The sequence below is a fragment of the Panicum virgatum genome, chromosome 8K, assembly GCF_016808335.1.
Source record: "Panicum virgatum strain AP13 chromosome 8K, P.virgatum_v5, whole genome shotgun sequence".
In the NCBI taxonomy this organism is placed as follows: domain Eukaryota; kingdom Viridiplantae; phylum Streptophyta; class Magnoliopsida; order Poales; family Poaceae; genus Panicum; species Panicum virgatum.
The window spans coordinates 38,843,596-38,905,166 of NC_053143.1; the positions used below are offsets into that span (position 1 = coordinate 38,843,596).

Consider the following 61,571-nt stretch of genomic DNA (forward strand, 5'->3'; position numbering starts at 1 on the left):
TATTGTTGTTGTATCATCCCAGATCAAAAATCAATTGATAGTGCCATTTGCATACCTGAGTTGTTGGTATTGAAATTTGAAAACAAAAATATCGGTCCTGTCGCCCCTGGTCGACTGATTCTGTCGAGAATATTCGTTCGTCCATTGCCATTGCTGTTTCAGGCTTTTAGTTTTTACAGAACTACCATGCTGTGTTTAGATTCGTAAAATAGTAGTAAAAAGAGTCCTATTACACACTGTAGTACATTATAACACTTTTCGTTTGTTTATGATAATTGTTGTCCTACCATGACCTAATTAGACTTAAAAAATTCGTCTCGTTGTGTACATCAAAACTATACAATTAGTTTTTTTATTTACCTACATTTAATACTCCATATATGATGCAAGAGATTTAACGTAATAAGTGAATAGTGTAGTTTGGATAGAGAAATTTTGGAAAGCCCAGCTAGAAAAGAACAGGCCAAGAACAGCAAACGCATCTCGGGCTCTCCGTTCCAAACATTTGCATTGTTCGTGTCGTGCGCGCATGCGCGGCGACAGGAGGAAAAGGGCGCCGCCGCTGCCACCACGGTGGTCGTGTTTAGTTCTCCTAGCATTCCTAGCATATGTATTCTAAAAATAAATAGAATTTTATATGCATGGAGTATTAATGAAGTTTATTTGAAAAATATTTGTATAGATGAGTGTAATTTTTCACGACAAATCTAATGATAGTAATTAATCAATAATTGACAATAGTGATGCTACAATAACCATTCTCAAATCATATGGTAAAAAATCTCATTAAATTCGTCTCGCGAAGTAGCACGGAGTTATGAAGTTGGTTTTATAAAATACCATTATTTAGTATCTCTAATTATTAGTCAAAATTTATACTATTTGTACTAGGAAGAAAACCAAACACGACCTTGCAAGGCCTGTCCTGAACCGAGATGTATTCTGCCAGGATCTCGTGGCGCCGGCCGCGGATCCTCGCGGCGGCCGGTACGCGCACGCGTCGTCGTCGGCGCCGCCCATGCCTACGGCCGCCGGCGATAAATGAACCGGCCGGGTGTGCTGGCGCGCAACGTGGAAGCCATGTTCGAATGTCTGCGGATGGCGCCAGCGGCCGCTGCCGCTGCTGCCAACGCTATCCTGTAATTTAATCCGCAGCAGGTAGGTGCGCAGTGCAGAGCTCTGCAGGCTGCAGCCTATCGGTATCTCGTATCTCCATGTCCTACCCTACTACTACTGTGAGTCTGTGATCCTGTCCTGGTGTCTGGACGTTGGTTTTGTTTGCCTGTGCTAGAATTCTAGCACCCACAAATCTCGAAAAAAGAATCTCGCATGCATGAAGTATTAAATGAAGTCTATTTGTAAAATTTTTTAGGGATGTGTGTAACTTTTCGCGACGAATCTAATGACGGTAATTAATTGATAATTAGCTACAGTGATGCTGCACTAACCATCATCTAATCGCGCGGTCAAAAGTCTCATTAGATTCTTCAGGGTCACTAGCGTGGGGGTTCTGAAGTTGATTTTGTAAACTGACTTTGTTTAACACCATAATTAGTGGTCAAAGTTTGTTACTATTCACTAGCGTTACAATTCTTTCCAAACCAAACAAGACCGTTATCCTTACGCCCGGGACAGGCTCGGCTCTTTTCTTTTCCTTTTTCTTTTGAAATGAACAAGCTCCAATTCAATAGGATGAACGTTTTGAGGATGGCAGCGCAGCAGCAGAGACTTCGGAGATGGCAGGCAAATTCATTAGCAAAGTCATTAGAATTCACCCTACTTATAGGCTCAACCGTCATTACTCCAAAAGGGACACAAATTGGAAAGACAAACATAGCTCAAAAAGGTTCTAAATAACGGTTTAGAAGGTTTAGCGGTAGCAAATTGCGCTAAATCCCCGCTATATATATAGTCTGTTGCGGCGACGCTCTCCTGCGCCATAGCCGCAGCTATAGTTGGGCTATAGCCTGCTATTTAGAACTGTGAGCTCAAGAGCCTGCCAACTGATAATTAACTACAAAAAAGTTCTTATTGAACTTGTTCATAAAACAGATTGCTGCACTACCGCACGTTACCGTGAATTCTGCAGCAGCACTCCATGGTTACAGTTTGGTTATGCTTCACGCAGCGGGAGCCTACACCCCTGTAGCCCCTGGAGAGGCAGTGCACGGAGCACCTCGACATCATACAGTGCGCGTAGCTGAAGCATGTGTCCTCTCGTGGCGGTGAAGGCGAAGGCGGCGGCGGCAGCGTCTTGTCCGGGCGGCTCCAGCCTAATCTTGGAACCAGCACGTTAGTTGTCGAAGAAAACATAGCGCCGAGTAGGAGTAGTAGTGGAGCTTATTACCGCTTCGAGCTTGGCAGGACGGGAAGGTAGAAGACATGGTTTCAAGAAACAGGAGCAAGGCGGCTGCCAAGCAGACAGTCCTCATCGCAGAGGTCTTGCCGAGCGCCATGAAGAAGAGGAGACTCTTGCTACTCCGATCCTTGTGTTCTGTGAAGGGGATGATTGCTTATTTTCGTATCGTATTTCTATTTTGTATCCAGCACTAGTGTTTTAGTATTTTAAAACTAAGGATTTGGTGTATCTTCTTGCACTCCAATAAATATTTTGATATCCAAACCAATCGCAGATATTAATTATTAGCCTCATAATTTAGGTTTTTTTCATATCCAGTACTAGTATTTTGGTATATAAAAACTGTGGCATGATATCTTTTCTTATTCTCTAATAAATATATGATATGAATATACTCCCTCCGTCCGGAAATGATCTACGTATTTTGACTAGGAAAAGTCAAACTTTATAAACTTTGACTAATAATTAGTTAAATTATATGTATAATTAGTTTATAAAATTTATGTCAATACATATGTATTCAAAGAGGTTTTGAGATGACATTGAGTTATTCGTAATTGACATTATATTCTAAGAGTGATTAATAAGTCAAACTTTACTTCGAATGACTTTCTTTAGTCAAAATATGTAGATCATTTCCGAACGGAGGGAGTATTTTATAAAGCGGTACTGCTGGCTTGGATATGCCGCTGAGTACCAATGGACACTAAGCGGACAGTTGCCCAGCCAAGGTTACACAAAAGTCCTTAGACAGAGGAAAAATTACAACAAGGCCGTTATGATATTTTGTGCTTACCAGATGGTCGCCGAAGCCAGATGAAGTACCATCGCGCAAAGGCTTTGAAATGAGCCACGAAAAAAACATATATATGTGTTTCTTCATGGTGTTCTAGAAAAAATTTATGCTTCGTCAATTTCAATATATGCCGGTATAGTCTCCAAGAGGTACTAATAGCTATAGTGGTTGCATGCTTGTACTTATAGATAAAAAAAATTGTATATAGGGCTTAAAGTAGACATCAAGGGCTTTGTATTCTCACCTAGGTACGAAATTACAAGATCATGGGTTCATTGAGTGCGTTGTTTGCGTATGTTGCTTGTGTGGTGGCGGTGTTCGCTTCGGCACATTATGTATGAATGCTTCTTCTTCTTATATGATATGGCAGTGCTCCTGACTTTTATTTCAAAAAGAAAAAGCCCAATCCAACCTAACCCAACCACCGGCCTAAATTTTTTTAGCCTTGAGCGCATCCAGACACACATGGTCGCTTTGGATGTGGTAAAACCTGGTTTTTTTTATACATTTTTTTGGCCCAGGTCAGTTTTTTTTTAGATTTTGGGTAAAAAAGGCAGTGCCCAGTCCAGTTTTTATTGCAAAATGCAAATCTTGGCTCGAGCCCGCCAAACACATTGGAAAGGTTGGGTTAAACGGTCCGTGATCAGGTCTACAGTTCGTACAATCCAAAGCTGATGTCTCTATATTCTTCTTAAAAATGGAGGGCGTAATTATATTTCTTCTCATCTATTTGGATGATATAATTGTTGCATCTTCCTCACATCAGGCATGTGTGGTCGCACCGAACTCGGTTAGCGAGTCATGGTACACACATTGCAGAAACGTAGAGATTAAATCGGGCTGATGGATAGAATTCATGTGGCCCATAGGAGGTTAAAGAGATAGGCAAAAAGTTTGGGATTGATTCGTTTCGATGGATAGACTTTGAGTCGCGGAGAGAAAGGGCTCGACGCTCGAGGCAGATTGAGTTGGGTCACGGGTTTTAGGGTGACGATGCTGATCATCTGTGTTGATGGTGACAACAAAACCTCACCGAAAAATGTTGAGACAGAGATACGACTCTATTTCAAGCGTGATTCGATCGGGCAAAAAGATTAGAGAATAGGGAACTCGAATGGACATTTTAGGGTGTTGGATATTGTAGAGTAAAAAGATCAAATTGTGATAAAGTAAATCGATCCGACTACGACGAGAAATCAAGAACGGAAAAGAATGATAGAAAGAAAGGGTAACGGACTTTAGAACTTCACAGGACAACTTCTTGATAACACTAGCTTAGTGAAGGAAACGATAGGTGCTGAATGACTATCGGCTAACTCTGACAAGTACTAAACTTTTGAAAGAAAGGGAAAAGGTGGAAGCAATGGGGCTTGATTGGGTCCTCAATGAGAAGCTTTGGGATTTACATTTTACCGACAGAAATGCGACAAACAACGAGAACAAGGCATTGGCCAAGATCAAGCTTGCACGCAACACAATTCTAGGATTTAGGGCAGACATGCAAGTGAAAGAAAGGGAAATGGCCATCCAAAAACTAGCAATTTCAGTACATTACTAGATGCATATTAAATTGTTTGGGCGTATATACTCACAATTGCCTGGGCAGATGATAGGCGTTGCAATGCATTCTCTGGGATTTCCTGTCCTAATTGCCGATACAGATTCTGCAGGCACAAGCATATATATATTTCAGAATGAAAATCTAACAAAAATATGTTGCACAAAAGTGAACAAAGTTTCATGTATATGTACCAATTTCAAGTCTGTAGTAACTTGGTATTCTTGCAGGGCTTTGTACTTTGCATGGTTCTGTTGTTCTAACCTTTCATTTGCATGGCATAGGCATGCCATTTCTCGAGCCATGCTTTGCAAAGACATTGGATTTGATGGCCTCACGGTCCTTTCCTTTGCAGCTGCCCTAACATCTGCCGCCCTAACAGCACCATTTGCTATGGCAAAACGGCCTCTTGGACCAGAAGACACATCATACAGAACTTGCTCATTCAAATGTTCCTCATGCACATGCTCTTCCCCTCCCTCCACCTCTTCCATGTTCTCATCCATGTTTTCACGCTCATCATCTTCTGGACGTGTATGTCTCCTAGCACCCGCAATATAGTCAACTTGATCAATGGGATGGCAATATACATCAACATATAACTTAGTGATGAATGGCAAAAATCTTTCACACACAAGGGTATTGAATAAGCAAATCAATAGAAGGCTGAAATCCATCACACAAGGAAGAACATGCATACCATGCATTTTTTAGCTTTGCGGCTCCTGATTGCACCATACCTACCAGTTGTATCGACATTGTTTATACCAGATTTCATCACAACATATACATTAAGAGGGGTTGCCTTCTCTGGTCCATATGTAATTTCCTACAACAACAAATAGTTGAATGAGCTGTGAATAAAGAAATAGGCCTCTATTAATAGTATGTCAAAGAATATACACATGCATACAATATGTTGTTGTGTCTCTGTGAATGGTCTAGATCCTCCATGATTTTGAGCAATATCATCAGATTCCAAGCGAGCTTTCTGCCCTCTCTTTCGTTTTGCCAAGAATTCTTTTGAGCACCAATAGCGACAAAGTTCAGGCCACACCTCGGGAGGACACCACTTGATCTTGCCTTTCAAATATCGGTCATCCTCAAGCTCAATTGGGCAGGCTAACTTATCATCAAGTTCCTCACCCAGGGTCCTATAGTACTCCTTTACTGCTTCAACACGTGCTTGATACATCATGTCCTTTACCCTTTTCTTCAAATAGGTTTCAAGGATGCGGCCTGCCTCTTCTTGATCTTCCTCTGCAACCTTGAATAAGTGCTGCATGTGGAGAGCAGCAATGATTTAAATGAGCAAGTCATATAACATCATTGCTGAATTAATTTAAAGCACCGGCAAAGCACATGTTGCTTACCCAAAATTCAGAAAGCACACGTTCTCCACTTGTCTCAACAGATTTAGTATTCAGAAAATAATCATCCCACTCCAAAGCTGCATGCTTCCCAACGACATGCCCATGCTCATCCTTGTCCTCAATCAAATCTGGGTACTCTCTCTTGAGGATGACCCCAAGCTGTGTAGTGTATTTGTAAGGGGGCTTGTAGTTGACATAGCTGAATTGCCTGTACACAAATATTGATAACTATCAATTGTACAACAATGGAGCTTAGTGCAAGCATCGATTAGCAACTGTACTCACATGTCACCCTTTGGTTTAAGGGCCACCTTGGCACCTTGCTGAGGTAGACGTAATTTTGTTTGGGAACCAGTCTTCCTTCCTCTCTTTTTGGGTGGCTCTACATGGGGAGGAGTACCAATTGTGGTCCTCTGGGAGCCCTCGCCGGTAGTTGCTGAACCATGAGAAGCACTCCTCTGCGAGGCATGTCTACCAGTTGCACGATTATTGCGTGCATGATGAATGGAACGGGCCATCTACAAAAGATAACATGTTAGATCCATTTTATAATAAAATATGTTAGCTATCTGGAAAAAAATACACTAGGAAGCAATAATAAAATAGAGCTAACTGGAAAAAGGTACAGCAGGAAGCAATAATAAAACATGTTAGCTAACTAAAAAAAATAGTAGAAAGCAATAAGAACATAAAACAGTAGCTAACTGGAAAAAAGTGCATATTTAATAATACAAGTGTAGAAATATACAGTACATTGGGACCTAGACATAACAAATAGCATTAGAACAAATTAACAATTTGCATCAGGATTCATGACTACAAGTTCAGAAATCATTTGGATCATAAGTCTGTTCTTCCTCTTCATCCATTGGTTTATCCTCTTCTTCTGTAGTTTGACCCTCTTCATGCATAGCTTCTTCATCATATCCCTCATCTTCAACAACTCGATTGTCTATTGCTTCCAAGTCTTTAGGGTCAGTAATCTCGTCTAAGCCCAATGAGGTTATAGAGTCCAAGGCTTCTCCTAAATCAATAACAAAGGTGCCATCCAAACCACTTTCTTGATAGACATCATGTATGTCTGCTTCTGGAATAGTGGACTCACTATTGCTGCCATTTAGAGGTACAGATCCATGTGGAGAAACCTAGTACACAACCCACCATGGAGATAGATCCCTGTTCTTACATGGGTATGACAGATAGTAAACCTGAGTAACTTGACTAGCCATCACAAATGGGTCAAAATTTGACAGTCTTAATGCATGCTTAACCTCTACCAAGCCTAGATCTTCAGTACGCCTCAATCCATTAGGTGTTGGATCAAACCAATGGCAATAAAATAAAGAGTTAAATACGCCAGCGGCCCTCGAACTTATCCTGAGGTGCCATTTAGGTCCACGAACTTGCAAAATCAAAATATAGCACTCTGAACTTATTAAATTGTGCCACTTAGGTCCACACCTCTCAATATGGCGCCACGTGGCATGAATATATGCACAAAACCCCTCTAAAATTACTATCTTCTACCTTTAGCCCCTCCCTCCCGTTCTCTCTCTCCCCATGCCTCCCCTGCTTCCTCGGAGCTCGCTGCCGCCCCCCTGCCTCCTCGCCTTCCACTACAGCTCGCGGACGCCGCCGCCCCCAGAAGCTCGCGGCCGCCGCCGCCACCCTAGAGGCTAGAGGAGAGGGCTACGAGCCGCGAGCAACGCCGCCGCCGTCGCGCGTGCGGGAGCCGCAAGCAACTCCGCCGCCGACCGCCCGTGCCCGCGGCTAGCCAGCGCCCGCAATGCTCAAGGATGCCAAGGGGGGTCGGGCAGAGCAAGAGGTTGCCCTATGCGTGCGCGACGGTGTGGTTGCGATCTCTCCCCACGTCACGCCTCCCCTGCTTCCTCTGTAGCGCGTGGAGCTCGCCGCCATCCCCTGTCTCCTCGCCTTCCACTAGAGCTCGCGGCCGCCGCGGACGCCGCCTGCCCCTTGAGCTCGTGGACGCCGCACCTGGCTCACCGCTCGGCCTGGGGTGGACCGGCATGCGGAGCTCGCCCGTGACGGTGGAGCACTCGGCATGCCCGCTCACGGCGGCGGAGGGCCTGTCGGAGGGCGCGTCGGCCTGCTCGCCCACGGCAGCGGAGCCCCCGATGGAGAAAGCCACGACGTGCTCACCCGCGGCCGCGGAGCGCCCGGTGGAGCGTGCGCCCGTGTGCTTGCCCCGGGGCCGGAGCGCCTAGCCGAGCTCGCGCCGACGTCCGCGGGCTCGTCGGCGCTCCACAATCTGTCCACGCTCGAGGCCACCTTCACCTCCGACGCGCGGCGGATGCCGCAGCAGCCGCGGGCTCCGTGAAGTTGTGCGGCGCACTTCCACGACGGCGCGGCCGCTATGACGGGCCACCAAGACGGGCGGATGCGGCTATGGCGGGTCTCCTCTCGCTCGCCTGCCAGGCTCCGCCTCGCCCCCGCACTCCCCACGCGACCAGGCCCTCCGCCAGGCCATCCGCCGCCGCGGGCCAACACGCGACGCGCGCTCCGCCGGGCCCTCCCCGGTGTGGGCGAGGCGAGCACGCCGACACGAGCTCGGCCGAGCGCTCCGGCCCCATGGGTGAGCACGCCGTCGCTCCGTCCGCCGGGCCCTCCCGATGCGGGCGAGGCAAGGACATCGGCGCGAGCTCGGCCGGGCACTCTGGCCTCGGGGACGAGCACGTCAGCGAGCTTCAAGGGGCGGCGGCGTCCGCGAACTCCAGTGGAAGGCGAGGAGGCAGGGGGCGGCGGCGAGCTCCGAGGCGAAGCAGGGGAGGCATGGGGAGAGAGAACGGGAGGGAGGGGCTGAAAATAGAAGATAGTAATTTTAGAGGGATTTTGTGCATATATTCATGCCACGTGGCGCCATATTGAGGGGTGTGGACCTAAGTAGCACAACTTAACAAGTTCAGGGTGCTAGATTTCGATTTTGCAAGTTCGTAGACCTAAGTGGCACCTCAGGACAAGTTCGAGGGCCGCTGGCGTATTTAACTCTAAAATAAAACCAACTCAAGTTTCATACTGCCTTCCCATTCAATTTTTATAATATCTTCTATGACACCATAATACATAATAGCATTGACAGTTTCATCATATGAAGTGACACAAACACCACTATTAATTGTCGTTAACGCTGGTCTTCCACTCTCATATTTCTCTGAACAAAATCTATATCCATTGACATCATAAGACCCATAGCAGCTAACTTGTCACACCCTAAAATATTTAATTTTAGGATGTGAATGTCTCTTAGAATGTTTCCATAAATATTTGTATTTCTCGAGAATTTTTCAGAATTTTCTGGCATTTATTCTTAATTCCCTAGAGCTAAATCTATTTATTGGAAGGCTCTAATCTTTTTTTCACGAGTCCCAAGTACTTTACTTGGATTCATCGTGCCCCAAACCATATTCTGGAATTTCTCCCAAAAACATCAAATCTTTAGGATATTCTTTTTAGGGTTCAAAATATTTATCTAGACTTTTCTAGATTTATTTTAAGCCTGAAAATATGTGAAGTCCTTTTCTTTTCATCTCAGGCCGGATTCAACTCGTTTTGGCTCTAGTCCGCCCTAAATCCTAGAATTGTGTTGCGTGCAAGCTTGATCTTGGCCAATGCCTTGTTCTCGTTGTTTGTCGCATTTCTGTCGGTAAAATGTAAATCCCAAAGCTTCTCATTGAGGTACCCAATCAAGCCCCATTGCTTCCACCTTTTCCCTTTCTTTCAAAAGTTTAGTACTTGTCAGAGTTAGCCGATAGTCATTCAGCACCTATCGTTTCCTTCACTAAGCTGGTGTTATCAAGAAGTTGTCATGTGAAGTTCTAAAGTCCGTTACCCTTTCTTTCTATCATTCTTTTCCGTTCTTGATTTCTCGTCGTAGTCGGATCGATTTACTTTATCACAATTTGATCTTTTTACTCTACAATATCCAACACCCTAAAATGTCCATTCGAGTTCCCTATTCTCTAATCTTTTTGCCCGATCGAATCACGCTTGAAATAGAGTCGTATCTCTGTCTCAACATTTTTCGGTGAGGTTTTGTTGTCACCATCAACACAGATGATCAGCATCGTCACCCTAAAACCCGTGACCCAACTCAATCTGCCTCGAGCGTCGAGCCCTTTCTCTCCGCGACTCAAAGTCTATCCATCGAAACGAATCAATCCCAAACTTTTTGCCTATCTCTTTAACCTCCTATGGGCCACATGAATTCTATCCATTAGCCCCATTTAATCTCTACGTTTCTGCAATGTGTGTACCATGACTCGCTGACCGAGTTCGGTGCGACCACACATGCCTGATCTTGCCCGTAAACCAACCTGCAGGCCAAACTAGTTGGTCGTTGATGTTCTCGGCGTGCTAATCCCGCCAATCTACATTGTATAAGAAGCTTCATCGTGCCTGATTAGTCTCCCTTTTTTTCTTTGGTTCATGCTTTCGAACGGCCGTTCGATTTCGTCCAGCCTCTCTTTTCGTCATTTCTTTCTTTTCCGTCGGCTTGTTTTCTCATTCGGCACCGACATGCAGCTCTTTGTTTTTGGGCCGAGCTCGCACACCTGGCTAGGCCAGCCCAAGCTGAAACCCAGGCAAGTCCCAACCCGACACGCTGCTGTTCTGGGCGTGCGTGCATGCCACGTGAGTGCCCCCGATAACACTACTCCAGCACCCCTCATCACCGCTGGTTCGTAAGGAGTATCACCAACGGTTCGGGAGGCGTTGGATTTATGTCGTTGGTGATAGCGGGGCCATCACCGCCGGTTCCAGAACCGTTGGTGATGTGCACCCATCACCGCCGGTTCGTATCTGGAACCGTTGGTGATGGAGACATCAACACCGCCGGTTGAAGACACGAACCGGCGGTGAAGACCTTTTTCCCATAAAAAAATATTTTCATATAATAATATTGCATCATTTGTACAATAGACATGTTTAAGATATTATTACATGTTATATATTTAAGATGGAGAGAGTACTATTCTATGTCACCACATGCATCTATATATAGAAGGCATGACAACAGGGCACCACACAGCAGTAAAGCACAAAACCAGAAGAATGAAAATTATACACTAAAGAAGAGTACAACTGGGCAATTGCAAGAAAGTTCAGTTCTTACTGCTTCTGTAGGAATAATGACTTCATATTTACTCATGCAGTCTTTAAGTCCTTGAGATAATGGGAGACGATACTCGAGAATGATGTTGCCTCTTTCTTGGCGAACGTAATAAGACAGAACATGCTTTAACCCCCACATCAGTTCAAAAATAACATCCTCGTTTTCAAAGCACTTGACATTCTAGCAAGATAAAGTAACTGAGTTGTAAACAGGAATATTCATGCAAATGCAAAGACATAAAAAAAACAACTAAAAGGACATCTACTGACCAAATTGGACTTGATGACACCTCTAAGCTCTACATCCCCAACAATCAGCTGTATGCTTTTGCCACAGTATTTTTTGATTGCACGAGTAAGAAGCAAACCTGGACCACCACTTTTCCATGCTACAGACTTGTCTTCAAACTTTATGAACTCAAGCAGAAAGATAACCTGGTAAGAAAAGTTGCATGATATTAGATAGAACAGTTACAGAGTATTGTTGATAGCCAAGGCGGTAAACTATTAAAACTTTAAAGCAAGCACATGGCTTATATGATCAATTCTGGGTGCGATGCAAATAAGAGAAGGCAACCAGAGCCAGTGCTAGTGAAAGCAAGGTAGAATTAGAAGTACAAACATTATCAGCAACTTCATCATTGATAAACCACGACCACAGATTCTGCAGTAACACAGAGAAGGATCATAAGAAGTTGAATTAAAGTGATTGACCTGCAAGCAAGGGCGGCTTAAAATGGGTGTATACATACCTTTGGTCCTTTGCATAAATTCTCGTAGACATGGAAGAAATCAAATGAGAGAGTTCAAACATCATAATAAAAAATATAGAGTCCACGCATCAAGTTTAAGAACATCTAGTCCATACACCAAATATATTACAATGCTTGACAAGAACGATACAATCTAGACATTACACCTAGATTATGCTGTACTTAGATCCTGGCTTCACCACGTAGTCCACAAGCCATCCAGCTAGTTCTTCTTGAAGTGCTACTAGCTCGCCCATGAGCAATTCACGTGAATCCAACTCAGTGTTCTGGAAAAAAAATGACACAACAACAAGATATCAGACAAGTTAGAAAATTCAAGACACAAGAACATATATCAATTAACCATTTCATACAAACCATTTCGGCGCTTCTGCAATCGCCGGTGTAGCAGTGCATGTAATGCATTACATAGAACCCACAGTGATCGTTGCCCGGAGGCTGCTTGAGGATGTATTTAGCCTCTTCTACAGTGAAGTCTCCCCAAAAAGGTCTATGGATTTTGCTTTTCTTACGGTACTTAGCGAAGGCCCTATATATGAGCGAAATTATGAAATAGAAATTGCATGAATAAGACACACGACATTGAAATATCGTATAAATTCACTTGCTTTACTTACTTGTTGACGACATCAATGACGGGCTGGATTAGTGATAATGGCCTCTTTCGTGAGTCATAAACCTCGATTCGACTATTGTTAAGGTTGATATCGAGTAGGACATGATGATAACTGTATATAAGACACAACAAAGCAAATTAATAATAACCGTGGTGAGAATAACTTTGATATGGAATTAAAAAACAAACTTACAAGCAATTGTATGAAAGAAGTATGGATCTTTTATCCTGCATGGAGAGGAAAGCTTTGTACAAGTAGTCAACGGTACTTGGTAAATTGACTGTGTTCTCATGTACGGTGCTAGGGTCCAAGAAGCCTATATTGTTAATCCCACATCGTCTACATTTGTGTGACTCCATTCTAGAAAAAAATAATGAAAAGTTAAACATGCTAATGAGTGATAAATGATGACAGATGATCAGTAGTGAGGATACTTACACAGTCCACAAGGTCATAATTGAGACGTCGAGAGCACCCTGTTGGTAGAAATGATACAAGTGCTCGAAATCAACCCACACTCTGCCTTCCCCCTTATGAAGATCTTCATCAAGATAACTTGCCCCAAACAGCTTACTTTTTTGCATCTTGTACCAAGAATGCAACTGTCGCATTCTTGTGGGTAGCTTCAGGATTTGTTCTGGGGCCACCAGATCTTTCCCCAATTCAAATTTCCAGATAATCGGTGGTAGTGGCAATGGTTGTTTCCACCAATCTTCTCCATACTCAATTTGAAGAAGTTCTAACTCTGTCATGTTGTTTTGTTCACAAAATGCGGCCCGTTCAGCTACATTTAACTTGTGTGCAGCTCGGGTTCCTTCACGCCACCTCTCTATATTCATAGTTCGCTCATAGTCTGAAAGCAGATGTTGATTATTTCCAGTTTGCGGCATTTTCATTAAGTTTAAGAAATGGTCCATTGCACCTTTGGGGACTATGAAGTCCTCCTCTACTTTCTTTCCTTTTTCTTTGAGTAGCGATGTTATGCTTCCACTCACCTGTTTCTTGCCCGTCCCTTCACATGGTCCCTCTGGCTTTTCTGCCGGTTCTGAATATTGCTTCTGAGATGATATTTTCTGTGTTCTCGATGATGTTCACCTTTTTTTAGGAGGGCTAGGAGGAGTTAACTCTCTTTGAGGTGATGGCGGGCTTGATTCTCTGTTGGACTTTGGTGAAGGAGGTAGGTCCCTCTCCGGTGACTCTCGAGGATCATCATCGGATGACTCAGATTCTGATTCAAATATTATGTAGCGTTTCCGCCACGCCACAAATCCTCCGATGTTATCCCCTAGCAACCTACTGTCATCACCGGGGATATCCAACTCCACATTTTTGTATTTCCTCTTAACAAGAGAATCAACAGTAACCTTTGCATAACCTTCAGGTAAAGGGCGATTATGCAGCATAACCCCTTTGCCGGTTGGCCAAGCCTGACCTACAGCCACCTTCATATCAAAGAACTTCTGATGGATGTATAGCTTGCAGGTTGTTGGTTGTGTGATCTTATCCACAGGGAAGGTGACTCCAACATCCTCCTCAGGCAACGCAGTGCTTCCACAGCTACTCCGAACCAACCCTTGTGGACTTGTAAGATCTGGCGCAACATCTCTCATTGCTTCTCCTGGTGCCAAGGGAGCACCACGGGAAAGTGATTCCACAAGCTCAGCCCGAAACTTCTCATTCGTTGCATTTACTTCTTCACGGACAGCTTGTAAAAGACTTTGCCACTCGGCCTGTTGTTGAGCATTCCTCCTCCCACGGCTCCTGTATGTGCCCAAATGTTCGGGGAAGGCACACCTCCATGGAACATTGCCGGCCCCACGTGTGCGCCCTGGGTGCTCTTTGGATCCAAGTGCTCGAGTCAGCTCATCGTTCTCCCTGTCTGGCACGAAAGCGCCAGTGGAAGCAGCCTCGTGTGCTTCCTGAATCTTGTGTCCAAGATCCTTAGCATCACGATCACGAAAACCAAGGGAACCATCAGGATTGTAGTACACACCCCTCGCTAGAAGATACCTCACGGCCCGAGGATCCCACCCATCTGTCTGCAGCGTAACACCACTATGGACCAGCCTCTCTGCTTGCTCCTCCCACTCGGGTATTTTTCTAATATACCCACGAGAGCCGGTCTTATGGGGCTTATCATTTTTCCTACAATTCTGTGAATTTGTGGCGCTGCTAGCTTGTGCCTCCTCTGACCTCTTGTACAAGACAAACTGTTCCCAAAAAGGTCGTTGGTTCGGAAAATCCTTCCAATCTGGCTCAGTTTCATTCTTCACATGCTTGTTCAAGGTAAATTTGAAGTATCTGAAAGAGTTGCCCATGAGAAACAGTGCTTGACGCCGTGCTAATGGCTCTGAATCCTCGGGGAAGATGAACTTTTCTTTCAACTTGGGCCAACATATTTCCTTGATTGAGTCCGGTACCACCCAAGTCTTATCCTTCGCATTCCAATACATGTACGTGATGGGCACATTTTCCTTCACCACCACCCCAATAGCTGACTTGTATGGCCCCATCACCTTGACAGGAGCGACGGGCTCACCTAATTCATCGAGCTCGGTAATAAGAGACCGACCCTTAGGCATCTTGTTCCGACCTCGTTTGGCCCTACCGGCAGCTGATGTTGTGGTCTCTTCCTCAGTCTGAGCTGGCGCCTGCACATATGTTGAACAATTATTTCCTACAATTGACCAATTAGAAGAGCACACATATATGCGACACTGAATTACCTCATCATTTTGGTTGAGGTTTAAGTACTCAGAAGGGCTTCCATCCCCTCCACCCTCAGGATTACTACGGGCCCCTCCATCATCATTCTCCGCATTATTCTCAGCTTCAGCTTGTTTCCCACGACGAGACTTGAATCGTGAAAATCGCCCCATTATACCTAAATTTGAAGCTGGTTTAACTTTTACATCAAAATTTGCCAAAACAACTTACAATTTGGAACAGAGGAATTAGCAAATAAACTGAGATTTTAGGCTTTAAGCTGATGTGAGGTCCATGTCGAATTCGTTGCAGGGTTTCAAGTCAAGAATAGAGGATGTGAGGGAAGAAATCCTTCGGAAAAGGAGGGCCGGGAAGCTGCCTGGGGACACCACCAGCATCCTCAAGCAATGGTGGCAGCAGCACTCCAAGTGGCCATACCCCACGGTGAGTGCATTGTAGCTATCATGCATGCATCCAAGAATGCAACCAGCCATCTGCTGCCTGCTACTGATGATGCATGGTGTGGTCGCTCTCCACATATTAGCTGTTCTCCATCGTCCAACTTGCTGACTAAGCTTGGCAAATATTCCTCGTGGCTTTTAATTATATGCATGGTTGCTAATGAGTTCTCCAATAATGATTCGATACATCCCTCCAATGATTATTTCTGAAACACATGCATGTATGTATATGTGTGTGCAGGTGATGGATCGGAGATCGAGCTGCACAACAAGGCATGGCCTGATCCATCTTGCTCTTTCATTCAGCAAATAAAAAAAGGCTAGACTGATCTTCTTGTATACTAATGCTACTGCTTGCTAGAAATGGGAGTATGCAACGCACTAAGACCAATGAACATATTATGATGGAAAAAGGGAACTAAAATACACTTCTTCAGAATTTATCATATGCTGTTTGTCACATCATCAAATGAATTCAAGATACTGTCTTAATGGAATGCATAACCACAGAAGCTAATCTAAGATGGACAAACACTTTAGTCAGTTGCAAATCAACCAAAGGGAATCGGGGCAGCTGAACTACCCAACTGATGCCTAAAACCTATTTTCTGAAAGGCTGTGCTTATATAAGCAGCAGATCTACCCATGTAACCCCGTGACCTTGACTACTTTAACTGAATTTTAAGGAAAACCATGGTAAAGTAGGTGATTCAGTTATAAGTTATGCATGCCGAAGCAGAACACATATGACCTTGACATCCAAGGCTGCATCAGAAGCTTTTGAAGCAAAATTGTGTTTCTCTCCAGTTAGCATAGGACATGGGGTGTACACATGTACACGCGATAATTCTTTCAAACGAAATCGATGCTAGTAGGTAATATATTGTAACTGGATTCAGATCCGAACACAAATAGTTTTGTTAGGGTTTAGGGTGCTCCGTCTCGCACAGCGGAAGGAAAGAGAAGGGGGCGGACATACCTGGAGGATACGCTCGTCGCCGGCAAAGCGCTGGGCGAAGACAGGACAGATGGCGCCGCCGCTCGGCCCAGTCGTCGCCGCCAGGGAAGAGAGATCTGCTGCTTAACTTCAGGGATGGCGGTGCGTCCGGGGCTCGGGGACAGGGCGCCGGTGCTCAGGGACGGCGGCGCTGGGGCTCGGGGACGGGGCGCCGGTGCTCGGGGACGGCGGCGCCGGGGCTCGGGGACGGGGCGCCGGTGCTCGGGGACGGCGGCGCCGGGGCTCGGGGACGGCGGCGCCGGGGCTCGGGGATGGGGCGCCGGTGCTCGGGGCGCGCGTCTGAGATTTGGGGTGGTGGAGTGGCGACTGAGAATTGGGGCGCGCGCTAGGGGAAAAAAAGGAAAACAGGGCTCCACCGTCGGGTCCAGCCCTCACCCGGCGGTGTTGATGATCTACACCGTTGGGTCCAGCCCACACCCGGCGGTGTTTATGATCTACACCGCCGGTCCTAAACACCACCCGGCGGTGTTGAGTGTCTATACCGCCGGGTCTACTCCCAACCCGGCGGTGTTGAGCCCCTGCAGGCACTTCACATGCTCACTTCATTCAAGACAAAGTGGAGGCATATATGTCTACTTCAATCAAGACAAAGTGGAGGCAATCCATTCACGACATATAATTAATAAGTTTTACACCATACGAAGTGGAGGCATATAATTAATAAAAATACTTTAATTCTTTCTAAATATTACATGGTTAAATTAGTACATAAATAGTGAAAAGATAGCTTCAATTGACGATGAGGGCCTCGTTATGATCAAGTCGCACATAAGCTGGTTCTTCTCCCTCTTCAAACACAGGTAGGTCGATATCGGGTCCAAGTGGAGGCATGTCCTGAAATCCCTTCTCTTCATCCTCGGTCATATTTTCAACACCGACGATCTTCCTTTTCCCTTGCAGCACCACATGTTTGCCCTCATTCGCTAGGTCCTTTGCATAGAAGACTTGGACTACATCTTTAGCCCATATGAATGGTTCATCCCTATACCCTATGTTGGTGAGGTCAACGACCGTCATGCCGTACTTGTCCGTGAACACACCCTTAGGAAGCTTGATCCACTGGCACCGAAAAAGAGGGATTTTTAGTGGTCCGTACTCTAGCTCCCATATCTCTTCTATGAACCCATAATATGTCTCCAATTGACGATTGTCGTTGTAAGCATCGATACGGACACCACTATTTTGGTTGGTGCTTTTCTCATCTTGTTTTCTAGTGTAAAATGTGTATGCATTTATCTCATATCCTTGGAACTTTAGGACCGTACTAGATGGACCGATGGCCAAAAGATCTAGTTGAGCATTGCCGGTATCGACACCTGCTAATTTAAGTCGTAACCAGCTTCCAAACTCCTCTTTATGTTGTTTTGTGAGCCATGCTTCTGACCTACCGCGATATTTACCTTGTAGTTCTCTCTTGTGCATTTCAATATAAGGTGAGACTATAGATGCCTGCTGCAGAACGGTGAAATGTGCCTGATTAAAACTAGCCAGGTCATCGATACGAACTGATTGCTCACCAATCATACCTCTGCCCCCCAGCCTTCCCTCATGATGAGATACTGGAACTCCCATTCTATTAAGATCCAGGTAGTATGTGCAGAACTCAACTGCCTCCTCTGTACACCATCCATTAACCATGCACCCTTCTGGACGATATCTATTCCGAACATATTTTCTTAGAACACTCATCAACCTCTCGAAAGGAAACATCTGATGCAAGAAGATTGGACCAAGAGCTTTTATCTGGGCAACAAGGTGAGTGATAAGATGCACTGATATATCAAAGAAAGTTGGTGGAAAATGCATCTCGAGCCGATTAATTGTGTGAATCAGGTCTGCTTGCAGCTTGTCAAGTGTGTTTGGGTCTATGACCTTGTGTGAGATTGCGTTGAAGAATGAGCACAACTTTATGATTGGATCTCTGACCTTCACGGGAAGCACGCCCCCCAGAGCAACTGAGAGCAACTGTGTCATAATGATGTGGCAGTCATGGGCCTTCATGCAGCTCATGTTGAACTTTAACTCCTTCATGTTCGCAAGCCTTCTGATGTTTGATGAGTAGCCCGTTGGCACTTTGAGTTCGTGGAAGAAGCTACAAATTTTCTTTTTCTCAATTTTATCCAAGGTCCAAAATGCAACCGGAAGCTTCGTCTTCCCATCATGTTGAGTAATTGGATGCAGCTCACTTCTGACATTCATATCTTGCAGGTCCTGTCGAGTTTCAAGTGAGTCTTTTTCTTTACCTTTCATGGCCATTAATGTTCCGAGCGTGCTCTCGGTAACATTTTTAGTTAGATGCATGCCATCAAGTGCGCGACGAACAATCAAGTCCTGCCAATAAGGGAGTCTCCAGAACAAGGAATTTTTTTTCCACAACGAATCAGCTGGAGCGGGTACACTTCCTTTGCCCTTTCCTAGTACAACTCTTAGTTTACTAACCTTCTTGTATATCTCCTTCCCATCTAGAAACTTGGGAGGTAAACGTTCATCCCTTGTACCATCAAAGGATTTCTTGTTCCGGCGATATGGGTGAGCCTTTGGAAGGAACCTACGATGACCCATGTAAACCATTTTGTTGCTATTCTTCAACCATCTTGCGTCGGTATCATCCAAACAAACCACACATCCCTTGTAACCCTTCGTTACTTGGCCTGCTAAGCTACCAAGGCCGGGGAGGTCTGTGATTGTTACAAACAACATTGCCTTCAGAGTGAAGTGTTGTCGCTTGTACTCATCCCACACCTTGACACCATCGTTCCACAACTTCATTAGATCATCCACCAGTGGTTCCAAATACACATCGATATCATTTCCAGGTTGTTTTGGCCCTTGGATTAGTAATGGCATCATGATGTAGGTCCGCTTCATACACAACCAAGGAGGAAGGTTGTATATGCAAAGAGTTACAGGCCACGTACTGTGTTTGCTGCTCACCATGTTAAAAGGACACATCCTATCCGTACTCAAACTGAATCTTATGTTTCTTATTTCCTTTGCAAACCGATTCTTGTATTTGTAGTTGATAGCTCTCCACTGTGAACCATCTGCAGGGTGTCTGAGATTCCCATCAACGAGTCGATCTTCGGCATGCCACCTCATCAGCTTGGCAGTCTTCGCGTTTGCAAACAACCGTTTCAAACGAGAAATGATAGGAAAATACCAGACGACCTTGGCAGGTGGTCGTTTGTTGCGGTCACCTTTCATTGACAATGCTGATTCAGGACATTTGTACCGTGAAGCTGAGCACACTGGACATGCATCCAAGTCTTCATATTTGCCGTGATACAAGATGCAATCCTTAGGGCATGCATGGATCTTTTGTACCTCCAGTCCCATTGGGCAAATCATTTGCTTCGCCTGGTATGTGTTTTCAGGCAACCCGTTAGGGCTTGGCAGCAACTTCTGCAATAAGCTTAACAAATCATCAAATCCCTTGTCTGACAAACCATTACTAGACTTCATCTCCAATAGCATCAGGTTTGCTTCAAGTTTAGACACGCTGCAACTTGGGTAAAGTGGTGTTCTTGCATCTATCCTCATCTGCTCCAACTTCTTCAGATTCTTTTTGTCAAGAAAGTCCGGTTCCGCATCACGTATCATCTGGTCTAGTGCATCCACAACATCATCAGCAACTAATGTTTCCTGCATGGTTTCATTTACGCTTTCATGTCCGGTTTCCTCTACTATTTCCGGGTTAGTTGTTTCCTCCACTGTTTCATGCCTGTCCTCATGGACGGAGTGCATTGTCTCACCAACCTCACCGTGCTTGTTCCAAACTTGGTAGTTGGGCATAAAACCTCTAAATAACAGATGAAAGCGGATCTGCTCAACATTGCCAAACTGCTTCTGATTTTTGCAATCAATGCATGGGCAATACACGTAGCCATCATCTTGTAGATTCTTGTGTGCCTTGGCAGTCTGTACAAACGAGTCCACACCATTGACAAAATCCAAATTTCCAGCCTTTGTACCGTACATCCAACCTCGATTTATCTATGCACACAAGAAAACATCCAAGAATCTGAATTTAGTAAAATTATCATCTCAACACATAGATTTTCAGTTTATCAAGTTTCGTAACAAATATCACACTTTAAGGGCCATCTAAATCAATTAAGAAAGAGGCTTTACTTCAATAATTAAAATATCTACTTCAATTTTTGTCAAGTTCCTTATCATCAAAACTAAGAAATGCCATCTAAATTAATTAAGAAAAAGCATTTACATCTCGATCATCACAATTAATAAATATCCTATAAACTAATTAAGAAAGACCCCTTACATCCCAATCATCGCAATTATGACAACAATCTAACCATAAAGAGCTAGTTCTTACCTTGAATCAAATATGTGAAGTCCAGTCCTCAAAATTTAATGAGCCTCCATGATGACTTCATGATGAGTGTTCATGAGAATTTATCCTAAAGTGAAGAAAAAGATACTCTCCTTGATCAATTCATCACAAAATGAATGAATAATCCTAAGATAAAGGCTATGAATCAAATGGATTGCTAGCAACAAACCTATCACAAGTTGGTTCACTCAAACAACAAAAAAAGAAGCCCCAATGATGAGAAATGATCCAAAAATGGAGAAAAAAAACCCTCCTTGATCAATTCATCACGAAATGCATCATTAATCCCAAGAAAATGGGTACAAAGCCAATGAATTGATGGCTACTAACCTTAGAATAAGTTGGTGGAGCCAATACATCAAAAATGGTGAGGTTTCATGAGAATTTCGGCAAAATCCGACAGCAACAATGGAGGAGAGAGGTGTGGCCGTCGGGTTGGAGAAGAAAGGTGGTAGGAGGAAGGAGGGGTTGGGGTTTTGTACTGTACAGGCTTATCACCGCCGGTTTGTAACACGAACCGTTGGTGATGCTTCTTATCACTGCCGGTTCGTGTTACAAACCGGCGGTGATATGCCCGCAGGACATCACCAACGGTTCGGAACACGAACCGGCAGTGATAATCAGCATCACCGCCGGTTCCAACGGCCACTACGGCCACCCACTCGGGACCCGGCGGTGATACCTCATCACCGCCGGTTCATGTTAAACCGGCGGTGATAGCGTTGGCAATGGCCAATTCTGTAGTAGTGTAAAGAGAGCGAGCACTCGAGCCCCTCCACCGGCCCTAGCCTCCACGAGACCATGACCCCCTGCGTCGCCCCTCTTCTTCCGAGTGCACGACGCCACCGCGAGTCGAGCAGAGGCTGCCGTCGCTCTCCCCCTTCTACTCGCGAGGGACAGTAGCACCGCCGCCCCTTGCCTGCCTCGTCACCCCCTTGCTGTGCAGCCTTGCATCGCCTCAAACCTTAGCACCACCGCCGCCCAGTCCTGTTTGCCTGACCACGAACAGAACGCCACCACAACGGCCGAACGCCCAGTCGTCCTCGCCCCCTGCTCGATCCAGACTAGCGCACCTAGGCATTGTCGCCCAGGCCTGTTCGTTGGTCACGAACAGACCAACGCCGCCTCCTTTTGGCTTCGATTCCCACCGCCACGGTGTGTCCCCGGTGCAAGTAAGGTATAAAACAGAACCCTCTCATCATCCCCTTTCAATTCCCCCGCTTCTCGCTGTCTCTCGTGGCCTAAATCGGTGGGAATTTGGACTCCAACAAGGTTCTGTCCGGCAGCCATGGTGGAGCTCGCAAATTTGCAGATTGGTCCCTGGAATATGCTGTTCTCTCGCGTTTAGGTCCATGCAGCCTTGTTTTTGCCATAGCTTCATCGTTTTAGATCCGTTTCGACCTGTTCTTATTGCGTTAGTTTCATTTTAGCATAAGCCATCGTCGAGCGACGTTGTTGTGCTGTAGTTCCTCTTTTAAAATTAAATTTAGATTTAATTTGATTAATGTTCTCTCATCTAGTCTTTCTAATTAAAAGCTAATTAGATGTTTGCTCCGGTTTTTATAAGTAATGTTAACTTGATTAATGTCAACTCAAATGTGTTTATAATTTAGCTTGTTAGTTCAACAATAATCATATAAAATTGTGCATTGAGATGCTCTCACAAGTTTCTTTCAAATTAATTGTTTAATTAGTATAATTTATACATAGACAATCATATATAAAATTTGAATAAGTTCTACTTCGCCTTTGCAAATAAAAACATAATATGTGTTACTTACAACCAAAGATATTTTTCTTTTAAATATTTTTTACATGTGGTTTCTAATTAAAATAAATGAAGCTCATAGTTCTTTGTTCAAAAATAATATAAATCCTTCGATAGTTGTTTCTTTTCAAAACTAGCTCCATTTTCTGTGTTTCTTGCGCTCTCATAACCATAGCAGCGAGCCCTATCCTTTAGTTTTGTTCTTAGCGTGTCTTGCGCTAGTGTGATCCTTAGAATCGAGCCTTGTCCTTTAGTACGTTCCTTTAAAAGTCTTTCTTTTGTTGTGGTGTATTGTTCTTAGTTATGTTTGTTGTTTGTTTTGTATGGTTGCTCGTTGATTACTCCGAGTAGAAGAATCGCTGTTCGAAGTTTGAAGATCAAGTTTTCCCAAGTGAACAAAATCTGAAGAGCAGTAAGAGTAGCTTTTCGTTGGAGAAAGGCAAGTGACCCTAACCATCTTTCTATCTATGCTTATTTATGAGAATATTATGATTTAATTGGAATATGGAGAACCACCCGAGAAAACAGTATAACCACAATACTACATGGCTCTAGTCTTGGCTGATTAATTACAGACTCTAACTTGTGACAATCTTACCGAAAGGACAAGAGGGGATGCATCGACGGGGTATAGCTCGGTCCTCTTAGAGGCTTTGTTTATGGTCCTTGGCTAAGGTACCGCCTCATTAGGGAGGCTTATGACCGCTTTGACTTAAAATCTTAGCGGATTGTCACATATTAGGGAATATTTGTAAAGGCCTCGTAGTGGATCTCTAGCTACTCACCAAAGGAAGTGTTTAAGAGGCTAGCTACCTCGGGCGACATGGGAAACACGAATTATGGGTAAAGTGTACAACCTGTGCAGAATGTAAAACTGAAATATAAAGGAAGTGTTTAAGAGGCTAGCTACCTCGGGCGACATGGGAAACACGAATTGTGGGTAAAGTGTACAACCTCTGCAGAATGTAAAACTGAAATATCAGCCGTGCTCACGGTTAACAGTGGTTTGGACCCTTATACGATTAATTTAACTTAAAGATGAAATTAAATCATTTTTTGGTTATTTCTTGTGGCCTTGCTGAGTACCAACCATAAATGTACTCACCCTTACTTACTGTTGCTCAGAAGGAGAAAGTTGTGGTGAAGTCTATTGAAGGTGTTGCTGAGTTCTAGGCGTACGCAGACCCAGTCGATTGCCTGTGAAGTTTGAAGCCTTCGTTTCTAGGATAAGTTATGTAACTCTGATAATCTTTTAATTGTTGTAATTCTCTTTACATGATACTGTTACTGATTATTCACTTATAATGTCACTATATGTATGAAACTTGATTCTGACATACATATAATTATGCATTCGGCTTCTTTCTGAAACCGGGTGTGACATAACTCAAGTGCAGAAACCATAAGACATTTGGTACAAAGCCTTGTGAATGCTTGCAGATTTCATGCAACAACTAGCTCAGGTTGCCATCTCCAACAAAATTTGGAGCACTAGAGGTAAGACCACGCCATTGGCATTCGATTTTTCTAGACCCTTTTGCGAGATGTTGGCTGACGGCGATCGATTTTGTGAGTGGCAGCACTGAGTTACCTGAGAACAGAGAATTGAGGAAAGGAACACACTTATGGCTTGGATTAGTCATGGCTCGAGAGAAAGGAACCCTAGAATTAAATGAGCAGTGGGCTCCTTCGGCCAGCTCATGGAAGTACAATATACTTTTCCATTTGTTTTTATTTTCTTATTTATGATTCATCTTCTGCCATTACATCTACTTGTGTATTCACACCATATTCACTCTATTCATGTCCATCTCAAGATGCGTCCTAGGTAAAATATGGTTGTAGTTATTTTTAGGGAAATTTGTCCGTGGGACATTGCGAAAGTGAGATTTTGTACTCAACACATCATCAAAGTTGAATTTGTTTGCAGCACATTGCAAAAGAGTTCTTTGGTCTGCAACACACCACTGCAAATAAACTAATCATTTTTGGCTGGGAGAAGAGGTAAAAAGTCTTATTTGCCCTCGGCCCCACCTGTCATCTTTCTCTCCCTCTCCTTCGCCTCTGCCGTCACGCGATGCACCGTGGCCGCCATTCTCCGCGCGCTCGCCGTGCTGCTGCGTCGAGCCGCGCTTGCCGGAGAGCTCGAGGTGCCGCGTCGGGGTCCGCGACAGAGCTCCCCCCCACAGCGCCGCCGGGGGCAGCGGCGGAGCTCGGAGCAGGGGCGCCGCCGCGAGGCGCAAGTCGGCGCCTCTCCTCCCCTTCAATGGCGCCGGCGGCTAGATCCGCCGCCCCCTCCTCCCTCCCTCTCCCATGGAGGTGCGGACCCGCTCCTTCCCCGGCGGCGGCCCGAGCGCAGCGCGGCGGAGCGGCCCCACCTCAGGTGCGCGGGCGGCCTCCCTCTGCTCCCCTTGCCGGCGGCCTCCCTCTGTTCCGGGCCCTTGCGCGACGGAGACGGCGTCCATGGCCGTCTCGGGCCGGCGCGACCATGCGCCGCCTCCCCTGGTCCCCCCTCCCCTGCTCGCGCGGGGATGGCGGCGCGCTGGGCACCCCGGCAAACTGACGCCCCGCCACGCCGCCAGGGCCTCCGACGCCGCCGCACCTCCGACGTGCTCCGACGCCGCCGCACCTCCGACGCCACGGCACCCCGCGACGCCGCCGCTCCGTCGCGGCACCGCCGCCCTCCACGCCGCCGGGGCCTCCGACGCTGCTGCACCCCCGATGTGCTCCGATGCCGCCGCACCTCCGCTGGGGCTCCACGTGACCGGGCACGGCGGCGACTCGCGGAGGATGGCGGCGTGGCGCCGCGCCGAGCTGGAGCTGCTGGGCGTGCCCTGCGTCGCGGCCGACTGGTGCCGGTGCGGGGACGCGCCGGCGCACGCGGCCGCCGTGGTCTTGTTGGCGACCTCGGTGACCGCGTCCTCGACGTGCTCAAGATCCTCAGCGCGCAGCTGGAGCGGCGGGCCATGGTCCCGGCCGTCAGAGCGTGGTGCGCCGAGGCGGACTTGGAGATCCCGTTCCACTGGAATCGGCGTCCGGGAGAAGGAGCTGCTCGACCTCGAGTCCATGCTGCGCGGCGGCGCTCGTGCCCACGACAAGGCCGCCGGGAAGAGGCCGATGCATCCGAGCGTCGCCTCTGTCGGGAGTGGCTCTTGCTGGACGGCGTGGTCTGCATCTCCGGCGCGTCCTGCGCTGGGGCTCGAGTTCACGCAAGGGCCGCGTCACCGTCCTTCCGTTCGAGGAGGGGAGAGGATGATGCGGAAGGACGCAAGGGCCCGGGGGCAAAATGGTCTATTTACATCTTCGTTCAGCTGAAAATAATTATTATAATTGCTATGATGTGTTGCGGAACAAATCAAGCATTCACGGTGTGTTAGAGACAATATTGAATTTTGTGGTGTGTTACACACAAAACTACATTTTCACAGTGTCCTGCAGACAAATTTCCCTTATTTTTATCACTACTCTCTAGGAAATCTATTGACAAATAAAAATGGCAGAGGTACAATGAGTACATAGATAGAAGGAAATATGGAGAATATATTTAGAGAGAGATTCATTAAGTGCAATATAAAGTATAAGTAGAAAAGATAAAATAAAACTTTGTAGAATTCTTAAAAAAAGTAGCATAGTAATTGTTTAACCGTAGCATTGCACGGGCATTTTGCTAATAAAAAAAATCGTCCTCCACAGTCGCGGCGTCCGAGCTTCCTCTCCCGGTCTCCTGCACCGTGCCGCTGGTGCTACTGCCGTCCGAGGAGCTGCGGGAGTATACCCCTGCTCGGCCACGGTGGCGCGGGTGCTCGAGGACGCCTCCAGCGATGGCGGGTGGTTCCTGTGCGACGCGGATCGGGTGGGATTCGAGGGCCCGGTGGCCGCGGCCGCCCCGTCCGAGGAGCTCCGCGCGGGGCCGATCTACTTCGTGCTCCCCGCCGGGGCGCGCCACCACGAGGGGGTCGCCGCGTCGCCGTCAGGGCCTCCGCCGCGGTCGGGTCGGGCATCACCGTCGCGCCTCTCATATTCGCGCCGCCGGAGGCTAGGCGGACCCTGTCCTACAAGGCGGCGGCGCAGCGGAAGAGGCAGCCAGCAGCGGCCCGCCCCGGGAGGCAGCTCGAGCGGTTCTCCACGGAACTCACGGCGATCCCCGAGTGCGAGATGGCCAGTGAGTAGGGACCTGGACGGCGTGATCCAATCGCTGGACAAACCGAGACGAGACTGCCCTGCCTACTGCCAATCTCTATTTGCCGGGCTCCGACGAACTGTTGCGAATTGAACGCTCTAGAAGCAGAGGACGATGGAGGAAAGACCCAAGCCCAGATGGGCCCCACGCGGCAGTGTGAGCTGAACCATCGGTTGGGACTTGGGATGAAGGAATTCGGGATGCAGCTTCATGGGCACTAGAAAGCACGCTATATCATGGTTGCACTAATAAAATCATAAAAATGAATATGCTTTTAAAAATATATGGCCAAAATAAGATATAACTATGTGACTTTAAATTTAAGAAGAGGCGGAGAAATTGATGTAGATACATCCTATTCCACTTCAGTACTAATACCTAGAAGTATGGATAGAAAATTATGTCCCAAGAGTACATTCTACTTCATAGCATGATGCATCAACCAACACTCCAATTATTATTAATTTATTTAATAATAAACATTTTCCATTCACCAAAGTCCATCCTATTTTTATATTTTTTCATAAATACAAAAATAGGTGGGATAAATACAGAAATACAAGCAATGTTGATCTGGTGGTCCAGATTGAAGTTTGCATGGTTTGCACGAAAAAATTAGTTTGCACCTAATATGTTCCCATCTATAAAACCCATCAAACATGTGTCAGTTGCATATCGCAAAAATAGAATGCTAAACTTGGTGCTTAGTATTTGATTTTTGCAGTATATCACCGTCAATATATCATAAATACGGATAATTAAATTAGTGATTATATTATTTGCCGAAATGATTCCTTTCGACTACATGAGTGCTTCGTGTTTAATTTATTAACACTAGAGCTTCAAAGTGTTTTGAGATAAGTTACTGAGTTTTATTCGGCACTACATGTACCCGTGCACATGATTAATTTTGACCTTGATCTTGACCCTTTTTTCTTTTTTCTAAGACGGAGAATGGAGGTGAGATCTTTTCTTTTTCTATGTTTGGAAAATTTGATTCCATGGAGAGAAATAATGCATATAATTTGTTTCTAATTATCCGTTAGTCCGATCCTGTTACATTAGATTTGTGTCGACCTAAACTATGAGATAGCAGTGAAGTTTATTATGATACATGGTTTTATAATTTATTTTGAATATTAAATTAATTAATACTTAATTATATATACTTTTGAACTAAAATCTAATTAGGTTTCTCATCACATACATGTCGCACGTGCGTCTATGCTAGTTGGGATATAAGGATGGAAAGTACAACAACATTGGTGAGGTTAGTCCTGTGCCTTTTCTGTAGCAAGGATTGTAACATTCCACAGTCACAAGCTTTGGTGACTGGGCAGTTCCATCGGCCAAATTCAAGAGAGCATTTAAACCCTCCACAACCAGCACAAATAACAATGGAGATAATGGGTCGCCTTGGCGTAACCCCCTAGCATGACAGATTCTTCTTCCAGGGGATCCATTCAAGATGACCTTTGTGCTGGCAGAAGAAAGAATCAACGAGATCCAATCAAGCCACCACCTAGAGAAACCAAGGTGCTGGAGCAGGTTCAAACGCCAGTTGACAGTGTCAAATGCTTTCGCAATATCGACCTTGATGAGGGTGGATGGTATTTTGTTCCGGTGTAGCAGCTTGGCTGCGAGTTGTACTGCATTATAATTTTCATGGATGAGCCGGGTCTGAATGAAGGCGCTTTGATTTTGCTTGACGAGCTCCTTCATGTGAGGTGCAAGGCGGCGTGCTAGTACCTTGGTGAGAAGCTTGGCGAAGCTATGTATCAAGCTTATTGGCCTATAATCGCCGATGGAGGATGCATCCTGTTTCTTGCGTAGAAGGACCATGTATGCATGGTTCACCAAGTAGAAACTTCGGCCACCGAGCGACCAGATAGCCTGGAAGGCACGCATGATCCAAACCCAGCGCCGGCGGCTCCCACATAAGTGGGGTCTGGGGAAGGGATAAACCGAGGCAGGCCTTTCCCCTACAGTAAACTGCAGGGAGGCTGCGTCGAACCCGCGACCTGGTGCTTAGTGGGTTGGCTTCTCACCACTTCACCAGGCCTGCCCTTCGGAAGGCACGTATGATGTCGTGTTTAATTACCGGCCAAGCTGTCTTGAAAAAAAGGACTGTAAACCCATCCGGCCCCAGTGCCTTGTCAGTGGGCATTTCCCCAATTGCCTGCCATACCTCTTCTTTGCTGAAACAGTGGTCAAACAAGGTCCCGCGAACCGAAGGTAAACCCAGCTCTTCAAAATTAATGAGGTTGAGCTGATCCCCACTAGCACCCAGCATGTTCTCAAAGTGCTCAAAGACCGCATTAGCCATCTCATCATCCCTAAAGAGTACGGCCTCATCAGTTTTCAGTTTTGAAATATGGCCTTTACGGCTCCTGTGGCAGGCTTGTAAGTGGAAGAATCTTGTATTGGCATCCCCTTCGGCAAGGTAAGTGATCCGAGAACGCCGCCGTACCAATGTTCTTTGAAACAATGCAAGGCCCAAAGAACAGAGCTTTGCCTTCCTCCGTAAGGTCAATTCATGTGGCGCCAGAATCCTGGTGTCCTGTGCTGCATCCAGTCTGAAAACAATTTCGCAATCGCTAATTGCAGGCGGACCAATCCGACCTTTTTAGCACTCCAGTTCTTCAGCATCTAAGCCGTGTTCCATAATTTGAAGTCTAAGCAACGAAAAGCATCAGCATCAGGAATCGACCAAGGCAAGGGGGCATTCCAAGCCGCCTCCACAACCTGTAAGTAGCCCTAGCATTTCGGCCAGAAGTTTTCATAGCGGAAGCGCAAACATTGTGGGAGTGAGCAGTCAGTTTTGAGGAGGAGCGACGCGTGATCAAAACATTCAGTTGCTAGCGCAGATAACTCATGGTTGGGGAAGGCAAGGACCCATTCTTCGGAGGAAAAGACACGGTTGAGGCGTTCAAGTGTCGGTCTGTCACGTTCATTCGACCAGGTGTAGAATCTCCCCTTAAGATAAAGCTCCTGGAGTTCGACATCATCAATGAATTGTCTAAAGCGGCTCATCATCCATCTGTTAAGGCGGGCGTTATTTTTATCTGCAGCACTGTAGATGAGATTAAAGTAGCCCCAGACCATCCAAGTGCCAGTGCAGCTAGAACGCACATCCCTGAGTTCATCCAAAAAGAGGATTTTTTCCTGATCCATTTGCTGCCCATAAACAGAAGTTAGTCACCAGGTCTCATCAGTCGCCAGCATGGTGACTTTGGCCGTCAAGCTATGCGACCTTACCAGAGGGGTGGTTCCCGACCAAATGTTGCTTTTCCAAGCAAGCAAAATGCCCCCACACGTGTTAGTCACCGGCAGGAAAAAATAATCAAAACCAGCCCCGCAGATATCTAGAATTAAGCCCACCGAGCAGGTATCAAGCTTAGTCTCCTGTAAAGATAGCAAGGAGATGTTCTCCTGAGCGACCAATTCACGTACTACATTGCGACGGGCCCTGGAATTTAGACCCCTTACGTTCCGTACAAGACAGTTTTCACCTAACATGGAAAACAGAGTTTGCGACCAAATATCTCATCAACGAAGATCTCAAGACACCGACACTGGTGTCGCCACCTCTGTTGCCGCAGAGCCCATCCCCGCCGGCAACAAAGCATCCAAGGCCTCACATTGTGAAATGGTAAGGGTGGAAGTGAACGTATTCATAAAATGTTGAAACGAGGAGGCATCTGGGGGTGGATGTCTGAAGTGAGGTCCAGCTTCTTCATCATCATGTTCTGTGCTTGGACCGTGGGATTTGTAGCACAGTGACGCGACTTCTTCGCCAGCCTCTCGCTGCGCCGAATGGAGAACGCTTGCGGAGGCTGCTGGAAGCGCTGTCTTGGTGGTGAAGCGACCAGCACCGGCGGTGGAGCCTCCCTGCATACAACATGCGTGAAGTTAGCGACCGTCTCTTTGACCGGCGTGCTGGCATCGGAGAAAAGATGTAGCGGAAGTGTCTGTCATGTCCCTCATGCGACTGTGATATTGCGAAGGGAAGGAGAGGCGCAGAGCGACTGCTCAGGTCCCTATTCAGTAAAACGTACCGATTGGCTGGGCGACAAGCTGAATCGTATCGATTCAAAAGCAACCATGCTCTCCGTCGGGGCCGACGGCCCAGTCCGGCATGTAACCGGACCTTGTCCCGCGACGTCATCTGCGAGCCCAACGAAAGGATCCCGCGGCGACGAGCAGCCCAACAGCGGCCCAGGAAGACGCACGGACGTTTCCTCGAGCATAGGATCCCAGCGATCCTCCACAGCTGAAGGGACAGCTGAAGACCGTATTACAAGCACCCACGGCAAACAACGACCGGCAAAGAGACTATTTGCCGTGGGTCGTTTGTCGGGCACACGGCAAAGGTTTTGCCGTGTGCCTTTGCTGGCTCATGGCAAAATAAAGTGACATGGACGGCCACTTCACGAAAACGGCTCCTTTGCCATGTGCCCTAACGGAAGGCACACGTCAAAGGCTGATCTCTTTGCCGTGCGTCGGCGTGCTGCACACGGCAAAGGCAGGAACATGACACACGGCAAAAAATGGCACCTTTGCCGTGTGCCAGGGCCATGACACACGGCAAAGGTGCCATTCAACTTGTTTTTTTTGTTCAGTCGCGTATATGAAACCCAATCAAATAAACATCATAGGCAATTCATATATATCGCAATAAACATTACAATCATTTCATAATTCGCAATATGCATCACATGCAATCCATACAACCAGTAGTCCATATAACCACAAGTCCATACAACCACTAGTCCATACAATAGTCCATACAAGTCCATACAATAGTCAATACAAATTCATACAATAGTCCAAATGCATAGTATATAGTCGATACACTAGTCCATTCAATAGTCCATACTAGCAAAGTAGCAAGTCGATACAACTCACTCACGGGGCAGGCGGCGGCGGTGGCGCCTGGGACCACGGAGGCTGCTGCTAGTAGTGCTGAAGGTAAGTCGCCCAGTGAGGAGGCAGCCACAACGGAGCTGTTTCCGTGAAGTGGCCGTCCATGTCACTTTATTTTGCCGTGAGCCAACAAGGGCACATGGCAAAACCTTTGCCGTGTGTCCAACAAACGACCCACGGCAAGCCTCTTTGCCGGCCGTTGTTTGTCGTATGTGCTTTGCCGTGTGTTACACATGACAAATGTAGCGCATCCCGTAGTGCTGCTCTATTGGCCCCATTTAGCTCTAATGCCAACACAAAATGGATACCCATAGGGTTTAAGTCCCATAATCTGTCTCTTGGCATGGGGCCCACATATGGTCTAGACATACAACTTTGTACAAAGTAGCCTCCTGCCATATTGAGTCATCTCGACAAATTTCAGCCAATTTCGCTAAAATTTTAAGGTGCGAACGTGAGGTTTTAATTTTAGGTTCCGGCTCTTGACATGGGTCCACATGTGGATCTAGCCATACTGTTTTGCACAAAGTAGCTTCCTGACATACTGAATCATCTCCAACAAATTTTAGTCAATTCCGATAAAATTTTAAGGCGTGAACGCGAGATTTTAATTTTAGGGTCCGGCTCTTAATGTGGGGCCATATGTGGATCTAGCCTCACTGCTTTCCACAAAGTAGCTTCCTGTCATACTGAATTATCTCCAATAAATTTCAGTTAATTTCGCTAAAATTTTAAGGTGTGAAGACGAGGTTTTAATTTTAGGGTCTGGCTCTTGACGTGGGACCCATATATGGATCTAGCCATACTATTTTACACAAAATATATTTCTGTCATACTGAATCATTTTAAACAAATTGAAGTCAATTTCGCTAAAATTTGAAGGTGTAAACGCCGTCTTTTAGTTCTAGGGTCCGACTTTTATCATGAGCCCATATACAAAACTATCCATATTATTTTATACGATGTAGTGACAAGGACAAATGAACTACAATAAAATATGACCCATTCTAACCTGTCCTACCCACTCCAACCCCACACTAAACCCGCCTCGCCCTACCTATTTAGTAGTGCAACCCAACCCACATATACACACTCCACGTCAAAATCCGCCTCATAAAATCCATTTCAACACGACCTATTAGCAGTCCTACGACGAACCCAACTTCCCTAGGTCGAGGAACCATGTCTCCGATCCCGTTTTATCTGACTACGGTATCTAGTGAGCCTTGTGCATCAGTGCATGCGATTAGTGAGAGTTTTTATGGCGTTTACCTTTTCATGGAAAAGAGTCGGTTAGGTCTAAATGGTGCTGGCCCGAAAGTAGGACGGGCTAGTATATGCGCTATCCGGCCATCCAGCGCCCGCCTTGCTGGTCTCCGCCGCCGTCCTCCTCCGTGAGTCAGTGGCGGGTCAATGCCAGAAGTGTTAGGAATGTGGAAGAAGCTGACACCATCTCACCAGCAGCAGACATTGGGGTGTGAATTATGGCCTAAGGCTGTCCACAATGGCAAGAGCAAGAGCAAATTTGCTCTTGCCTCGTTTCCCACACCTTCTCTGTCTACAGTGTCAAACAGTGTATCTACAGTGCCAAACAGTAGATTTACTCATCTATTTCCTCCTATCGCTGTGGACAGTCTAACATCACTCATTTGCTCGAGTATATACCACGTGTAGTTGCTACAGTAGCCATCCGCTACAGTATATATATCCTCTCACAAAAATCGGCTGCTACAGTTTTCAGCCAAGGCAAAACAGCAAGCCGAACGGGGCCTACTTCTTTTAAGAAGCTCCTTCACCAACCGGCTGATTGTGCTTCAAAGACCCTTCCTCCGTCAGTCCGTCTCCTTGCCTGTCTGTTGTGCTGTTTATTTGTGGGGTTTTTGGTCTTTTCCAAACGTGAATAAAACCAAGTTTGAATTAGGGATCTAGGGTTTTAAAAACACACAAAAATGCAACGCAAATGAGTGATGTCTATGCAATATTTTAAATAGAATTAAGATGCTCTGAAAGATTCCCACATCGGATCAGTCGTCGTAGTTCACCGGCCACAGGAAGTAGCCGCGCCCGGCGAGCCGCCGCGCAGCCGCTGCCCCACGCCGCCGTCGGGCCCGCGCCGTGCCGCCGCACGCTCGCGCACCGAGCTGCCGCAGGGTACAACGCCTCCATGGAGTGGATCGATGAGAAGAAGATGGTGAAAAGCAAGAAGAAGAAGAGCTCGTGAGAGAGCTGAGGCCTGAGGACTGAGGATAAGGAACGGATGGATGGGACAGGACGAGATAGGATAAGAAAGTGATAGGTGAGGGGTGAGTGCGCTGCGGGACCCACGTGAAACGGCGCCATCTCCGAAGATATTTTAGGGATGCTGCTTTCAAATTTTAAGTGGGCGGGTGACCATCATCCGCCTCTAAAAATAGTATTCATTTGTAGGGATAGGTGAAGGCGTCATCCGTTCCTAAAAATATATTTTTAGATGTGGTAACCTCGTTCTATTTATAGCAACGGGTTACTTTTTTATTTATTTCTAAAAAAATCGAAATGTTGTTATAAATCATTTTTGTAATAGTGAACATAAATGAGTGATGTCTATGCAATATTTTGAATAGAATTAAGATGCTATGAAAGATTCCCACATCCGGTCAGTCGTCTAAGGCTCTGTTTAGTTCTAAAAAAATTTCCTACAGAACCCGTCACATCGAATTTTTGGACACATGCATGGAATATTAAATGTAGCTAAAAAAAATAACTAATTACATAGTCTAACTGACTAGCACAAAATTAATGTTTTAAGTCTAATTAGTCCATAATTAAATATTATTTGTCAAGTAACAACGAAATATACTACAGCACCAAAATTCAAATTTTTTCACCAACTAAACACACCCTAAGTTTGTCTGCGCCTGCGATTGCAACCAGTGCACGATGCCCTACGAGTACGATGTACCCATAGTATATCTTACTCTGTGCATCGGCTGAAGCGTGACATTGGCTGTTGGGAAGCATGAGCTGGTGGTGGGCAGGCGCCATCGGCGCGGCCTGGAAGCGCCAGGACGACCGCGCCGCCGTGTCGCCGTCCCAGCAGGCCTTCAAGAGCGTGGCGCTCGTCGTCGGCTCCACCGGCATAGTGGGCGCCTCGCTCGTCGACATCCTCCCGCAGCCGGACACTCCCGGCGGGCCATGGAAGGTATACGCGCTCTCCCGCCGCCCTCCCCCGCCTTGGTCCCCGCCGTCGTCCTCCGTGACTCCAATACATGTTGATCTCACCGACTACGCCGCCGCCGCCGCGGCCCTCGCGCCACTCACCGACATCACCCACGTCTTCTACGTCGCCTGGACCTGGCGGGCCACGGAGGAGGAGAACTGTGAGGCCAACGCCGCCATGCTCCGCAACGTGCTCTCCATCGTCGTCCCCAACTGCCCGGCGCTCGTCCATGTCACCCTCCAGACAGGTACTAGACACTACTTCGGCCGTTTTTCCGAGACACCCGTCCACGACCCGCCCTACACGGAGGACATGCCCAGGCTGGACATGCCTATCTTCTACTACGACCAAGAGGACGTTCTGTTCCAATCCATCGCGCGCCGGAGCGGCGCCGTCAGCTGGTCCGTGCACCGCCCCAACATCATACTCGGCTTCTCCCCACGCGGCGCAATCAACCTCGTCTGCTGCCTATGTGTCTACGCCGCCGTCTGCCGCAAGGAGGGCGCCCCGCTGCGGTGGCCGGGGACCCGCGGGGGCTGGGAGGGGTTCATCACGCCCTCCGACGCGGACCTCGTCGCCGAGCACCACATCTGGGCGGGCGTAGACCCCATGGCCAAGAACGAGGCGTTCAACTGCAGCAACGGGGATGTCTGCACGTGGAAGAAGCTGTGGCCGATACTCGCTGGGCGTTTCGGATTGGAGTGGGCGGGGTACGAGGGCGAGGAGAAGCGGTTCAAGCTGACGGAGGCCATGGCCGGGAAGGAAGCGTTGTGGGAGGAGATTGTCGAGGAGAACGAGCTTGTGGCGACACACGTCTCCGAGGTCGCCAATTGGTGGGTCATCGACATAACGGTTGATCAGCACGGCCTTAATTCGCCGATCCTGGACAAGTGGACAGCATGAACAAGAGCAAGGAGCATGGGTTCCTTGGCTTCCGGAACACGTTCAAGTCCTTCAACACATGCATCGACAGGTTGAAGTTTCACAGGATTGTTCCTTGATGCCTTGATGTATCTGTTTATCATACTGTGGTTTTGGTCATGCTACATCGCTGCTCATGCGCGCGCCTAGTGAATTACCTTAGCTACCCGTACCCAGCAGTTCATCATGAATTGGCTGACGCTGTCTTTTTTTTCTTTGCTATGTGTAGTACTATGCTTTATTTGAGAATAAAATGAACTCAAAGATTATTCAGTGATATGTAAAATGACGAGTGACTGCAAGCTCAAGCATATATACTGTTGCTCGATACCGATACATGGCATGGCCTGGGAACCCTGGGTTACACTACGTGAAAAAGACTAAATGGTAACAGGCATTGATTGCTATTGGTAACAGGCATAGCACCCGTTACCCTTTTGGCGTTACTAACGACCCATCATTGGTAACGGGCATTAAGTCACTGCCCGTTACCAATAACAGAAAATCAGTAACTGGCATCAATTACGCCATCAATTACGCCGGTTACCAATAATAATAGAATATCGGTAACGGGCATCAATACACCCATTACCAACAACAATTATAGGTAACGGGCATTATGGTAATACCCGTTAAGTATGTGAAATTAAAAAACAAAAAAGAAATTAAAATTTCTTCAATTCCTTTATTACATCCATAATACTGAGTCTGAAGCGCTTGAGTTATGGACATGATTTTCCAACAATCTCAAACACTTCCTGCCCACATACATTGCTAGAAAGTGAAAGTGAAAGCTCCTCGAGCAGAGGAAGCTTCCTATTGCCTCTGCAAACCCTTCACTGGAGACATCATAGCAAGATATGAGGCTAAGGCTCTTAAGAGATGGTGCCCTGCAAAGATACCATTATGCTCAATATACAGATACGCACCTTATGAAACATTTTGTTTATCAATTAAAAAGAAGGCAACAAGGGAGTTATGTGGCTGCAATCACTAATCACCAGCCTGTAGCATGCATAATATTTACAGGTGATATAACAATTAAGAAAAAAGGCTATGTTGTTGTTGTATAACAATTAAGAACATTGCTTGAAAGTTATTGGCTGTCCAGAGTCAGCAATCAGCTCTAGAAATTGTTACCTTATTCTCAGCGTGCGAGCAGATAATAGTAGAGACCAATATTGTTACCTGTTGAAGTCCACAACAGTCAGGTCTAGAAATTGCAAAAGTTTACCACTACAAGATCAAAGATGTTCCAGACCTATCATTTATAGCTACTCTTTCTTTTGTTGCAGGTATAGGCATGCCACCTTTTATTGGTGCAGAAAAAAATACTGTTTCTAAGACTACTCTCACCAAAACCAACAATCATATTTCTGTATGATGACTATGATTAATTGAGTTAACTAGATGAAACGGCATAAGAACCTAAACTGAGTGTCTGCAGCCTGGGTTCATCATTCGAAACATATCTAAGCTTCAGCAAAATTTGCTCTTCCTCTCAAGAGCAGTTCTTATCTAAACATTGCTTCTTTCAATCCTAGCCCAAAAATGTATCTTATAAACAAAAGCAGCATTTCAATCATGAATAGATTAAACACAGTAGTGGAAGTGCTGAGAAGCATCTTACTTTCACTAATGTTCCACGAGCAGCAAGCTCGCAAGCAGAGTGGCACTAGCAGTCTAGCACCTATATGCCCTACGTGATTAGACAATTGGTTTCGAATTACATAACCGAAGCAACAAGGTGGATTAAAATCTACTTGCTTTCTCCAAACCCTCCAATCTCTTTGCTTGGACAAGGAAAAGCTTGTTCTGAAGGCATGTTCTCCCTAGAATAGTTGACAGGAGACACACCACGATCGATTGAGTAATAGATTTTATGGTAGAATAGAGGTAGACTGCATCATAGATTTTAGATCAGTTACAACTGCATGAGCAACGAAGCCATCCGAAAAAACAATTTACTTGGCTAAATGGTTGTTCGAACTTGAAACAGACAGATCTTATGGTAATATATCATAGAATAAACCTTCAGAAAACAGAAACATAACTGCTAAAAAATGAACAACAGATATTACCATGTAATAAAGCAAATATACTTTCATAGACCAAATTAGAAACGAGCTCTACGGTTGGTTCAACGGTTTTGCTTATTCCTCAATCAATATGCTTCCATTTCAGAGCAATCTATCCCAACTATCAGACTAAAAACTAATACCAACTACATGCCCCACCATGGATCATTCCCGTCGTGCTTGAGCATGGCAGCCTGCAGATTCTGTCCACGGTAGCCCACAGCTCAGTCCTCAACAACAGCATCCATTTCATTTTGCATCAGTGCAAGCCTACAAGGCCTCAAACACTGGTATACCCCGCAGGTCTGTCCACACTCGTTTTTAATTCAGAAATATAACGATAAGCGGCTTCAATGCAAACACTGGATTAGGCCGGTGAGGTGAGGAGGAGCACGGCGGTTGTGGCCCAGCAACCCCCACAAGCAGCGCAACGGACCATCAGGGGTTGGAGCCACCGAGTAGCACAACCACTGCCGCTCCTCGGGGAAGCGCGTCCCGTCGTGCCATGGGTCGCGCCGCCAGCGCACCCTGCTGCCGCTTTGGGCCACGGGTGTCGCCTCTGCTCATCGGGCAACCCGACTTGCCACCGCCTGTGCAGGTGGATCTATACACAGAAGAGTGGATCTGCGGCTGCAGCAGCACGAATTGACCGAATCGCCGAGTACCCAAAAAGGGGATCTGAACCAGGGAGGGGGAGAAGGAGAAGGCCGTGGGCGTAGCAGCGACTTGCCTGGCGCTTGTTGTGCTCCTCGATGGCGAAGGGGCCGAGCCCGTCGGACTCGGCGCTGTTGGCGGCGGCGGGGTTCTCCTTCACGGCGCCGAGGACGTGAGCCGGCCATGGCGACGCGCGCGAGAGGGCCTCCTCCCGGGCGACGCGCGCGAGAGGGCCTTCTCGTCCCAGCATCGGTCGTGCGGAGGGCAACCCCGGCGGCCGGCCGCGGCGAAACCCTAGATGCGCCCCGCGGGCCCCTGCGTGGTGGAGAGGAGGGCGGCCAGGGAGGGGAGGGGAGGGGATCGGACGGCGAGGACGCGGCCAGAGCGGCAGAGGCAGAGGGAGCGGGGTGAGGGGCGCGGCGGCGGAGCAGAGGAAGGGGGAGAGGGAGCGGGAGCGAGAGCGAGAGGGAGAGTGAGGAACAGAGAGAACGAGGAGAGCGGACGCGGACGCGGACGCCCGGACTAAGGTAAGTGTTTGGCTTACCAATGGCAATGGGTATCTGAAATCCGAAAGAGTTTTTATTTTATTAGAGTACAAATTTGAATTAATTTTTATATTCATAGATATGTTAATAGGTGTAATGTCAGATTCGTCGAATTTGCGGGTGTAGGTCTGGGATAATAGAACCCGCACCGGCAAACGCATGGGTATTTTAAACCCGGTCCATGAAACAAATAGACACGTAACCATATATACCTGAGCTCACCAAAATTTGGCCCATTTAGTATACTATATAAGACTACAGTCATCCCTCAGCTAACCCTCCCTGACCCCTCTCATCCCCATTCAGCATCGCACGCAGGGGCGGCGGCGCTTGTGCCCCAGCACGCGCTTGCAGCTCGCCCCGCGTGTCTCTCCCCTGCACTCGCTCGCCTCGTGCGCACTCGTCCTCCGCGCGCACGAGTGCTTGCGCTGCGGTCGCGCTCGCTCGCCGTCGCATGCTCGCCCGCCCCCTCACGGGGAGGTCTATTCATCGTGCGCGAGCTGCGGCCAACGCGTCGCAGAAGAGGAAGCGCAGTCGTTGCAGGTGGGCCCGCGACTGTTTTTCTTCTCCGGCGAGATCCGACGACCGGAGGTGGAAGCGGCCAGAGGCGGCCAGATCCAGAGGCGGAGGCGGCCGGAGACGGAGGTGGAGGCCGCAAGGCGGAGGCAGAGGCAGAGGCGGCCGGAGGCGCAGGCGGAGGCTGACGGAGACGGAGGCGGCCAAAGGCACACGGGGGACCGGCATCTGCGAGTGGATCGATTCCACTCGCGCACGCGGTGAATAGACCCTCCCCCTTCACCGTAGTCTACTTGGCCTCCGTCTGCCACGAGCATCGCCGCGAGCCCGCGAGCAGACTCGCTTCGCAGTCAATCAGCCCAACCACGCAGCGCCGCGTACCTCCACGTCCGTGCGCTGGGCCCTCGCCAGCGGACTGGGCCCTCGCCGGCTCGCCGCCATCGGCGCGCTTCAGCGCCGCGGCTATCGGGCAAGGGCGACCCGTTGGTGCTCCGAGACCCGAGTGGGTACAAGTTTGGGCAGAAATTTATACCCGCGATGGGTCACGGGTTTCTTAATGGACAGATTTATTGTTCACGGGTTCGGGTTTGGGATGGGTAAACTCAACGGATTTGTACCCGTTGCCGTCCCTAGTTTGGTTCGGAGAGTGAGATGGGATGGAATGGTTCCATCCTAGATTCGAAGAATGGAATGGCTCCGGCTCTGTGTTTGGTTCTAGTAATGGAATTGCTGCCTTCGATGTTTGGTAGAAGGGATGAGGATGGACAGGCTCATGTTCTGTTAACTCCCGTTCTATGGGACCCACCTGTCATACAGATACCTTCTGCCTCCCCTCCCCTGGTCTTCCCTTCCGTGAGCGCCGCTGTGAGCCCGAGCATGCTCCGCCCTACACCAGCAGGACCATGCTCCACTCAAAAGCAGTAGCAACGTGGCCACCGGGACGGTCCTCCGCCACCCGTTTTGGTCCTCCGCCGCCCTAATTGGCCACGCCGCCATCGGATTCGTCGCACTGCAGCTCAAATCGGTCCTCTGCGCCCAATTCATCGCAGCCCCCGCCCGATTCGTTGCAGCCGCCGCCGGATTCGTCGAAGCCGCCGCCCGATTCGTCACAGCCGCCGCCTGATTCGTTGAGCCACCATTCAAATCGGTCCTCCACTGCCCGATTCATCTGCGCCGCTGCCCGATTCATCGCGCCTCTGCCGGATTCATCGCGTCGTTGCCCAAATCGAAGCCGGGCGCGGCGCACCCGATTCATCTCCGCGCGCCTATGGGAGCCAGCTTGGGGTCGCCGCCGCCTCGCTGCATGCGCTCCGGGCAGGCGGGAGTCGCGAGGTCCGGCTCCGAGCAGGCAGTCATCGCGGGGAGAGGCTGGTGCCGAAGGGAGCTCCAGACGGAAGGAGACGGCGTTGAAGTGGGATGAACTGGTTCCGTCATTTCAGAGGAGCGAGCCCGAATATTGAGCGAATATTCGCTCCTCGGGACGACTCGGTTCTTGGGTTCGCCAACCAAAGGATAGAGCCGCTCCATCACGGTTGGCTCCCCAACCAAAGAGCATCTAAAACTGGAATCAAGTAAAATTTCGGGTCAGGACTCCAATCAAAGTAACGGGTTTTTCATGTGGCCCGTTACCACTGTTTTTGGTAACGTACATTCTTAATATCCGTTACCAGTGAGTCTTCATTGATAATAGGCTTTTAATGTGGCCCGTTACCACTATTACATGAGTTAGGTCGGGCATGGCCTGCTGAGCTCATTTATAACATGCATTTACCAAAACCCGCTACTGCTGACATACCGGGTTTTATGAGTCCGTTACTAATGCCATATTACCTATTTTGGGTTTTCACTTCACTTAGTGTAAAAGTCAGTCTCAATGGGATTTCATGACGTTAAATACCATCAATTTTGCTAACATGACAAGAAGAGAGAAGGATGAAGTTTCATGAGATGTGAGGAAAGTTTTATCACCATGAAACTCATCTGACACAGTTACCTTGTTCTCAGTCTAAGTAACTGCGCCCATAAAACTCCCACTAAGACTGACCTAATGTACCATCACCTTAGCCGGTCAACGCAGACATGTAGTAGTATAGCTCTATGTAGGAATAAGGCTAGTCTCAATGAGAATATCATATGAGTATCATGAGCATTAAATTTGCTAACATGACAGAGTTATTATGAAAAAAGACGATGAGGAGTGTCATAAAATGTGAGAGGACTGTCATCACCATAACACTACTACAAAAAAACATTAACCGTGACCTTTAAAAAAGCACTTGGAGGCGGGCAGGAAAAATAACCACCTCAATTAATGGCCATCATTAAACGAGGCAGTCACTTTTTATTAACCGATGTGGTTATAGAAAACCGCCTCGCAAAATCAATTAACCGAGGCGGTCAAGATTAAAATAACTGCCTCGGTTAATGATCTATTTCCGGAGGTGGACTCCTTATAAAAGACCGCCTCGGTTAATGGACCAAGCCCACGCGAGGCCCATATGAACCTAGTTAGGGTTAACAGACCCACACTCTGTGTCCAAATTCATCCCTGCCTCCCCTCTCTCTTATCCTCGTCTCCTGCCCCCATCTCTCCCGAAGCTCCCTCTCTCTTCTCTCTCATGGCCCCTCTCTCAGGCCTGGAGCGGCGGCGCAGCGGGGCGCGGCGGAACCCGCGGCGGCGGCGGCGCGGCTCGGAGCGGCGCACGGGGCTGGAGCCGCGGGGCACCGGAGAAGTGGCGGGCCGAGCATCGCGCGGCGGGGCAGAGTGCGAAGCACCGGAGCGGCGGCGGGCCGAGCGTCGGGCTGCGGCCGCGGAGTTCTGAAAGCATCTAGGCCTCTAATTCGAGTTTTGGTAATTAATGACAACGGTTTTAGGTCACGGATGAAAGAGATTTGGTTGTGAACGTGTGGAGTTTTGGAAATGATGAGCAAAGCTCGGGCTCAAGGCAAAGGTATAAAATAGGGCTTTTGTATTTTACCGGTCACAAGGCGTTTAGTGGATGAAAAGTGACCGGATTTGTTGGATAGATAGCCGTACTATCAAGAGGGGTTGTGTACTCGTGCTTGACGGGTCTTTAGTGCCATTTTGCTCAAAATGTCTAGGTGCATGCATGAGGGCTGACGACACTTTGACAAGTTTTGAAAAAGAACAAGTTTGAGAGCTGACTGCACAAGGGCAGACAGTCCGCTCCCTGGGGAGCGGACGGTCCGCACCCGTTCCAGAGAGCATGTTTGGCTCTTGTGGAAATTAGATGTGACTGACGGACAGTCCGGCCCAGGTGGGCGGACGGTCCGCCTCTCTAACTCAAATTGTACCAGAGAGGGTGTTTTCTCTAGTTGAGGCGATGATCTGTGCGACGGACGGTCCGCCCCTGGGGTGCGGACGGTCTACAGGGTATTTGACAATTTGTACCAGACATTGTTGTCTCTGGTGGTTTTCAAGGATGAACTGCAGACGGTCCGCCCCTGGGGCGCGAACGGTCCGCAGGCTAATTTCAAAGTTGTCCTAGAGACGATGTTCGTCTCTGGTGGTGTGGAACACTTAACTGCGGACGGTCCGCCAATGAGGCGCGGACGGTCCGGTAGGGCTGTAACGGTTAGTTCTAACACACATTAAATGCACTCTGACTCACTGGTTTATAACGGCGGACAGTCCGGTTTTTGAACCGCGGATGGTCCGCGACTTCGCAGAAAATAGTGTAATGGCTAGTTTTTGAAGGGATGTCTATATATACCCAATGCCCAGCCATTGGGTCTCTCTCTTGGCCACCGTTTTTTGATGGGAACACTTATAATTATTGGAAGACTAGAATATCGGCTCATCTCAAAGCCATGAGTAGAAAGCTATGGAGAGTAGTAAGTGATGGATATGTCATTTTGGACTCAAAGAATTTGACACCCCTAGATGAGGAAAATGAGATACTAAATGATCAAGGGGTTAATGTGCTCTTTTGTGCTCTTGATGTGACTGAATTTAATAGAGTCAAGAGCCTCACAAATGCACATGACATATGGGAGAAGCTCATAGAAATTCATGAGGTCACATCAAGTGTGAAGGAGGCCAAGTTATATTTTGCTTAAGGGCAATTTTAGTGAATTTACCATGAAGAAGGATGAGAGTATAGCGGAGATGTTCAACCGGCTAAATGACATTGTGGATGACCTCAAGGGACTTGGATTTGAGGTACCGGATGCGGATTTCAATCACAAGTTTCTTAGATGTCTTCCGAAAAGATATGACACAATTGTGACCTTGCTTGTAAAGTCAAATGTGAAGACCGCAACTCCCACACAAATATTGGGAGAAGTTCTCACCCATGACATGTTCAAGAAATCTCAAGATGAAGCTCATGGGGGAGAAATTGATATGAAAAATAAAAGTGTGGCATTCAAAGCTCAAGATAGCAAAAGTGAAGAAGAAAGTGGGTGCCAAGAAGAAAAATCGGACGAAGAGATTGCTCTCTTTGTCAAGAGATTCAATAGAATGATGAGTAAGAAGAACTTTGGCAAGAGAGGTCAATCATCAAGAAAAAATCTTTTTGTGGACAAGACATACTTACAATGTGGTGAAGTGGGTCATATCATTGTAAATTGTCCAAACAAGAAAGATGACAAGAATAAGAAGGACAAGAAAAATGATGAGAAGAAGAATAAGAAATTCATCAAGAAAAAGAAGAATGACCAAACTTATTTTGTTGAATGGGATTCCGATTCAAGCTCCGATGATGATGATGATGATAATGATAAGCCATCCAAGGGAGTTGCCAGGATCGCCATCAAGGAGGCTCCATCACTCTTCTCTATACCACATTGTCTTATGGCAAAGGGTGGTGCAAAGGTACAACAAGATGGTGAACTTGATGAACTTTCATATGATGATCTTGTTGAAATGCTCAATGATGCCGATGAATTCATGACTAAGGAAAAGGCTAAGTTAAAGGACTTGAAGTTGAAGTTTACTTCTCTTTAAAATTCATATGAGGAGCTAAAGACTTCTCATGAGAATCTCAAAGAAACTCATGAGAAGCTTGATGAAGCTCATAATACCTTGCTTAATCATGAAAGAAAAGCAACATTGAGCATTGGTGTTAGTTGTGATTTAATTAATGATAAACCTTGTGGCTCTAGCTCTACTAGTTCTTCTTGCACCAAAATTGATAATCCATCTTATAATGAATTTCTCATTATGGAAAATAATTTGTTAAAGAAAGAGATTACTTGCTTGACTAATGATTTGAGAAAGTGCTATAATAGTAGAGCCAAGTTTAATCATTGTTGGGCAAGCCAAAAGTTCACCTTGAACAAGCAAGAGTTTGGATATATTCCTAAGAAAGGGAAGAAGGCTTTTGTGCAAACCAAAACTACTTTTGTGAAGAGTAGTGGTAAGCCATATTGTGAAAAATGCAAGAAGATTAGTCATGTTGAGAAAAATTGCACCAACAAGAAAGTCATATCCTTTGATTCAAGTTACATTTTTATGAAAAATTCAAATGGCAATGTTAGTGCAAAATTTGTTGGGATAACTATAGATGGTGCTAAAAAGAATGCTATTTGGGTGCCAAAAGTCTTGGTCACTAACGTTCAAGGACCCAAGAAAGTTTGGGTACCTAAAAGAGTTACTTATTCTTGTAGGTGAATTACAAGTCCGGAGGAAGACATTGGGTGGTTGATAGTGGATGCACTCAACACATGACCGGAGATCCAATGATGTTCTTCTCTCTAGATGAGAATGTGGTTGGCTACAGTGACATCATCTTTGGTGACAATAGCCGGGGCAAAGTCAAAGGAGTTGGTACAATTCCTATCTCAAGTGATCGTTCTCTTTCAAAAGTATTGTTTGTTGATTCTCTCAAGTTTAATCTCTTAGCGGTCACTCAACTTTGTGATTTTGGGTATAAGTGTAGTTTCACTAAAAATGATGTTGTAGTGTAACAGCCCAGGGCTTGTTGGGCTGGGCCAATTTGGGCGGTTACTGTAGCAGCAAGGGGTTTAGGGTACTGTAGCAGCCCGGGGCACTGTAGCTGCGCGGGATTGATCCCATACTGTTTACGGAAGGGAGTGCTACCCAACTTAAATTCCAGCCCAGGGAGAGTTAGTTAATTCCGGATCGATCCTTTTGCGCGAAGCAAGGACGAAAGCGCAAGAGAATTAATTAGCAGGTGTGGTTTACTCAACGTGTAGAGTAAATCTTAGCCGTTCTCCCGGGCCGGGTCGTTACATGTAGTGACTAGCTTGTATAGAAAAGATCACATCTTTACGGGATTTAGACATGATGATGTATATCTTGTGAATTTTGCTACTAAAGAGGCAAACTTGTCTACTTGCTTATTCACTCAATCATCTTTGGGTTGGTTATGGCATAGAAGACTTGGTCATGTTGGAATGAAACAACTCAACCGTCTCATAAAGCAAGATTTAGTAGTTGGCTTGAAGAATATGAAGTTTGAAAAAGATAAGTTATGTAGTGCATGTCAAGCCGGAAAGCAAGTTGCAAATGCTCATCCCACTAAGAGTGTCATGTCAACCGAGAGACCATTGGAATTATTGCATATGGATTTATTTGGTCCTACAACATATAGAAGTATTGGTGGAAATTGCTATTGTCTTGTTGTAGTGGATGATTACTCAAGATATACATGGGTTTTCTTTCTTCATGACAAGGTCGATACATATGACATATGCAAGAAGTTCTTGACAAGGGCCGAAAATAAATTTGAGCTCAAGGTGAAGAAAGTGAGGAGTGACAATGAAAGTGAGTTTAGAAACACAAGAGTTTAGGAATGGTGTGATAAGAAAAGAATCAAGCATGAATTCTCAACCAAGTACACTCCGGAACAAAATGGTCTTATTGAGAGGAAAAATAGAACCTTGATTGATATGGCAAGATCAATGCTCTCCGAGTACAATGTTTCGGATAGCTTTTGGGCCGAAGCAATCACCACGGCTTTTCATGCCTCTAATAGATTGTATTGCCATAGATTTCATAATAAGACCCCATATGAGTTGCTCATTGGAAGGAAGCTAAATATCTCATATTTTAGAGTGTTTGATTGGAAATGCTATTTTCTCAAGAAGGGAACTCGGTTATCAAAGTTCCAAAGCAAATGTGATGAGGGTTTTCTTCTTGGGTATTCATTTTGTAGCAAGGCTTATCGGGTCTACAACAAAACACATGGCATTGTTGAAGAAGCATATGATGTTGAGTTTGATGAAACCAATGGGTCTCATAATGAACAAGAAAATCTTGATGATGTGAGAAGTGATGGTTTGAGAAATGCAATGAAAAATATGTCAATTGATGATGTGAGACCAAGAGAAGAAGATGAAGATGGTCCTTCCATCTCTATTAGAGTTAACCCTTCAACTTCTATCTCAAATGATCAAGCACAACCAATTATACAAGATTCAAGTAATGATGATTCACAAGTACAAGATCAAGTTGGTTCATCTAGTGCACCTTCTCCATCAATTCAAAAACACATTGTTCCTCAAAGAATTCATCATGTTCTAACAAAGGATCATCCGGTGGATCAAATCATGGGTGATATTAGTAAGGGTGTCCAAACTCGATCTCGCATTGCTTTATTTTGTGAACACTATTTTTTTGTATCTTTTCTTGAACCTAACCGTGTAGATGAAGCATTGAAAGATCCGGATTGGGTGAATGCTATGCATGAAGAATTGAATAATTACACCCGGAATCAAGTTTGGGATTTAGTTGAGAGGCCAAAGAATTATAATGTCATTGGCACTAAATGGATCTTTAGAAACAAGCAAAATGAAGATGGAATGGTTGTGAGAAATAAGACAAGATTGGTGGCTCAAGACTTCACTCAAGTCGAAGGTTTGGATTTTGGTGAAACTTTTGCTCCCGTTGCTAGATTAGAAGCTATTAGAATTTTATTAGCTTATGCTTGCTCTCACAACATAAAACTTTTTCAAATGGATGTGAAAAGTGGTTTTTTGAATGGTAAGATTAGTGAACTTGTTTTTGTTGAGCAACCTCTCGGTTTTGAAGATCCTAAGAAACCAAATCATGTATACAAGCTCTTTAAAGCTCTTTATGGTTTTGAACAAGCTCCACGAGCTTGGTATGAAAGATTGAGAGACTTTCTTATCTCTGAGGGCATCAAAATTGGTAAGGTTGATACTACTTGTTCACTAAAGCAATTGGTAAAGATTTGTTTGTTTGTCAAATTTATGTTGATGATATTATCTTTGGTTCAACTAACCCAAGTTTTTGTGTGGAATTTGGTGAAATGATGTCTAGGGAGTTTGAGATGTCCATGATTGGGGAATTAAGTTTCTTTCTTGGACTTCAAATCAAGCAACTCAAGGAAGGCACCTTTGTGTGTCAATCAAAATAATATCTTGAAAAAAATTGGTATGAAAGATGCAAAACCAATCAAGACTCCTATGGCCACCAATGGGCATCTCGACCTAGATGAAGGAGGTAACCCGGTTGACCAAAAGCTTTACCGTTCTATGATTGGTAGTTTGCTTTATTTGACCGCATCTAGGCCCGACATCATGTTTAGTGTTTGCATGTGTGCACGATTTCAAGCCGCACCTAGAGAATGTCATTTGACCACTGTCAAAAAGATCTTGAGATACTTGAAATATACTTCTAATATTGGCTTATGGTATCCCAAGGGTGCTCATTTTGATTTGGTTGGATTCTCGGATTCGGATTATACGGGGTGGAAGGTTGATAGGAAAAGTACTTCCGGTGGTTGTCAATATCTTGGAAGATCTCTTGTATCTTGGTCATCAAAGAAGCAAAATTCCGTGGCTCTTTCAACCGCTGAAGCGGAAAATATTTCGGCCAGAAGTTGTTGTGCACAATTGTTATGGATGAAGCAAACTGTTCTTGACTATGGTGTGAAATTTGATGAAATTCTCTTATTGTGTGATAATAAAAGTGCCGTGAAGATTGCTACTAATCCGGTTCAACATTCAAGAACCAAGCATATTGATATCCGCCATCATTTTCTTAGAGATCATGTGAACAAGGGTGATATCAAGATTGATGGTATTGACATGGATAATCAATTAGCTGATATATTTACCAAGCCTTTGGATGAATCTCGGTTTTGCAAGTTGAGAAATGAGCTTAATATTATTGACTTGTCAAATGTGGCTTGAAAACTAGCACATGTGGCATATGGTTCTTTCATGCATTCTTTGTTTCATTTTTCTGAATTTTTGAGGTATTTTTGAGCCATTTATGAGTTTTCATGATTTTACTCGATTTATTTATGAATTCTTGTTGTAACTTGCTCATATGAGTCTTTGGAAGGTTTTCATGCAAGATTTGAAATTTTTAGATTTTTATACGAGCAATGATCTCAAATGGAAGTTGGAATTGAGAAAGTTGGCAAAATTCTAGACTGTCTGAAATTTGGTAGCGCGGACAGTCCGCGGATAAGAGGCGGCTAGTCCACCGGTCATGAGACTTGTTCACTATAGGCTCTGCAGAGAAGTTCTCAACCGCAAGATTACATTGCGGACGGTCCGCCAAAGGACAGTGGACGGTCCGCTTATCATCGGTTCATCCGGTAAGCTTCGGATACACCGATGGTATGCTACTAAGCAAGTCGCGGACGGTCTGCCTTAGGTCCGCTGACGGTCCGCATGTGTTGGGAAGAATTTAACAGAGGCAGTTTCAGTCATGTGTCAGTGTAAAAATTTCATAGGCGGACGGTCCGCCTTCATATCGTGGATAGTCCGCGACTAAACAGAATGGTGGGGCGCCCTGACTTGGCTTATATATGGATGTCCCTTTCCTTTCCCCCACCAACCCGCACCAAACCTCCAAAAACTCTCTCTCTCTCAAGCACGTGGGGGAGACGACAAGGTCAAATCTTTTTGGCGTGGTTCCCGGACGGTCCAAGCACATCCCCGGACTCCTCTCAAGATTCTACATCATGTCCTCTCGGTATTTTGACGAATCCCTAACTCTTGTTCTTCGATTTCTTCATTGGAAAGGGTTAGGGTTAGGTGCTCCGATCTGTTTTTGGACCATGGATTCTTGAAAATACTTGGGGGATCTTGTTCCTAGTGATGAGGAGATGCTATAGTTAAAGTTTGGTTGATGGATTTGATCTAAAACTCATAATATGGATGAATCAAAGTTTGGGGCGATTTTGGGCTCTCTGCGCATGAACAGTTGCATCGCGGACAGTCCGCGCCTGGCTGGCGGACAGTCCGCCGTTAGGCAGCCGTTAGGCAGAATCAGCACATGGACGCGGACGGTCCGCGGACTTCATGCGGACGGTCCACCAGTGCACAGAATAGCTGATTCTTGTTCTCTTATGATGATCTTACTTGGATTGTATATTATACTTGAATATATGAATCTTATGATTGATTATTGATCTCAGGCCACCCCGGAAGACTTTGAAGGCCACTACATCTAAAATCAAGAAAGCAGGGGCATCGAAGAGGCAAAGAGGCAGTGATGATTCCGATGATGTGGACTATGATCCAAATCCCAGTGAGATGGCTGCAGCATCTTCAGTGGGTGGTGTTGGTGATGAATCTTCAGAGGAAGAAGATGAGGAATTTGAAGATGATGTCACAGATCTGATGGAGCTAGATCTTCCTAACCGACAGTGGACTGCCGAGAGCTATGCAAATGCAAGATCATAGAATCAGATCAACTTGCCTCGTGACACCAACATACTCTTCTTCAACACTGAGGTACAAAAAGATGCTTACTTTGGTCATCTAGTTAAGAAGAATGTATTCAAACATCAGACCATTGACCTAGGCTATATGAGATCACAACAAGTCATGTCTGATCTAGTGGATAGATTTGAGCAAATGGGGTTAGAAATTTTCTGCAACATAGATGTGATTGGAATGAAACAGTCAAACGTCAGTTCTATGCCACCCTAGAGATCGATATGATAGAGGAAACTTTTCGGTGGACAATTGGAAGAAGAACTTATTTTGCTACATTTGCTCAGTTTGCTACTGCTAACCAGTTAGACTATGATTTTATCACTAGTGAGCAAAGTATGAATGTTGTGTTAGAAAACCCTTTAGATGAGAATGACTACCCCATGTACTATGAGCCTGCACATCTTGGTATTGCTAGAAGCTTTGGGGGAACTCAAGGTCTGAGGTATCATCCTGCTGTGATTAATAAAATTGTCAGAGTCACATTCATGTCTAAGAGTGGCAACAAAGACAAGATTAGAGGACTCTATTGGAATGTGATATCTCATATCATACACGGAAATAGAATTAATTTCATTGCACTCATCATGGATCAGCTGGCAGATCTGAGACTCAACATGGAGATGAACCTTTACTTTGCTCCATACATCATGTCAATCATCAAGGCCAAGACCTCTTTTAGAGGCATTTGTGAGTGCAAGCACAGTCCTTTTAGGCCATTCAAGAATGACAATGTTTTTCTTTTGAGGCCTTTGACTCCTTTCCCTGGAGATGATATGGATGCTGAAGCATAGGTACATGATGGTGCTGATGATAGTGATAATGATGCTCACATAGGAGCAGCTGCAGCTCAGCATGCCATGCCACCACCACATCCTCCAGTACAGCAGCAGTGGGCTCCTCCAGCTGGCTATTTTGACCCTGACTTTGCATCCATGTATGAGAGCACGTCCTCTCAGATTGTGGGGTTGGCCAGTCAGATGCAGATTGAGGATTTGCCTTCTTCTGAGCAGTTTGAGCAGTTTGACCAGAGGCAGCAGCATCTAGAGCAGCGCTTTAATACTTTCAGCACAGCCTTCACCGGGTTTTCTAACCACTTCTACTCAGTGTTCCCGGCTCCAGTGCCGCCTCCAGAGTTCTATCCGCACCAGCCGTTCTACCCACCGCCACCTCCTCCACCGCCGATGGATTGACCTTCTTGGCAATTGATGCCAAAGGGGGAGAAGGAGCTTTGAAGTGCTTGGATCTAGGGGGAGCTCATGGACTTCACATGGAAATCATTCGCTTTCGGCTTCCACTTGCTACTCGTGTTTATTTGTGTTGAACTATTGCATTACATGTTTATGATTTGTGTCGTGCATGAACTCGTTTTGTGATTTGTGGTTGGATTTGAACATTTAGTTTGTAATGTGTGATGAACTATATTGGTTTGTGTTACTCTTACCTATTTATGTTCATCTTGTGGTTGTGTGGTTGTGCTAACCAAGCTAAATTTCATATTATATATATATGCCTCGATTTCCACTTGTAGGGAAAATTTCATCAAAATTTTCAAATATATATATGTGCTCTTGGTATTCATTCAAATTTATATGCACATATCAAGGGGGAGTTCTCTCTACTCATTCAAGTTCGCTGGGCCACGGCGGGTGCGCGGCCGTGGAGGGCGAGCGGCGGCGCTAGGCCGCGGTGGCGCGCGGCCCTGGCAAACTGCGGCAAACCGCGGCGGCGGCGAGGCAGGTGGGGCCCTATGGCGGCGGATCCGGCCAAGTGGGCCCCCGACGATGGCGAATCTGGTGCTGTGGACACTGAATCCGGTGAGCAGCGCCACTATCCGGATCCGGCGGCGGCGCTTCACCTCCTCCCGGCAGATCTGGCGGCGGCGGGGCCGGATATGGCGTGGCGCAGGGCGGCGCCCCCGGATCCGACTTCCACCGGCAGCAGAGCGAGCGGCGGCGGCCTCTCCGTGGTTGGGCTCGGCGGGCCTGTCCATATTTTTTTTAATTTTTTATCTTATTAACTATGGTGGGCAGCAAGTCCGTCTCAGTAAATTAATGATTTACCGTGACCTTGACAGCGAGACGGATGGGCTTGCCCGCCTCGGAAAACGATTTTTGTCCGCCTTGGAAAAAAATCATGTAGTAGTGTTACCTAGTTCAGGGTCTCGGTAACTGTGCCGATGACACTCCCACTGAGACTGGCCTAATATGCTACTGGAGCTAGAGCTGTACATACCATCCCTAGTTATTATTTATACCCAAGAACCACTTGTTGATTCGATAGTTTCTCTTTTTTTTACAGTCTCATCAGCCACTCATACGTGGTCTTGCTTCCCCCGCTACCAGTCTACTAGCAGTGCCCTACAAAGGAAGCTAACACCCGGTACGTAGAAGAATCAGATCATATCTCAGGCGTGGCGGAGATTGACCAGCTAGCTGATCATAGGGAGAACAACGAAATTGAAGAGCGGGTGCTGCTTGGGAAAAGTAAACGAAGTAATAGTTTGGCTATGAAACCTTCCTAGTCCAACACTCGTGTCCTGTCACGACCCAATTATCCTAAACATGCTTAACAATTGAATAACAACATCATGAGCATCATTAAATCATAATGGAGCATCATGTGCATGTGATTGAATGAGTTTAAGTATTTTCTTGTCTTGCTTGTGTGAATGCTTAGGAATTAAGTTTATTTTTTGCTATGCATTGTGCCTCAAAATACATTATTCAAATACTAGACATTAAATTGCGAGTTTAAAATATTTTTTCTTAATTTTTCGACCATCAAACCGAAGCATAAAAATTATTGGAAGTTTCAAAAACTGCTGTTTTGTATTTTTTCTGTTATTAATCTAGAATGCTTTTTTTAGTGCTTGTTGTTGCAGTGTTTTCTTGGTATTTCTATCTATCTCCTCTAAAAAATTTGGTGATTTTTGGAGCTCTTAAAGACGTTTTCGAATTTTGAAGTTCAAACGGCGTTTCACTCCTCCCCTCTCTTTTGGGCCCACCCGTCAGCGGGCCCCACCCGTCAGCTTCACCCCACCTTCCCGTGCCTCCTCGCATGCTCGTTGGCGGGCTGGGGTGGCGGTGCCACGCCGGGGGCCGCTGGCTATTGGCGGCCCCAGCGGTATGCCTCGGAATGAATGACTAGGCATACTCAAGATTTGAGAAAATACTAATATATATTCATAGATGTATACTACTCCTTTCGTCCTATGAAGAGTGTAGTTTTAGAAAATTTCAAACAAATTACCCATTCAAAGAAATGACTTTATTACCCCTAATTACTACTACTAATTGTGATTGAAAATCGTGTTATTTATTTGATTTTCTGAACACTCAATGAATGCATACACATTCGAACTAGAAAAGTAATATCTACTGAATATTTAATTAACTCTATATGTTTTCCTATGCAATGCTTTGTTGGTACTTGGTATTGCTTTAATTAGATGAATCTCATAACAAGCTAAAACTACACTTTTTGTGGCACAAAATTTAAAAGCAAAAAACTACACTTATTTTGGAATAGAGGGAATATCATATACAACTTATGGTCCCAATTCAACAAAGCCCGGCAAGAAAACCCAAAATACAAAAGAACCGCTCTCTCTATCTCTCTGCTTGCAACTTGCCCCGTGCCCCCATCCCCTAGCTTCGCGTTTGACAAGTGCACCTCCGGCCCTCGGCTCTCCCCTTGTCCCCTAGACTGGCGTCCGGCAGTTCGGCTCCCTCCTCCCAACCTCAGTATCTCGGCAACGGCAACTCCGGCAGTGGCAAACTGCAGGCACCTCGCCGCTCGAGCGCCAACGCCCCAGCACCAGCACGAAGGAGGCTGCCACTGGTTATTATTATAGATTTATTATGACCGTTATAACTTAACCGTTCATTATATTGCGTAGTAGCTTCAAAATTATTTTTATGTTTGGCGTACCCCGCAAATTTCTGGCTCGGCCGCTGCCGTTGGCTCGACCAGCGTGGCCGCGGGCAGGCTAGGCGCCGCGCTCGTTCGTCTCCCCCTCCCCTTCTAAACCCCGCCTGCCTCCTCCCCGAAACTCTAGCCCCATTTTCCCCTCCTCCACCATTGCCGCCGCGCGCCACATCCTCTTCCTCGTCACCGGCCGCCACCAAAATTCGGCATCCGTGGGTGAGCTCCGCTGAAATTGCTCGTACCCCCGGCATCCTTGCCTCCCCCGCGACCCATTCCGCCACTAACCTCTTCCTTCCCCTCTTCCCACAGCCTTCCCAGCACCGAGCTCCGCCCGTACGCCGCCGCCCCTCGCGGGGAACGCTGCGTTGCCGAGTCTCCCAGCTTTCTCGTCACCCTTGGTAAGCTCGCCGCCCCTTGGTCCGCCCCCTGATCGCCCGCTATCCGTCTCGCCCTTCCTGGCCGCCTCGCCGCTTGCCGGCGGCGGCCCGGCGTCGGCCGCGTCGAGCCAGCAGACCTGGCCTGGGTCCGCCCCACCCCCAGGCCCGTTTGTCAGCGGCTCGGGTGGACCAGCGGTGGACAGATATAGTTTTTTGTGTGTGTTTTGTGATGCTGTGATTTTGCAAAATACGGATAAAATTCTGTAGAGCTCAGAAAAATATGAGATTGGTTTTGTTGAACTAGTTTGGTTTAGATCTAGTCTTTACAAATACTGTTTTGCATGTCCCTATTAAATCAAGTTAGTTATTCTTTATTTATGCGACAATGATTTAAATACTTGGTAAATTATCTACTGTAGTAAAAATGCAAAAAATATTTTAATTTAGATTTCATGGTTAAAATTTCTATCTAGTGGTGAAATTTTTTTTTGGACCATAAATGTTTATTAGGGTTTTATCTTGATTTCTTATTTGCTGCCTGAAAGATTGTATATTATATATCTCATTACTGAAAAATGATTAAATGGCAAAATCACATCTGTCAGCTTTGTTCTTATGTTTAGTTTCTATGGTAATTTTTTGCGAATTGTTTAAAAGTGTGCATGTCCTATCTGATTTATCTTGTGTAGAGAAGCTAAATTTTGTTTTGATTATTATAATTGTGTAAAATTAATTTTGCTGCAAAATCCAACTTTGATGTATTCTTATTTATGTTCTCTACGTGCTCAAATTAATTCTTGATTATGATTGCAGTATAAGTTTCTTGTCATATAGCTAATTGTCACTTACTATAGCACCATGTGAAAGCATAATCTTGTCATTCCATAATTGGGTCCATGTGAACCTGATAGCTTCCATGACAAAATTGGACAAGTGACCACGTTTGAAGCAGTCAACAATTTCTAACTCAGTTATCTGGTGGCTATCTGTTAGCACTACAACATTATTTTTCATTAACGTTTTTAATTTGTCGTCTTCAATTTGGGCCTTGTAAATGATCTCATTATACAGCTAAGACATGCTTGAATGTTCGACAACAATCTTCTTTAAATGTTCATTATGTTGCAACAGGAGGTTCTTTATTTTTTCAAGTTCTTCAATCATCATGGAGTGCCCATACTCAATTCTGGTGTTCACCTCTCAAGAAAAATACCCTCCTCACCCTCATTAACCTCACATTCCTTGAGCAAATCTTTCACAGATAGAATTTTACTGACTATCTGTTGTCGTGTCACCTGAAAGGCCAAGGAAATAAAAAAAATGACCAATAGCATTGATTTTAATGGATTTATAAACGATCTAAAGTAGGGATTTGTCCTAACCTGTTGATTTTTGGAAGCTGATTGCTTTCCTTGTCCAATTTGTCGTGTCACCTGAAAGCCAAGGGAATTAAAAAATGACTGATAGCATTGATTTTAATGAATTTATAAACGATCTAAAGTAGGGATTTGTCCTAACCGGTTGATTTTTGGAAGCTGTTTCTTTCCTTTGGAGGGTTGGAATTTGGCTTTCAGCTTGGAGACCTTGTACTTGGCAACCTGAAAGGCCACCAACATAAAGATAATTTTTTTTAAATATTCTAATTCTGTAGTAGAAGCATAGAACACTTTCCTCTTGTCTGATCTTCATTGGTCCCATAATTGGCAATAGCAACCGCTGAATTGTATTTTCATCATAGCATTTGATGCATGGAGCAACCAACATTTCTTTCAGCCCAGGTTTCGGCTGAAGAGTTTCGAGCAAACATATCTGTCAAGCAACATAATCGGTCAAAGCACAACCTTTATCATGTTCGTAAAAGAAATTGTTTTAAAGATCCTCACTTACCAACAACAAAAGTGAGCACCCCTCAATTTTTGATGGTTTAATTTCCTTTTTTTGCCAGCTAATGATTTTAGCCTTCAGATCCGCACAAAATAATCTGCACCAATTATAATTTTTCATACTTTCAAAGTTAGAGCACAGCTCCACGTGCTTTGGAGTGATTAAATTGCTCTGAGTTGGTAGAAGCAGTCTGTATGCCAAAATACAGAAGAAAGCACAGGCTTCCTTATTGCTATCTTTGACATTTTCTATGTACTTATTACCTCATCGCAAGGAATCGCTTTTACTGTTTTATCTGTAACTGTCCCTCCTTTTGTACTTCTAGACTGACGCTCTTATGTGAGGACCCGGAGGTCCTGGACGGGGTCACGCCCTTATGCGAGGACCCGGAGGTCCTGGCCATCGTGCGCGACCACCCAGCAGTGGGTGAGCGTGGCCTCGTCATCGTCCCTGCCATGCTGATGACGCAGGAAATGTCGGGCCCGACAGAGATGTGGGGCCCCTAGGCGCCAAGGGAGATAGTCAGGACTCTCCCAATCTAAGGAAGGCAAGCACCGGCACTCGCTTTCCCCGATACTGATGGACACGCCCTCCGCATCACCTCCTCCACACTATCCCGGCCCCGGAGGATGCAGGCCAGGGGTGCTCTTCTTCCGCTATGGCGGCTACGGCCGCTCTGAAGCGGCCATCCTCGCCCAAGCAGATTCAGATCAGGTCCCCGTGGTGGCGGTTCAGACCCAAGCCGACTCTCAGGTGAGGGTTTCCTTCTATTTGCTTTCATTCGGGCATCCGATCGCGCACTTCTTGCGGCTTCCCTTGACGCGCCGCCCGACTATGGATAGCAGGGGTACGTCCAATGGTGGAGCAACATCGGGGAGCAAGGCCTCCCTTGTGCCGCGATCGGGCTTACCTCCAGCTACCAGGGGAGCCATGCCTCCTACCACATTTGAGACGGTCGTCGCGCGCAACACCGAGCCGACCGACATCGAGAGGAGCGTGGGGCGGCCACTGTGGGGGTGGGGGCTCACCGCGCCGCCATCACCTCGGGTGGACTCGCTGGAGAGCGCAGAGGGACCTCGGGACCGAACCGTCATGGATGGGCTGCCAGCGAGGGCTCCTCTTGCAACGCATCGGGCGCTTCTGACATCGAGGCGGTCCAGGCGCACGGCACCACACCCCACCCCTCGTCCCTGGCGTAGATCCAGACCGCGATGGAGGCGACACTCCAGAGCTTGTGGGAGCTATCCGCCGTGGGCGCCTTACTTGGGTTAAGTATCTACAAGTTTTTATCGAATACAAGGGCCATTTTTCGCTACCCCCATAATGTTTGGTTGGGTTATGAAACACCTGTCGAGTAAAGTATTGCTATAAATTACGCAAGAGTCTTTATTCCAAGATCTGATCGAGTACTTTTTCTATAGTCTACACAGGTTAGTCGGTTGGGTAAAACCAACTCAGGGTCAAACCCCAATTTTTCTCCATTTTAGAGGAAAGTTAGGATGATTCAACCCGAGTTAGGTTCAACCCCCGACTACCACATGATTAATTGGAAGTATCAAACCAAGTCAGTTTCAACTAAGCGGTAGCATCAAAGCAAATGGGCTGTATCTTCAATCTACTCGACTGGCGTTGGCTTTCGCTAAACTTTTCGAAGTTTAGTGCATCTGGCCAGGCAGTCTCATCTACTTGACTGGCATTGGTTTTCGCTAAACTTTTCAAAGTTTAGTGCATCTGACAGGCAGTCTCATCTACTCGACTGGCGTTGGTTTTCGCTAAACTTTTCGAAGTTTAGTGCATTTGGCCAGGCAGTCTCATCTACTTGACTGGCGTTGGTTTTTGCTAAACTTTTCGAAGTTTAGTGCATCTGGCCAGGCAGTCTCATCTACCCGACTGGCGTTGGTTTTCGCTAAACTTTTCGAAGTTTAGTGCATCTGTCCAGGTAGTCTCATCTACCCGACTGGTGTTGGTTTTTGCTAAACTTTTTGAAGTTTAGTGCATCTGGCCAGGTAGTCTCATCTACTCGACTAGTGGCTTTCGCTAAACTTTTCGAAGTTTAGTGCATCTGTCCAGGCAGTCTCATCTACCCGACTGGTGTTGGATTTCGCTAAACTTTTTGAAGTTTAGTGCATCTGACCAGGCAGTCTCGTATTACTCGACTGGCTTTGGTTTTCGCTAAACCTTTCAAGGTTTAGTGCATCTGGCCAGGCAGTTTCGAATTATTCGACTACTTCGGTACTCGATAAAGCCAAGAAGGGCCTGAGTCACAATACAACGTTATCAACTCACCCTAGGCGCTACACTTGACTACTTATGGCCTCTCTTCGCAAGAGTACATATTACACAGATAAGTCGAGCACTTTATACATTTATATCATACATAACATGTGTTTTGCCAAACCTTCAAAGTTTCCTGCAGACAGAACATGTTCAAAAGAGGGCATTTCACCACTTTACAAGATGATACAAATGCTTTCACGCCTCTTCATCTGAGGGCTGCTCTAGCATATCAACAATTTTACTAGCAATGGGTTTCACCTCCTCAACGTACTCAGCAAATTTTTCGTCTGAGCACCCCGCAGCCAACCCATCACTTACTGGAGTCAAGTTTGCACCAGGCCAGTGTGACTTGACTAAGCCCAAGATGTGCGCCAAGTATTGTTTCAAGGTCTCGGACAAGAAGCATGCGACCTTCTTGGGAGCTTCACGAAGACATTCCACAAGAGACTTGCCGCCTGCTCCACCGTCTTCGACCATGTCAACGACAACTTGTGCTGCTGCCTTGAGATCGGCTAGTTCGCTAACCTGACGATCCCTTTCAGCCACCAAGTCCTTAATCTTTTGCATACTCTCGACGAGTTGCTTATCGGAATCAGCCTTGATCTTGGACAGCTTCTCCACAGCATCTGTGTGACGGTACATAATATTCATCAGATCAGTCACAAGTTTCTCTTTTGTTATTAACAAAATTTTGAGTTCTATGTGAATACAAGACAACTATAAGTACCAGTATGGAGCATGCAAGGAGACATCGACTACTATGCAGCTACAAGAACTGAAATCACAAGGGAGTTACCTTTATGATCCTTTGTTATTTTCTTGTTCTTCTTCTGCAAATATTTGCTCCTCTCTTCGAGGGCACTCTTATCTTTCCCTAGAGTTTCCACTCTAGTTTGCAGGAGATCGATTTCTTCCTTATGCGCAGCCCTCAGCCTTTCAAGCTCTCCTCGAAGACCTGCGATTTCTTGGACCTGACGCTCTTGATCCAGAGACAATTGCAAGCCTTATCTAGCTTGCTGCAGCTTCTGAGCATGCGCCGCCGCTTGCTTGGCCAGTTCCTGCCACAAGGAGCTTGTTATGACTACTAGTCGCTTGACAAAAAGATAAGTATTCGATTTCTTGGTACTTACAGTAAAAAATTTCTGAATTTCCAAGATCTCTCTTGTACAGAAATCTGCCCCTTCTGTTGACAGCTTTGGTTCTTTCTGCGGCTTCTCACGCGCTAACTGGTCGACGTCCGGGGCAACTGTGGTGGTTTTCTCCAGATCCACTGACTGCGCATTTGCAAATCAAAAGGGGATTTGAGGGTGATAAAGTGATAAATCGACTTCCACAAGACTATGATGGCATGCTCTTACCAATAGTAGCAGAAGAAGCCTTCTACGCCTCGACTTCCTTCTGCCTGTCCGCAAGAGTCTCCCCTGATTTATCTAAGGGAGTATCCTCGACTACTGGATCCGACTGGACGGCAGTAGTCTGAGGCTCCGGCAGGACATTGGAGGCATCGTCGACTGGTTTGGAAATATGGGTCTGTCCCAAATCCCCAACACCAAAATCAACGGGTTTGCTGCACAAACAAAAGCATCAAAGGATAAGAACCCAATCAACTATGAAATAGAGTAAATCAGCTAAGAAGTACTCACTGGCTGGATCTCTTGACGGACCACTTCTTTGCCCTCAGCAGCTTGGGGAGCACAATCGACCCTGACTGACTCTGTTCCTTCGTCGATTGAACAGAGTCAGTCGCCGCGGTGGACTCAGGCCCAGACTGCGCAAATGCAGCTGGACTCGCAGCTGAGTTGCGCGTCCGCTTCTCTCACGGAGGGCTGGGCCTAACAAGAATCATATGGTCAGAAATTAAGGATTATTCATTACTTTCGAGGTCACATATATGAACTCACCTATCATTATCGCTAGACGATGGCGCCCTCCGCTTGCGCGATTCGGGTGTCTAACAGGGGGCTCGATGCTCGATCCATCATGCTGGGTAGACGGCGTACGACTTCCGTCATCATCACCTCCGCCGGAAGGACCTGTTAGACATCCATAAGACTCTGATCAGATTCCATTCCGAAAACTCGATCAATGGAAGCAACAAAGGCAGAGAACTTAGATGCACACTTGGGTCAGTTTGTGCTCCAGGCACAACTTCGGGAAGCGGAGGCCTACTCCGATAATTTTCGGGGTTAATCTGCACAACAAGTCTTGAATTAATGCGACTACGCAAAATCAAAGTACTCGATGGTCAGTATAAATCGACTACTTAAAAAGTACCTCACGAGGACGTTTATCCAATCGGAATGTTCCTCCAATATTGGGTACACCGACTACATCCTTGAGTACCCGATTAACCCGGCGCATCGCATCCGCTTGGGATATCTTGTCGCTTGAATAACGAGTGGGATCTTGCTCGCCAGTATATTGGTATCCCAAATGTACTATTTGTTGGAGCAGCTGGATCTGCCAGTACATCTAGTTGGCCACAACTGTA

General features: G+C 46.3%; 3 protein-coding genes and 1 pseudogene across 13 annotated transcripts in view; 2 read left to right on the plus strand and 2 right to left on the minus strand.

The window, feature by feature from the left end:
- The window catches only part of LOC120644594 (probable xyloglucan endotransglucosylase/hydrolase), a 1,697-nt gene extending 1,641 nt beyond the window's left edge, over positions 1–56 (plus strand). Inside the window, exon 3 of the mRNA XM_039921242.1 lies at positions 1–56. This exon is cut by the window's left edge and continues 600 nt beyond it. The gene's annotated coding sequence lies outside the window, so the exon portion shown is untranslated.
- Positions 57–12,014: 11,958 nt separating this feature from the next.
- On the minus strand, positions 12,015–13,457 carry LOC120644596. Its single transcript, XM_039921243.1, has 5 exons — positions 13,042–13,457; positions 12,796–12,963; positions 12,604–12,714; positions 12,344–12,515; positions 12,015–12,252 (listed from the first exon to the last, which is right to left on the minus strand). The coding sequence occupies exons 1-5, from the start codon at positions 13,440–13,442 to the stop codon at positions 12,133–12,135; spliced, it is 972 nt and encodes a 323-aa protein (XP_039777177.1). The 5' UTR covers positions 13,443–13,457; the 3' UTR covers positions 12,015–12,132.
- Positions 13,458–34,990: 21,533 nt separating this feature from the next.
- Positions 34,991–36,447, plus strand: LOC120644597 (annotated as a pseudogene).
- A 237-nt stretch (positions 36,448–36,684) lies between these two features.
- On the minus strand, positions 36,685–39,413 carry LOC120644598. 11 transcript variants are annotated; one of them, XM_039921248.1, is made up of 3 exons: positions 38,945–39,413; positions 37,277–37,324; positions 36,685–37,026 (listed from the first exon to the last, which is right to left on the minus strand). In XM_039921248.1, the coding sequence occupies exons 1-3, from the start codon at positions 39,116–39,118 to the stop codon at positions 37,012–37,014; spliced, it is 237 nt and encodes a 78-aa protein (XP_039777182.1). In that variant the 5' UTR covers positions 39,119–39,413; the 3' UTR covers positions 36,685–37,011. The 11 variants fall into 11 exon arrangements, 5 of the variants coding, with proteins under 5 accessions (XP_039777182.1, XP_039777183.1, XP_039777179.1 ...); XR_005663838.1 differs by lacking the exon at positions 38,945–39,413 and adding an exon at positions 38,374–38,938 and having other exon boundaries at positions 36,690–37,026; XR_005663842.1 differs by lacking the exon at positions 38,945–39,413 and adding an exon at positions 38,374–38,938 and having other exon boundaries at positions 36,690–37,141.
- Between the last annotated feature and the right edge of the window lie 22,158 nt (positions 39,414–61,571).

Bases quoted from the DNA above. Each gene is read 5' to 3' on its own strand.
- LOC120644596 (XM_039921243.1), bottom strand. From the start codon at position 13,442: ATGAATATAGAGAGGTGGCGTGAAGGAACCCGAGCTGCACACAAGTTA. The intron at 12,964-13,041 runs GTAAGTATCCTC...ATTTTTTTCTAG, and splicing joins ATTATGACCTTGTGGACTGT to AATGGAGTCACACAAATGTA. The intron at 12,715-12,795 runs GTAAGTTTGTTT...TCTTATATACAG, and splicing joins CTTCTTTCATACAATTGCTT to TTATCATCATGTCCTACTCG.
- LOC120644598 (XM_039921244.1), bottom strand. From the start codon at position 39,118: ATGCTGGGACGAGAAGGCCCTCTCGCGCGCGTCGCCCGGGAGGAGGCC. The intron at 38,454-38,945 runs GGCAAGTCGCTG...GAAATGGATGCT, and splicing joins GAGGAGCACAACAAGCGCCA to GTTGTTGAGGACTGAGCTGT. The intron at 38,038-38,373 runs GTGGGGCATGTA...TCTATGATGCAG, and splicing joins CACGACGGGAATGATCCATG to TCTACCTCTATTCTACCATA.